Source organism: Dama dama, chromosome 16 (assembly GCF_033118175.1).
Source record: "Dama dama isolate Ldn47 chromosome 16, ASM3311817v1, whole genome shotgun sequence".
NCBI classification, from domain to species: Eukaryota; Metazoa; Chordata; class Mammalia; order Artiodactyla; family Cervidae; genus Dama; species Dama dama.
The window spans coordinates 15,080,329-15,152,417 of record NC_083696.1 but is presented as its reverse complement, the minus strand read 5'-3'; the positions used below and the strand labels follow the sequence as shown (position 1 = coordinate 15,152,417).

General features: G+C 39.6%; 1 protein-coding gene across 1 annotated transcript; it reads left to right on the top strand.

Annotated features, from left to right (window-relative positions):
- The first annotated feature begins 25,247 nt into the window (after nucleotides 1–25,247).
- On the top strand, nucleotides 25,248–68,638 carry RAD23B (RAD23 homolog B, nucleotide excision repair protein). Its single transcript, XM_061163476.1, has 10 exons — nucleotides 25,248–25,689; nucleotides 42,208–42,289; nucleotides 45,365–45,444; nucleotides 48,371–48,639; nucleotides 52,343–52,398; nucleotides 56,503–56,630; nucleotides 59,458–59,590; nucleotides 61,137–61,264; nucleotides 61,976–62,146; nucleotides 66,821–68,638. The coding sequence occupies exons 1-10, from the start codon at nucleotides 25,624–25,626 to the stop codon at nucleotides 66,932–66,934; spliced, it is 1,227 nt and encodes a 408-aa protein (XP_061019459.1). The 5' UTR covers nucleotides 25,248–25,623; the 3' UTR covers nucleotides 66,935–68,638.
- Nucleotides 68,639–72,089: the final 3,451 nt, after the last annotated feature.

Sequence of the window (72,089 nt, the reverse complement as noted above, 5' to 3'; positions counted from 1 at the left end):
GCCTTTTCTAAGATAAGAAAACTGGCCTGGCAAATTTATTTGATTCTAATTCCTTTTATTACCTATATGTGCATGTGGAATGATATTGCTTGCACAGTTGAGCACCTTGTATATGCCAGATATTGGCATGTTGTACATACCCAACATAGACCATGGGAAACAAGTATTAATGACCTGGAGTGTTTAAATAACTTTCTCCCAAGGTCACAGAGTAACAAGCTAGTGGTCTGATTGCAAAGCCCTTGCTCTTTCCAGCCGGTTTTCCCTCATTCCCCTTTCCTTTCTCTTTCCTCCCACCCCCAGCCCTCTCCTTTCCTCTCTCTCCTTCTTTCTCTCACCCATCCTTCCACCACTACCTTCCCCCACTGCCACATTTTCTAGCCCTTGGACACTACAGAAAATCTGAAATCTCAGAGGCTTTTATACACACATATAATTTTAGCATTTATATATAATATATATGAGCTGTATATTATATATAAATTCTAAATGATAATAATAATAATAAATATATCAAAATTCTACAACATCTTATCCCAACAGCTGGGCCCTCAAGAAACTTGGCAGCAGGCAGTAGGAAAACTGTGGCTGTCTTGTGAGTGTCCTCCTTGGGTTTCTCATGAGGAAGGTCTAGCGTCCTGTTCAAGATCCTGGAGGAGGAGACCACGACGAAGTGAGTGAGTTGAGAGAGCCCACAGGACTGTCAAACCAGGGTCTGTGCAGGCTTGACCTGGGGGCTGGGCTCGCTGTGGAAATGTGGCCTTTCCTCAAATAGAGTGTTTCCTGTTACTGCCACATCAAGGTTTCTTTCTCTGGGGTCAATGATTGTGTAACAGGTTCAGAGATTGAGCGGTTTAGAAATTATTCAGGGAATGATTATGGGAAGGGGGAGGAAAGACTATATACAAATTAGATATATTAATCAAATGCATTCTCAATTAGCATAATATCCTCAAGGGGGTGAAAACTGGCTCTCAAGGGAGAGGATGAAAAAAAAATCTCTTTTTACTTATAAAGCATAGATAATACTTACATGCGTATGGAACCTAAACAAATACACTATATGTCTTTGATATTAAGATTTCATGAAGGGGATATTTAGAAAAACACTAAATGTCTCCTTAGGGGAGCAATAGTTTTTTTAAATGGTTGAAAAACAGTGATGTCTACACAGAGCCTAGCAGACTACGGGACACACGGTAGGCATTCAGAACCCGAGAGCTGTAGGTGCGATTATCACGGCTGGTTTTTCTTATGATGGTCCTACACACTCACTAGAAAGCTAGGCCATTCCATCATGCTTAGGGTGGAAAAGGGGATACTATGGGCTGCTCCCAGATGAAGTTAGCTGAGGGTGGGGCCTGCATGAGCCAGAGGCCCAAACTGCCCAGGGTTCTGGAAAAAGAGCAGATTCTTCTCTGAGATGACCTTTGGGATGCTCAGGAACACATGTGAAGGACGGTATTAGAATCCAAAGAATAAGGCACAGCACAGATACTTGTGAGCAGCGCGAAGCCCACCCCCAATGCCTGCAGCAGTCCTCTGGGGAAAGGACGGACGCACGCCCGAATTCAGTTTCTCCCTGGCTGAGAACTCCACCGCCGAGTTGTGTGCACCTGCCTTTGTTTCTCCTTAGAGAGCCTCGCTTCTAGGAGGCACTCGATATCTGAGTTAATACAAGGTTGGAGTAAATATTGAGCAACCTCTCACGCCTGCTGCATGTGCTCTGCAGGTTCTAGGAAAATGAAATTACCCAATGATCATTCTTAAAGCCTGTATTTGTGTTACTTTCAATGTACAAAGTGTTTTCATAAATAGTATCGTATTATATCATCATAATAACCTAGAAAGGTCAGTATTCTACTACCACTTAAAGGATAACAAAGCTGAGGCTTGGAAAGTTTACTACTTGTTTTAGTTATTGCCCTCTTTTTTATTTTTTAGGCCATGCTGCATGGCATGTGGGATCCTAGTTCCCCAACCAGAGATCAAACCCATGCTCCCTGAAGTGGCAGCATGGAGTCCTAACCACTGGACTTCCAGGGAAGCCCAGTTATTTGTCCTCTTTGTGTGCTAAGTCGCTTCAGTCTTGTCCAACTCTTTGCAACCCTATGGGCTGTAGCCCGCCAGGCTCCTCAGTCCATGGCCTTCTCCAAACAAGAACACTGGAGTGGATTGCCATGCCCTCCTGCAGGGGAACTTCCCAACCCAGGGATCGAACCTGCGCCTCTTATGTCTTCTGCATTGGCAGGTGGGTTCTTTACCACTAGCGTCACCTGGAAAGCCCAGTGTCCTCTTTAGCTGCCCAGTAGCAAGTGAAAGAGCAAGCCTCCTTTTTACTACTCTGCACCACCTCTGATATTCCTTTCCCACAGAGGATGGTAAAGCTATGGAGAAAAAGTCATACACTGGAATTCTGGGACTCCCAGCGAGGGATATGGTAATGTCTGAATCGATACAATCAAGTCGTGCCGGAAAGGGAGTTATCTTCATGGAATATGAATCTAGCATATGGCAGAGCCTGCTGAGGCTGGTCAAACTATCAACTGCCAAGTTACAGGGAAATGAAAAGCCATCAAAATAGCGTATGGAAGCATCTCAAGATGCTGTGAAATTTGGAACATAAAAGACTTAGGGCACAATGCAGAGAATAAAAATATGATACAAAAAAAAATGAATGACTGGGTACACAGTTGGTGCAAATTTTCATTTCAGGGCCACAGCTTCAAATGTAGGAATGATGGATATTGACTAAGAATGGAGAACATTTTTCAAAGACTGAAAAGAATGTGTTTAGTCAGAGACCAACTCATCTGGCCAAAAGGGCTGTAAATGGAAAACAGATGGGAAGAGAGGAAAAAAAAAAAAACCAAACACCTAGATAAAATGAAATGGGTTTCCATGGATGACATGAAGGAAGGCCTGGGAAGAATTTCAACAGTGAGGGAAACAGCGAGGGAGGTGCTGAGTGATTCAATGAGAAGACAATTGGGAAGAACATCAGAAACAAAACATAGGCAGCAGATGTCCAGATATCATACCCATAACATAGTAAGTAACCTTGAGATTACAGCACAGGGTGACAAACAAGACCTCACAGATACCGGGAGAGTCGGCGGGGTGGAACCGGTCCATGGGAACATAGCGATAGAGGGGTGTGCTGTGCACAAAAGGCCCATTGAGAGGAGATGGAGCAGCATTATAAGCTGTAATAACAATAGATGCAGAGGAATCCCTGAACACTTGGATGAAGATGAAAGGAGAGAGGAACAGAAGTGAGGTTTTTATGGAAACTGAGCTTAGACACATGGGGGAAAGCCACAGAATTGGCAAAGCACACACTCTGGGGATAACATTCTGGATATTTCATTCAGATAAAAGCAGAGCATTTCACTTGCCTTCCCAACAATTTCACATCCTAGATGGTAGAGGAAGGAATAAAAATAACTCTGCTCTGACTGATTCCAACCAGTGGGAAGAAGTCATTTGTCAGAGTGGAAGGGATGAGACCCTGGGAGACCATGTCATCTTCAAGGGAAGACAAGGATAAGCTAGATAAAATGTGTATAGCAGACTTTAGGAAGCTAGACTTTAAAATATTTTTTTAAAAATAGGCATAATTCCACTAGTTTCCAAAAGAAGATAGTACCAGGAAGTGCTCTGAAGCATGACTTGGGGCAATTCCAATGACGAGAAAAGAGGCAGGGAGATTTTTAAACAAATCAGAGTGACGGCACAGAACCCTTTAAACTAGAATATGGGAGGAACATTCAAAAAGACAAAGGCAAGTGATAACTCTACGAAAGTGACATAGAACCACACAAATAGTAGCAGAATGGTAAAGTCTTGGAGCAATCAAAACATGCAAAACTGATAAGGACCACAGAATGTGTTATAGGACCAAAGAAATTATGATAATGGATGGTAGAAAGGATGTACTACTCCTCAAAGTTCTCTTTTCAACCATGTAAAAGACTGCACTTGTGGGGCTGAAAAGACAGAAATGGGTAAGAATATGTTGAAATCCAAGTTTGGGGAAGATGTTACTGATCCCTTTTGGAATCTGATCTGGGATCAAACTTGGTTGCCTATGGTCTGTGGATCAAGTGGCATTCTTTTGCCTATCTGAACACTTTCTTTCTTCTTCCTAAGTTAGCAAGTTGATCTTTAAATTCTTCTAGGAGATTGGGGATATTATTGTTTTGGATCAGAAGAATTGATTCCATTTGGGTCATCTGCATACTCTTACTATCAGAGTGTTTTTAATTATTAAAATATGTCTAATTCAAGACTTTAAAACTAGTTAACTAATTACAGAAGGACAGTTTCTAACATCCTTAGCAGGATACTGTTTATACTTTGAGGCAAAGAAATCTTACTTAAGGTATTTCACCTTTACCAACACAAATTGAAACGTTTTGGAGTTTTGTAAGAGTCTAGAACGGTTTCTCTTGAAAGAACTTAGGAAAATGAGTGTCACTGTCTTCTGTAACAATTATGGAGTTACCTCATAGTCAATACATCATTTTATGGAATTATAAAACAGGCAAAACTGATCTGCAGGGAGAGAAATCATAATAGTGGTTGTCAGGATAGACAGGGGCAGGGAGAGAAGGGAAGAGACCACAGTGAACCTCGGAGGGTGAAGGCATACCCATCTGCAGTACTGGTTATATAGATGTCTACATTTGTCAAAATTCATGACATTGCCACTGGTATGCGATTATGCTTCTGTAAATATATATAAAAATATATAATACATCTGGGCGGTGATATACAATGAAAGAAGAACGACGTTCTCCCATGACTGGACAGCAATCAAATGAAGTTAAGAACATCAAGGAGTCACAGAAAAGCAGTGTCAGAGTTGTGTATTAGCAGTGCTCTATCAGTAGATTTAGTGAGAAAGTGAAGTCGCTCAGTCATGTCCAACTCATTGCAACCCCGTGGACTGTAGCCTACCAGGCTCCTCCCTCCATGGGATTCTCCAAGCAAGAATACTGGAGTGGGTTGCCATTTCCTTCTCCAAGGAAAAAGAAACAATAATTTCCACAACAGATACTATCCTCCTTCTACGTAAGATGGCATAAAGGGAAGTATTTTTACAATAGATTTTAATAAAATTCAATGACAGCCTCACATTCCGTGTGTCTCCAACTAATTCTAATCATTTATGCAAATGTTTACTATCTTTGTTAATAAATGAGTTCCTCTTACAACTCCCTCCTAGTATATTCTCCTAACACCTAATTAGAGAAAAAAAGCAAAACAAAACAAAAAAAGAAATAAACATCTGGCCAACAGATATGTTTGTTTGTTTTTTAAAACTCTAGTTTTTGGGTTTTTTTACAGAAAACTAGGAAATGATAGACATACTAGTAGTAACTATTTTAAAGAACAGTTAGATCGGGATGGGGAATACATGTAAATCCATGGCTGATTCATGTCAGTGTATGGCAAAAACCACTACAATATTGTAAAGTAATTAGCCTCCAACTAATAAAAATAAATGAAAAAAAAAACATTAAAAAAAAAAGAACAGTTAGGACAATTTTTAAAAATGTGTCTCACAAGTGAAAATTAAGATGTTTGTGTATTATTTCTTAGACTATCAAGGAATACCAGGATAGTATCATGGGAAGGGGGAATTATTTTCTGCAAAAAAGCTACATTGGGAGAGATTCAATGAGAATCTCGTGTTATACAATACCATTAGTTACAGGTCTTAAATGTGCAAGAGAACAATAATGCACAAGTGAAGCCTAATGGACCTAGTATCTTCACTGGACCACAACCTAGCATGAGAGCCTTTAAAAGAAACGGGCATTTATTATGTATCAATTTGATTAGCACATCATACAATCATTAAAAGGAACCTTAGCCATTTCCCCTTCAGGGGAACATCATCAGGGAAACATCAGATTTAGTCTCATCAATGCTTTTGACTTGTTAATTTTCTGTTGGCAAAGACCTCCATAGCCATCGCTACCCTTTTCCTTGCTACACTGGAACAAACTACTCTGGTTGCTACTCTGGTTCCCAAACTTCCGTGCACATAAATGTCATCTTGGATGCTTGTTAAAAGTGCAGACTCTGACGTCATACCTGGAGACCTTGATAGAGTAAATCTAGGTTAGTGTTTAAAAACCTCCATCTTAGTGAACATCCTTGGTGAGACTGATGTAGGTAGTCAGTGAACTTATACTTTGAGAAATATTTTAAATAATCAAGTCATGACACTAGTTCCTACTTCTCCTAATTTCAGGCAACCTTCTGATAATATAGCCTTTTTCCCTGACTTCACAAAGAAAATATGTTGCTTATGTCCATATGTGTATTCCAGCCCCTGTGACAGAACTGTCATTCTAAATAATAAATAGGCATTGGTCTTACACCTCAATCTGATGCACTTGAGAAATAATGGTTTGCCCCTTATAAATGGATATGCTAAACCATATGAAAAACCATACTTTTGGCATTGAGGGATAGAAACATGCCAAATTTATGCCAAGTTTAAATAAAGGGTATTTACAAAATTTCCTCCTTAAAGAAATTCTATGACATCATTATGGTTGCTATGTTCTTTTTTTAAATAATGAACTTAGTTTTTTTAGAGTAGTTGTAGGTTCACAGCAAAATTGAATGGGAAGCACAGAGTTCCCATATCTCCCCTGTTCTCTCCCACATACAACTTTCCCATTGTGGACATTCTGTACTACAGTGGTATGCTTGTTATGACCAATAAAGTTACACGAACACATCATCATCACCCAAAGTACACAGTATAAATTAGGGTGCACTCCGTGTTGTACACTCTATGGGTTTTAAACAAGTACTATGCTCTAAGTAATCAAGCTTAACAACCAACATGTAAGTATAATACTTTCATTTTAAACTTAACTCACAAATGTTCAAATAATTTGTGTCATGGTTTATTTTTCTAATTCTAAATAAAGGTGCTTTATTGAAATTTTGGAAAAATGAAAACATTTATAAATTGCAAGTTGTTACCCTGGGCTAACTACTGTGACTTCCCTGTTGGCTCAGGCGGTAAAGCGTCTGTCTACAATGCAGGAGACCCAAGTTCGATCCCTGGGTTGGGAAGATCCCCTGGAGAAGGAAATGGCAACCCATTCCGGTATTCTTGCCTGGAGGAGGAGGAGCCTCGTGGGTCCATGGGGTCACAAAGAGTCGGACATGACTGAGCGACTTCAATTCTTCACTTCACTTTAACCACTGTGAACATTCTGGTTCTTTTCTTCAAGTCATTGTTCTGTCTTTATGTGCATGTATTTATTGCAGTGGTGGTAATGGTGGTTGTTTATTTTCTTACAAAACCAGGATTGTAATACATAAATTATATATATATATATTTTCCTAACACTGAATCACTGCATCATATTTTAATGGTATCACTTGTGTTTTTGTTTATTGCTGTCCATATCATCTGGCAAACGTTCTATTAGACTATTTAACTCTTTCTTATCAGTTTGTAAGTGTGCTCTATTAACTAGAGATATTAACATAACACATGGTTTCTTTTTGTCTTCAGCTGAATTCTGCTCTATCTTTTCAAGAATGAAGTACAGCTGGTGCACTGGCCCCTTTCTGTAACTACAGTACAAATTTACTGTTATTGAAACATCCATTCTTCTCCCATTGATCTGAAATGGTCACTTTTATCACATTCTGTTTATATAGACTAGTGGTTAATGGTGAAAACCCTGGGATCAGATGACTGCTGTTCTCTTCGCCATCATTTTCTCCGAGGTTGTGAGTGAAGGGGTGCAATGGCCTTCAGTATGAAGTAAACGGCGCGTAAGTGACTGGTGTTATTATTACACTGGCTAAACGCTCTATCCTGCTATTTTTTGTTTGTTTTCACATCCTGCTTCATTGGGTGAGATCAGTCTCAGGAAGCTCTGACCTTTGCTCTGCGAATATTTTCAACTACTTACCTCCTTAGAAACAGTTTGGAAACTCAAGATAAATGGAGCTCTCCAAATTATTTGCTCCACCAAAGAATGGGGTGCTCCACCCTCCCCAACACCCTTAAGAAATTGCCAAACATTCCAGCCTCTATCCTGAGATGTTAGGGATACTGCAGGAGGTTACTGCGGAAGTGACACGCTGGACTTTTCATGACATGCTCAATTCACCATGGTAACCTGAAGGGCCACTGCAGCCACGAAACTCTATACTGCCCAATCCAGGAGCTGGCTGTGGCAACTCCGCCCTTAACCAGCACACCTTTGCCAAGTCAAGGCTCCAACATCCTGAGGTCCTTCAGTTCACAACCCCACCCAATTCTTTGCATCTCAAGACTAACTCTTCCCTGCCACTGCCGCCCGCCCCCCCCCCCCCCCCCCCCCGCCTCCCCCCTCAACCGCCAAAGGCTAACTCTTGATAGCATTGCCTCTGCTCTGAGCTTGGAACTCATAGAAAAATCTACCTGTGTTTGTTTCTGTCAGTCCATTTCCAGATGCTATAAATACAAAATCTATCACAGGCTTAGATACAAAACGGTCCAGCACCACTCTTGGGATTCTGTTGGCTGAAGTCCAACTTCAATATAGGAGGGGAACCACACAAGTACCTAAGTACCAATGAGCTGGTTCCCTGGGAACATTTTTGTATAACTATCACATCACCTTCTTGGTTTTCCAGAGCACTTATGTTTGCCTTTTTTTAAAAAACTGGATTATTTTAAAGAGATTTCAAGGAGAAAAAAATGATGAATTCTTAGTTATAGTTCATCTTCTTAAAAATAAAAGTTAAGTATTTGTTTTGAAGGTGGCTACAGAAATTATTTTTGCTGTTTATGTCATTCTCTTTTTACATATATGTATTATGCAATTCAATATTTACAATGATTTACTCATTCTCCAATCCTTTCAACATCACTCAATTGAAAGAATAATTTTTTTGACCATGAGATCCTTCAGAATAAGAATATATTTAATTCCTTAATTTAATAAACATTTTTAAAATGCCAATTATGTGCTAGGTCCTACAATAAGGTGCAGACAGAATAAGACTTTTGATTCAATAGTCAGGAACCACAAAGCATTTTTTTTAAAGTGCATTTAGCTCTTGTTAAATGCCTGGTATTAAAAGGGATATAAAGGATTATAAGACACAGTGCTGTCCTCAAAGGGTCTTAGGAAAATCATCAAATGTAATAAAAATGAACATCTAACATCCTCATGCAAAAGAATGAAATTGGACTCTTACCTAACACCATGTACAATTAACTCAAAATGGATCAAAGACCGAAATGTAAGATCTAAAACTATAAAACTTTTAGAACAGGGGAAAGCTTTATGACACTGGATTTCATGATTTCTTGGACATGACACCAAAAGCAGAGTCTACAAAAGAAAAAAAATAGACCAACTGGATGTCATTAAAATTTTAGAAATTTGTTACATCAAAGGACACTGCTACGGTCTGAATGTCTGTGTCCCCTCAAAATTTGTATGTTGATCCAAACCCGTAGGTGATGATATTACAGGAGGTGGGCCTTTGGGAGGTGATGGGGTCATGAATGAGATCAGTACCCTTACAGAGATTCCTTCCCTCCCCACACGAGGACACAGCAAGAAGATGCCATCTATGAACCAGGAAATGGGCCTTCCCTAGACACTGAAGCTGCTTGATGCTTGAAGTCCTTGATCTCGGACTTCCCAGCCTCCAGAGTGGTGAAATACAAATTTCTGTTGTTTGTAAACTACTCAGTTTATGGTAATTTTGTTACAATAGTCCAAATGGACTAAGACAGACACTATTACCAGAATAAAAAGACAACTCACAGGAGAAAATATGTGCTCTTGTTTATTTGACAAGGGATTAACATCCAGAGTATATAGGGAACGCTCAGAATGCAGTGACAAAAAAACAAACAACTCAACTCAAAAATGGGCAGACATTTTGGAGAGACATTTTTCCAAATAAGACATACAAATGGCCAGAAAGCACATGATTAAGATGTTCAGCATCATTAATCATTAAGGAAATGCAACTCAAAACCATAATGTGATACCACTTAAAACCCATTACGATGTCTATTATTAAAAAAAGAAAGTTTTTGCAAGGATGTGGAGCAGTTGGAACCCTAGTGCATTGCTGATAAAAATGTAAAATGGTGCATTCACTATGAAAAACAGTATGGTAGTTCTTAGAAAAATTAAATATATGACTACCATTTGATCCAGTGATTCCACTTCTGGTTATAGCCCCAAAGACTCAAAGCAGAGATCTGAACTGATATATGCACACCTATGTTCACTACATTATTCACAACAGACAAACCCAGAAACAACCCAAATGTTCCTTGGCAGATGAATGGATAAACAAAATGCGGTATATACATATAATGGAATATTGTTGTTTTTCAGTTGCTCAGTCACATCCGACTCTTTATGGACTGCAGCACGCCAGGCTTCCCTGTCCTTCACCATCTCCAGGAGCTTGCTCAAACTCATATCCATTGAATCAGTGATGCCATCCAACCATCTCATCCTCTGCCGTCCCCTTCTTCTCCTGCCTTCAATGTTTCCCAGCATCAGGGTCTTTTCCAATGAAATATTACACAAACTTAAAAGAGAAACAAATTCTGATACATATTGCAACATGAACGTTGAAGAAATTACCCTAAGGGAAATAAAGCAAACACAGAAGGACAAATACTGTATGGTTCCATTTAAATGAGGTACCTAGAGTAGTCAAATTCAGAGACAGAAAGGTGGGAGGGGGAGCAGAATGGAGAATTACAGTTTAAGGGGATACAGACTTTCAGTTTGGGATGATGAAAAAGTTCTGGAGGTGAATAGTGGTGATGGCTGCACGACTATGTGAATGTATGTATACTTACTGTCATTGAACTATATATTTTAAAATGATTAAAATGATAAAGTGTATGTTATATATTTTATCACAATAAAATTAATAAATATAGACTGCTGCTGCTGCTGCTGCCAAGTCGCTTCAGTCGTCTCCAACTCTGTGCGACCCCATAGCCAGCAGCCCACCAGGCTCTGCCGTCCCTGGGATTCTCCGGGCAAGAACACTGGAGTGGGTTGCCATTTCCTTCTCCAATGCATGAAAGTGAAAAGTTAAAGTGAAGTCGCTCAGTCTGGTCCGACTCATAGCAACCCCATGGACTGCAGCCCACCAGGCTCCTCCATCCACGGGAGTTTGCAGGCGAGAGTACTAGAAGGTGGTAAATGCTGTAAGGAAGGCACAAGCAGCCTTTTGCTGGGATTTCCTCAGTCATGGTACCTAAAATTTCAATTCTATTTCCATCCTGATACTTTCTTATCCCCCACATCAGCTTTCTTTGTTCTTAGCTATTTAAGATTCTATAAATTTAAATTCATTTTTATTTTCTGCCTTCCTCCTTAGAATGCAAGCTCCATAAAGGCAGAAATTTTTGCCTGATTTATCTGTTGCTTTATCTGCACTGACTAGAACATATAATAAATGCTCAGCAAATATTTGTTGAATGAATAGATAAAATGATGAGGGAATTGAAAGGAAGGAAAAATGTTTTACTGGGCAGTTGACGGGACTCTTCAAAGAAAACGTAGATATTCAGTCTGGCTTTCAGGATGAAAAGGACTTGAATTCTTGAGAGGTAAGAGTGATATGCCCATCAAATTGGCAAAAAAGAAAAGTACAGAACTTATTTAGTGTTGGCTGGGGGGCAGGGGAAACTGGTATTCTCAAACTGTGTTGATAAGAAGTTGTAAGAATATATGCGGCAATTTGGATAGAATTTTGGTAGGATTTGTTGTAATGAAAATCCACATTCTCTTTTGACCCAGCAATCTCACTTCTTTGCATCTTTCCTGGAATAATTCTCAGACATGTTCACGGAGGAGGGAAACTGAGGCACAGAAAGGTTAAATAAGTTCACCAGAGTCATTTCATAATGGATATAAGGATTAAAAGTTAATATATCAGGCATTTAGAAAAGGACTTAAACACATAATAAGCACTCTTCAAATGATGACCCACATTATTATTTATTGGCTAAATGTAATTTTCCTGTGAATTTTCTGTGTAAACCTAATTGAATTGTAAGGCTTTCCTTTTCAATTTGTATGACTAATTTATATAGTAAGGATATTCAATTTGTCACATGTTGGGAACATTTTTCAGTTTGCTGCATGCTTTTTATTCTGTTTACACTGTTACTATAATGAGACAATGAAATTTTTATGTAGTCAATTCCGTTATGCGTATTTTTTTAAGCTCGAATATTTGCTGCCAATTGGAAATTTGACAAACACTTGCTTCTTATTTATTCCATTTCTGTAGTCTGATTTTTTTTATATTTACTAATCAATCCAACCAATTGTGGTGCTGGAGAAGACTCTTGAGAGTCCCTTGGACTGCAAGAAGATCAAACCAGTCAAGGCTAAAGGAAATGAACTCACACTCATGTCCATTGAGTTGGTGATGCCATCCAAAAATCTTATCCTCTGTTGCCCCTTTCTCTTCCTGCCCTCAATCTTTCCTAGCATCAAGGTCTTTTCCAATGAGTTGGTTCTTTGCATCAGGTAGCCAAAGTATTGGAGCTTCAGCTTCAGCATCAGTCCTTCCAATGAATATTCAGAACTGATTTCCTTTAGGATTGACTGGTTTGATCTCTTTGCAGTCCAAGGGACTCTCAACTGTCTTCTCCAGCACCACAGTTCAAAAGCATCAATTCTTTGGTGTTCAGCCTTCTTTATGGTCCAACTCTCATATCCATACATGACTGCTGCAAAAACCATAGCTTTGACTAGATGGACCTTTGTCAGCAAAGTGATGTCTCTGCTTTTTAATATGCTGTCTAGGTTTGTCATGGCTTTCCTTCTAAGGAGCAAGTGTCTTTTAATTTTATGGCTGCAGTCACTGTCCACAGTGATTTTGGAGCCCAAGAAAATAAAATCTGCCACTGTTTTTATTTTTTCCCCATCTACTTGCCATAAGTGATGGGACTGGATGCTGTAATCTTAGTTTTCTGAATGTTGAGTTTTAAGCCAGCTTTTTCACTCTCTTCTTTTACCTACATCAAGAGGCTCTTTAGTTCCTCTTTGCTTTCTGCCATTAGAGTGGTATCATCTCCATATCTGAGGTTGTTGATATTTCTCCTGGCAGTTTTGATTCTAGCTTGTGATTCATCCAGCCTGGCATTTCACGTGATGTACTCTGCATAGAAGTTAAATAAGCAGGGTGACAATACATAGCCTTGACGTACTCCTTTCCCAATTTGAAACCAGTCCATTGTTCCACGTCTGGTTCTGGTGATATATCTTATTTTTAAATTTATTTATTTATTTGGAGCCTGTGCTCCACGACAAGGGAAGCCACTGCAGTGAGGAGCCCATGCACCGCAACTAGAGAGAAGCCCTCAGGCAGCAGTGAGACCCAGTGCAGCCAAAAAATAAAACAGTTAAATAAAAATTATACATATGTATATGTATGTAGAGTGTAACAGCTCTGCAAAACACATACATTGCATGTACTGCAAAAGCACAAATAATAAACATGGGCCTGGGAAAAGGAACACATACTTTCCATTTAAAGTAGAAAAAACTTTTTAAATGCTCTAAAGTTTCTTTAGGGAAGCCCATAGGATTACATTAATTTATTCAGTTTGGTTTATGACAAGATACTATTAGAACTCTAATTTTCAGAACATGTGACCAATACAGAGATTAGATGGTCAGCTGTGAAAGGGAGATAGAGAACTGAAAAGATGTTGGATGCCTGTGTCCATCTCCTACCTCATTAAAAGCCAGTCAGGCTTTTTTTCCCTTCCTGGAATCGGCATCAGTCCCAGCACATGGCAGAGATCTTTGACTTGTTTATTTCTCTTAGTAACTTCCTGAGGGCAGAGATTTAGAGAGCCATCAGACAGAGGTAGGGCCTGGCATATAACTGCTTCCCAATAAATACAGGAGAATAAATGACAATAAAGTAATTAACACATAAACATGATTTCAACAAAAAGTCAGCTACATTTTTTAGCTCAAAAGACAAGTCAGGTATACTTGCAATATATCATGTATTAAAATTAGCTTTAGCTAGTAATGAAAAAAACCTGCTAAATGAGAAAAGGAATGTTGTATTGGGGAAAAAAACAAAAGAACCAAAACTATTTAAACATACTGAACTTTAGCAAAAGGTCTATTTCACAACTTGTTGCTACCAATTTTTCTACTCTCTTGCAAAATTAATGAGAAAATCAGTTGAAATGAAAAAAAAAAGAGAGAATGTTTGGTTGCATAAACGATACTGTTTAAACATAAAACATGTGAACCTTGAACCCTTGACCCAGTGGCCAGCTGACTGCACCACTGCATCAACTTTTCTAATCACAGTTAGATAGCTAAGCCGAGTAAAGTAGTTTCAGAAGTATTCATGTAATGTGTATAAGAGTTAATGGGCTTCCTAGGTAACTCAGTGGTAAGGAATCCACCTGCCAATGCAGGAGACGTGGGTTCAATTCTAGGATCAAGAAAGAAATGGCAACGCACTCCAGTATTCTCACATGGGAAATCCCATGAACAGAGGAGACTGGCGGGCTACAGTCCATGGGGTCGCAAAGTCACACACACAAGAGTTGAAATTCCAAGAGTCATGACAAAAACCACTACAATTAAAAAAAAAACAAAAAACACCTATAAGGCTAAATGGGTGACCCTGGTGGCTCAGACAGTAAAGCGTCTGCCTACAATGTGGGGACCTGGGTTCAATCTCTGGGTTGGGAAGATCCCCTGGAGAAGGAAATGGCAACCCACTCCAGTAACATGCCTGGAAAATCCCATGGACTGAGGAGCCTGGTGGGCTACAGTCCATGGGATCACAAAGAGTTGGACATGACTGAGTGACTTCACTTTCACTTTCATAAGGCTAAACGGCTTTCCAAAAGATTGTAACAAACTGTAAAGTCACCAGCAAACTATGAAAACATTTTTTGTCATACAGTTTTTAATATCATTGGATGTTAGTCTTAATTGTTAATTTTAACACATAACAATATCACCTTGTTTTAATATGCTTTTTTTTGATGGGTGGCTGAATTTTCCTTTCACCGTTGAGTTCTTTCTCTGTTCTTGGCACTCCTCCTGGTGCTTACAGAATCTGAACAAGTAAAACAGACAAAGATCCCTGTCTTCTAGCATGGGAGATAGACACTAAAGACACATAATAAATAAATAAACAATATAGTGTGTTAGAAGAGGAGGAGAGCAGGGTAAGTGGTATAGGGAGTGTTGACTGGGAAACGGACATTGTCATAGCAAACAGGGCGGTCAAGGGGTCAGAGCAGGGTTCATTGAGAAGTTGAAAATTGGAGCAATGATTGGAGGATGTGAGGGAAAGAACCCGTGCAAGAGTGTCTCGGAAAGTAGAGATCAAAAGACCGGGTTACAGTGGACCTGGTGAACTCAAGGGACAGCGAGGCTGTAGCAGACTGCACCTGGGGAAATATATAGCTGATGACATCAGAAAAGTAACAAAGAGGACGGAGGGAGGGGAGTGACGTAAAGATTTGAGATTTTACTGATGGAAGTGGGAAGCTAGTACAGGGTTTTGAGCAGTAATGAACTGATCTATATTTTAAAAGAATATGGCTATTATATCTAGAATAGACTATGAGAAAGCAAGGGTGGAAACATGATAGGCACTTGAGGGGAGTGACCGTGGTGGCAGAGGTGGAGACAACGCGTGGCCTCTTGGCATGACGATCCTTGGTAAGGATGGTCTAGCCACGATCGCCTCTGAATGTCCAGCCTGCCAGAGAGAGAGGCCAGAGATGAATCCCCGATCTGGTACTATTCTCTGAGGGACCTACTGGTCACATGGTAACAAGCTGACTTCACTGGGTCCTTTGCATCCTGGAAGGCCAAGCAATTTGTTCACGTAAGAACAGATAATTATTCTGAGCACACATTTGTACTATGAAGTACAAGAGCTTCAGCCTCTACCATTCTGCAGTTTACAGAGTGCCTGACCCGTAGACCAGAACCCTACCCATAACAGCACCCTACCAGGGGACCCACTTCACAGTGAAGGAGGTTTAGGAGGGATCCCATGATCACGGGACCTATGGGTCTTACCACCACCACCTTCCCCCGGAGTGCCAACCTGAGAGAGTGATGGAACAAGCTGCTGGTGGTGCAGATGAAGTACCATCTCAGGGGCAATCCTAGGAGACTCAGCTGGTAAAGAATCCGCCTGCAATGTGGGAGACCTGGGCTCAATCCCTGGGTTGGGAAGATCCCCTGGAGATGGGAAAAGCTACCCACTTCAGTATTCTGGCCTGGAGAATTCCATGGATTGTACAGTCCATAGGGTCTCAAAGAGGAGACACGACTGAGCAACTTTCATTTTCACTTTCAGGGGCAATACTGTGCAAGAACAGGGTCTCATTCTCGAGGGGAGAACCTAAAGACTGAATAAAAGTGTCCTACAGGGTACTGTGTTCCTAGCAGGAAGACCAGATGGTCCAGAAATCAAGGCAGGAAAGCAGGAATGGGCCAGTTTACCACACCCAGTGACCCACTGAGGACCTTTCTGATCCCATATCTCTGAAACCTGTGTGGTTAGAAGTCTTGGTCTTCAAAGGGGGAGCTCTCTGTGAGGGGACACAGCAATGGTCCCAATGAACTACAAGCTGTAGCTGCTACATGCATGCCTGCATGCTCAGTTGCTCAGTTGTGTCTGACCCTTTGTGACCCCATGGACTGTAGCCGGCCTGGTTCCTCTGTCCATGGGATTTCCCAGGTAAGAATCCTGGAGGGAGCTGCCATTCTCTTCTCCAGGGGATCTTCCCAACCCAGGGATCGAACCCAGGTCTCCCGAATTGCAGGGGGATTCTTTACCAGCTGAGCAACCAGGGAAGCCATGTGGGATCAGATGCTAACTCCAGGTAGTGCCAGGACTGAATCACACTGTAGGATACCCAGCTGGTGTCTGCAGAGAACTGGAGAATTACTTGGCATGGGGAAAAATAAACCTACCTATTTGGTGATCAGAAGTAAATATTAAAAGTAGTAATAGAGCTGAGAAGAGGAGACACAATAACAGTTGTTCCTATTCTGTTCCTGTCCTTGTAAGAAGAGACAGAGGGACAAACATACAAGAGGAGAGCATCAGATGATGATGGAAGCAGAGATCCAGGTGGTGCAGGAAACCACAGGCTGCCAATGACTGCCAGCAAGCCACCAGAAGTGAGGAAGAGGCAACGAAGAATCCGTGTGTCAGGTATCAGAGACAGCATTGCCTTACCAACATCTTAATTTTGGACTTCTAGCCTCCAAAAGTCTGAGACAATAACTTTTTGTTGTTTTAAGCCACTCAGTTCAGGGTACTTTGTTTTAGCAGTCCTATGAAACTAACGAGGTGTAATCCAGGGAGATTCAATAAAGGGACTCCTCACAATGATGTAGGGAAGTGTGCAGGCATGCTACAAGGACAGGGCAGCACCCTGCAGCGAGAAGCAGGGCCCTCTAGGGAGCACTTACCAGGACCTGGAAGGACAGAGTCACACGGAAGGCCACACAGAAGCAATTATCCTGTATCAAGAGCACTGCCAACTACACACCTAATTTCACGTTCCTCCCTCAGTCCTCTCCTGCTAGGACTCCCCGAGAAGCCAACTGTGGAAGCCCATCCAGGGCAGTCCTCTTGGGACCAACTGCTGGGTGAAGAAGGGGTAAGAAAGAGGATGGGGGAGGGGGACTTCCCTGGCAGTTCAGTGGTTAAGAATCTGCCTTGCCATGCAGGAGGGCTCCCCAAGGGGTTCAGAGGGTAAAGAATCTGCCTGCAATGTGGGAGACCTGGGTTCAATCCCTGGGTCAGGAAGATCCCCTGGAGAAGGGAATGGCATCCCACTCCAGTATTCTTGTCTAGAGAATTCCATGGACAGAAGAGCCTAGGGGACTATATACTCCACGGGGTTGCAAGGAGTCAGACATGACTGAACAACTAACATGGACACTGCCTGACTTGCAATGCAGGGGACTTGGGTCTGACCCCTGGCTGGGGAACTAAGATCCCACAAACCACAACTAAGCCCGCGTGCTGCAACTACTGAGTCCATGAGCTACAACTACAGTCCTTGCGTTACAGTGAATGATCCTGCATGATGAAATGAAGATCCTGCGTGCTGCAGTTAAGACCTGATGCAGCTGAAAAAATATTTTTTAAAAAGGTGAGGGAGGGGAATGAAAAATAGCTGGCACAATCTCTGTAGCAAGTATATCATTTCTTAGCACTACTGATCTTCTTCATGTTCTTTAAAAAAAAAATAGTACTTATCAGTACCCCCATCTGTTATAATTTTGATTTGTAGTTTATTATCTATTATTCCACTAGAATACAAACTCCATGAGGGCAGTGACTTTGCTCCCTATTGTATCCTCAGCACCTAGAACAGTTCTTGGCATGGAGAAAGTCTCAAGAATTACTTGATGAATGAATGAATGGCCTGGACTCTGGCATGTTCTACCCCAGTATTTTCTAAGTCAGTAGCTGTTGCATCTCTGCTTGCTCATCTTCTTCCTTGAAATCATTTGACTGACTTCCAAATACACAAGTAATATTCCCTGGCTTGTTCTCAAGTATTTGGAAGTAATGACACCCTTCCATCTTTATATTTTGGCCCAATAGCTCCTGAAGAAGCTCAACGTCTAACCTACAAGGCTTTGCTCATAAGCACCCTCACCTTGGTGGCCTTTGCACTGGTGAGTTGGAGGGGGTCCCTTCATCTATTATGTAAACTGCGGGACTCTGGGCAAACACACCTACATCAGACAAGGAGGCATACAGCCTGCCCAACCTGTACTATTTAGCCAAGAAAATTAAAAAAATAATAATTTCAGGTAGAGCCATGAAACAATTTAAAGAAGGGTCCTACTGTAGATGGACTTTGACTGTGTGGATCACAACAAAGTGGTAAATACTTCAAGAGATGGGAATACCAGACCATCTTAACTGCCTCCTGAGAAATCTGCATGCAGGTCAAGAAGCAACACTTAGAACTGGACATGGAACAACGGACTGGTTCCAAATCGGGAAGGGAGTACGTCAAGGCTGCATATTGTCACCCTGCTTATTTAACTTATATGAAGCGTACATCATGTGAAATGCCAGGCTGGATGAAGCACAGGCTGGAATCAAGACAGCTGGGAGAAACATCAACAACCTTAAATACGCAGATGACACCACCCTTATGGCAGAAAGCGAAGAAGAACTAAAGACCCTCTTGATGAAAGTGAAAGAGGAAAGTGAAAAAGTTGGCTTAAAGCTCAACATTCAGAAAACTAAAATCATGGCATTCAGTCCTATCACTCCATAGCAAATAGACAGGGATACAGTGGAAACAGTGGCTGACTTTATTTTTGGGGGGGGGGGGGCTCCAAAATCACTGCAGATGGTGATTGCAGCCATGAAATTAAAAGATGCTTGCTCCTTGGAAGAAAAGTTATAACAAACCTAGATGGCATTAAAAAGCAGAGACATCACTTTGCCGACAAAGGTCCATCTAGTCAAGGCTATGGTTTTTCCAGCAGTCATGTATGGATGTGAGTGTTGGACTATAAAGAAAGCTGAGAGACAAAGAACTGATGCTTTTGAACTGTGGTGTTGGAGAAGACTCTTGAGAGTCCCTTGGACCGCAAGGAGATCAAACCAGTCAATTCTAAAGAAAATCAGTCCTGAATAGTCATTAGAGGGACTGATGCTGAAGTTGAAGCTCCAATACTTTGGTCACCTCATACAAAGAACTGACTCACTGGAAAAGATTGATGCTGGGAAAGATTGAAGGCGGGAGGAGAAGGGGACGACAGAGGATGAGATGGTTGGATGGCATCACTAACTCAACAGACATGAGTTTGAGCAAGCTCCGGGAGTTTGTGATGGACATGGAAGTATGGTGTGCTACAGTCCCTGGGGTTGCAAAGAGTTGGACACGACTGAGTGAACTGAACTGAATTGTAGATGGGTTTCCCAGGTGGCCCTAGTGATAAAGAAACTACCTGCCAATACAAAATACATAAGAGACACAGGGTCAATCTCTGGGTTGGGAAGATCCCCTGGATGACAGCATGGCAACCCACTCCAGTATTCTTGCCTGGAGAGTCCCATGGATAGAGAAGCCTGGCAGGCGACAGTCCATAGGGTAGCACAGAGTCGGACATGGCTGAAGTGGCTTCGCACGCACGCACTCCTGTTGCAGATATCACATAGTTTGGTGGGGCTCAGATATGAGGTTCCATGGAAAGTGCCTCGAATAGTGCCTTGCCTAAAGGGTTAATGTATGTTTATTATATATTATTAAAGTTGCTGGAGAAATCTGGGGAAGTAAATTATGACTTGGACCCTGAATGATGAAAAGTTAGTCATTCAAAGATCTGGGAAGAGAATTTCAAGCTGAAATAAACTCAAATGCAAAGGCCAAGAGATTAGAACCAGCCTGGCCCATTCGGGGTATGAAAGAAAAGTGGTGCAGAGGGATGACAGTGAATGAGAGGGAGAAGGGAAGAGAAGAGGCCAGAGAGTTTGGCAGATCATGTGAGCTCCCCAAGGTTGGCTCAGTTCAGTGCAGTCACTCAGTCCTGTCCAACTCTTTGCAACCCCAGGGACTGCAGCACACCACGCTTCCTAGTCCATCAGCAACTTCCGGAGCTTGCTCAAACTCATGTCCATTGAGTCAGTGATGCCATCCAACCATCTCATCCTCTGTTGTGCCCTTCTCCTGCTTTCAATCTTTCCCAGCCATCAGGGTCTTTTCAAATGAGTCAGTTTTTTGTATGAGGTGACCAAAGTATTGGACCTTCAACTTCAGCATCAGTCCTTTCAGTGAGTATTCAGGACTGATTTCCTTTAGGATTGACTGGTTGGATCTCCTTGCAGTCCAAGGGACTCTCAAGAGTCTTCTCCAACACCACAGTTCAAAAGCACCAATTCTTCGGCACTCAGCTTTCTTTACAGTCCAACTCTCACATCCATATATGACTACTGGAAAAACCATAGCCTGGACTAGATGGACTTTTGTTGGCAAAGTAATGTCTCTGCTTTTTAATATGCTGTCTAGGTTGGTCATAACTTTTCTCCCAAGGAGTAAGTGTGTTTTAATTTCATGGTTGTAGTCACCATCTGCAGTGATTTTTGAGCCCCCCAAAATAAAGTCTGACAGTTTCCACTGTTTCTCCATTTGCCATGAAGTGATGGGACCAGATGTCATGATCTTAGTTTTTTGAATGTTGAGCTTTAAGCCAACTTCTTCACTCTCCTCTTTCACTTTCATCAAGAGGCTCTTTAGTTCTTCACTTTCTGCCATAAGGGTGGTGTCATCTGCATATCTGAGGTTATTGATATTTCTCCTGGCAATCTTGATTCCAGCTCGTGCTTCATCCAGCCCAGCGTTTTTCATGATGTATTCTGCATATAAGTTAAGTAAGCATGGTGACAATATTCAGCCTTGATGTACTCCTTTTCCTATTTGGAACCAGTCTGTTGATCCATGTCCAGTTCTAACTGTTGCTTCCTGACCTGCATACAGATTTCTCAAGAGGCAGGTCAGGTGGTCTGGTATTTCCATCTCTTTCAGAATTTTCCACAGTTTATTGTGATCCACACAGTCAAAGGCTTTGGCATAGTCAATACAGCAGAAATATATGTTTTTCTGGAACTCTCATGTTTTTTTGATGATCCAGCGGATGTTGGCAATTTGATCTCTGGTTCCTCTGCCTTTTCTAAAACCAGCTTGAACATATGGAAGTTCACGGTTCACGTATTGTTGAAGCCTGGTTTGGAGAATTTTGAGCATAACTTTGCTAGCGTGTGAGATGTGTGCAACTGTGTAGTAGTTTGAGCATTCTTTGGCATTGCCTTTCTTAGGGACTGGAATGAAAACTGACCTCTTCCAGTCCTGTGGCCACAGCTGAGTTTTCCAAATTTGCTGGCATACTGACTGCAGCACTTTCACAGCATCATTTTTTAGGATTTGAAATAGCTCAGCTAGAATTATATCACCTCCACTGGCTTTGTTCATAGTGATGCTTCCTAAGGCCCACCTGACTTCACATTCCAGGATGTCTGGGTCTAGGTGAGTGATCACACCATCGTGATTATCTGGGTCGTGAAGATCTTTTTTGTATAGTTCTTCTGTGTATTCTTTTTTTTTTTTTTTTCTTCTATGTATTCTTGCCACCTCTTCTTAATATCTTCTGCTTCTGTTAGGTTCATGCCATTTCTGTCCTTTATTGAGCCCATCTTTGCATGAAATGTTCAAGGTCAGTTAAATTTGCAAGGTCAGGTAAGGAGTTTGAATTTTATTCTCAAATGTGATTAGGTATTGAGACTGATGTGACATGATTTGTATCTGAAAAAGACCACTCTGATGGCTGAGGAGGTTGAAAAAGAGCAGAAGCGGAGAGACCAGTTTGGAGGCAGGTGAAAGATGTTGAAAAGATCCTGATGCTGGGAAAGGTTGAGAGCAGGAGAAGAGGATGACAGAGGATGAGACGGTTGGATGGCATGAGTCTGAGCAAGCTCCAGGAGTTGGTGATGGACAGTTGGTATGCTGCAGTATGGTGCAGTCCATGGGATCACAAAAAGTAGGACAGGACTCTTTGAAAGATGAACTGAAATGAAAGATGTTGATGGACTAGCCTAGGGTTTTAGAAGTCGAAATGGTGAGAAACAGCTGATTTGGGGATATAACTTGGAGAATAAAGTTGACAGGACTTGATAATGGATTAGATGTGGTAGCTGGTGCAGGGAAGAGAAGAGGGAAGAACTTATCAGGCATGATGACTAGATTTTTGGTCTGAGCATGTGGGTTGATGGTGGTGCCATGAACTAAGATCGGGGGAAACTGGGAGAACAGGTTTCAGGGGGGAGGGAGGCCCAGAGGGGGTCAATGGTTCTGTTTGGCCATGTTAAGTCTCAGATGCTAATTATATTTCAAGTCAAGATATTGTGTTGGGACTTCCCTGGTGGTCTAGTGGTTAACAATCTGCCTTCCAAATGAGGGAGTGTGAATTCAATCTCTGATCTGGGAAACTTAGATCCCACATGCTGCAGGGCAACTAAGCCTGTGCACTGGGAAGGATCCCATGTGCCTCAGCAAACACCTGGCACAGCTAAATACATAAATATTTTTAAAAAAGATACTGTGCAGGCAATCAGCTAACGATAGCTAAGGGGAAAAGTCCAGGCGAGAGGTATTTCAAAACAAGGGATAAGATGAGATCACCTGGTGACTAATAATAGATAAAGGGGAAGACAGAGGGTGGAGGGTTGGATGCTGAATTACAATACAGGGAGACATGTGCTCTGAATAGGGCAACACCAGGTTAGCCGAGAGGGAGGCTGGTCAGGCAAAGTTCCATGGAAGAATTAGATCTGGGCTCCTAGAATCCACAGAAAACCAAGCAGTGACATTATTTCAGTGAGGATGCTGGTACAGTGGGGGTAATTTGCAATTAGTCATACAGCTAGTGACCTAAATGTAACTTTGCATTTGAATTACTTTAAGTTAAATGTGCAGCTGAACCCAGGCCTCCCGCATTGCAGGCAGATTCTTTACCAGCTAAGCCATAAAGGAAAGCCCAAGAATACTGGAGTGGGTAGCCTATCCCTTCTCCAGGGGATCTTCCCGACCCAGGAATTGAACCCTGGTCTCCCGCATTGCGGGCGGATTCTTTACCGTCTGAGCTATCAGGGAAGCCCCTAAATGTGCAGCAGAGTAGGTAATTAAGAGAGAGGAAAGCCAAGCACCTAGGAGCATAGACTTTGAAATCATTCTGCTTGGATTCAGATTCTGGACCTGCCACTTAGCAGGTGGGTGACTCCAGGTACGTTACTCATTATACTTCAGTTTTCTTAGTTGAAATGGGCATACTACAAACAGCTATCTACTTATGGGCAACTAACTGTGCATTCCTGGTACAAACATTTTACATACACTATTCAACACCCCCCTCCAATAATCAATGAAGTTGAGTGCTATTATTATCCGCATTTTACTGATGAGAAACCAAGAGCACATTCATGGATTCCAAAAATATTTACTGTGCCTGCATTACACTCCAGGCATGTTTCTTCGTGCTAGGGGTGCATCACACAACACAACAAAATCTTTGCCTTTGTGCAGCTTGCCTGTGATTTACTGAAGGGAGAAAGATGATAAACCCAATAAATATGTCTTAATATAAGGGGACGTCAAAGGATGAGATGGTTGGATGGCATCACCGACCCGACAGACCTGACTTTTAGTAAGCTCCGCTAGTTGGTGATGGAGAGGGAAGCCTGGCGTGCTGCAGGCAATGGGGATGCAGAGTCGGACACGACTGAGCGTCTGAATTGAACTGAACTAAGTGCTATAGAAAACACAGCAGGGTAACGGAACTAGGGAAGTTGCTGTTTTAAGTCGGGTATCCAGAGTCGATCTCCCTGAGAAGGCGACATCTGAGCAAGGATTTGAAGGAAGTGAGATGGCGAGCCACGCACGTATCGAGGAACAGAGGACTCGCAGCGGAAACGGCAAGGGTGAAGGTAGACTCTCAGGTGAGAGCATTTGCTCAACATCCACCAACGTCTAGTGCAAGCCGAAAGAATAGGATGTGGGAGTTAGGGGCTGTGTACCCAGCTCTAGGAACTTTGGCTTTTACTCATGAGATGAGGTGCCGTTGGACAGATCTGCCTGGGGAAGTGATATAATTTGATCTTATATTTAGGCGCAAGGTCCATTAACTTGGTCTGGCGCTGAAGTCAGTGTTCTCAGGGTAAATTAATCCCAGCACAAGGGTTCAGCCTCACAGCAAGCGCCGGCCCACTATTCTGGTTGCCCACGACCCTTTCACTTAAACCTCGCCCCGACCTACCGCCCTCTAGCTCCCCAGTTCCAAGTATCGCCATCCACTCTGTCCTGTCTCCACGTAGCGCTTCCCCGGCTACGGATTGCGCAACTCAGGCAACCGGAGTCTGCACGCAGGCGGAGCGACAGCGGGCGGGAGAAGGCCCCAGAAACAGACGCGACGAGGAAGCCCTGAGCTCCACCCCCCGCGACGCCCACTGACTGCGCCTGCGCACGCGCCTTCCAGACGGCCGACATTCCAGAGCGGCAATCCGCCCCGCCCCAATTCCGGGGCGGAGTTCTTAGCTGCGCCTGCGCACAGCCTCGCCGCACCCTACGCCTGCGCGCTCTGCCAGCACGGCCCCATCCCCCCCCAGGTTTTTAGGGTGGTGGGGGGAGGGCGCGTCTCGGCGAGTCACGATGATGGCGGCCACCAGCCTGTGGTGAGCTAGCGGATTCTGTGCTCCTCTCGCAGAGCCCCTCGCGCTTCCTGCAGACCCAGTGGCTGGTAACCGGGCGCGTGAGGAAGCACGGTGGCCCGAGCTCGCGAGGAAGGCCGCAGTCGCGGAGGGAGCGGCGCGGCCGGGGGCCAGGACTCGGGGAGAGGCCGCTCTGCAGGGCGAATGTGACAAGCCCCCACCCCCACCGCCTTCCTCCCGAGTGCGCGAGGAGCGCGGGCGACCCCGGGGCCCCGCCAGGCCACAGACCCCGCCCAGCGGCCAGCACCCGGAGCAGGCCCGGCAGCGGAGCTGCGCGACGGCACCATGCTGGTCACCCTGAAGACCCTCCAGCAGCAGACCTTCAAGATCGACATCGACCCCGACGAGACGGTGAGTGCGGCGGAGCGCGCTGGGCCCGGCACGGATCGGGGGCGGTCCGCGCGAGGGGCCGGGAGGGCCTGGGCTGGGGTGGGTGGCGCGGCGGGACCGCGTGCGGGGCCCCGACCTCAGCTTCGAGCGGAGCCCGAGCGGGTAGAGCCGCGGTGCACCCGAGAGGGCATGGCGAGCGGGGGATCTAGGGACCCGGGCGCTTATGAGGCCTGCGGGCTCCGGGCGCGGGTAGGGCCAGGGACCCGGCGGCGCGCGGCCCACTGGACCTTCAGGGTGGGCTGCGGGCTTTGTGGCAGTTTTGTGGCAGGAGTGAGGGGAAGCAGTGGTCGGACACCGAAGCCCGGGTAGCATATGGCGTGAAGCACGCGCTAGCGGGGCACCGGAGGCCTCGGCCTGGGCGCTCTCGGCGGAGGGGCCAGAGGGGGAGGGGACGTCAGGGTGGCCTGGGCGGTCGAGCTGGGCTACCGGGTGTGGGTGCACAGATTGGGGAGGGAGAGGTAGGCGTCGCCACTGTCCCTGCGTGGACCTGGTTAGGCGCTGAGGTCTTGGAGGTGGTAACTAGAGATAATGAACCTTAAATAAAATGGTATCGGGTTCTGTCAGCCGCGGAGTGTGAGTGTGAGGGGTGGTGAAAATGCATTCTTTTGCCCTCTTCGCCGCAGAATTGGTGACCCTTTTATTTGCATAAATCTCGAATCGTCTCGCAGCAGTTCTGCCGCCACCCAGCCCACACCCATACGTTGATTGCACTTCGAGGCCTCTTTGGTGGTGAAGATTGTTGCATTAAAGCCCTTCCAGTAAATCCAGACGCAAACTTCACTCCAGATTAGCGAGTTCCCTGTGTTAGAAGCCTTGAAATTGTAGGAGTCGGAAGTCTGCACCCAACCCCCAAATAATAACTTTTCAGAGGAGAAATAAAAACTCTGAATCTTTTCTGTAAACTCTTGAACGACTCAAACTTCACGTGTTAAATTCTCATGTCATCCTCTGTATTTGTGACCGCAAAAAGCCACTGTGTTGAAACCAGTACAACTTTATGCCAAGATCTAAAAATTGTCATTCAGTGTAAACTTACATCTTGTGTTCTGGAAGTGTGCGTCTGCACACCTTTGAGGTTGTCACAGTGCTGTATTTACAGCAGCAACTTTCTGCCCGTCTGTATTTTTCAAAATGATTGATTCAATTTTGGTGGAGGTCGGGGACCTTCAATTCAGCTCAGTCGTGTCCTACTCTTTGCGACCCTGTGGACCGCCGGACGCCAGGCCTCCCTGTCCATCACCAACTCCTGGAGCTTACTCATTTAAACTCATGTCTATTGAGTGGTGATGCCATTCAACCATCTTATCCTCTGTCGTCCGCCTTCAGTCTTTCTTAGCATCAGGGTCTTTTCCAATGAGTCACTTCTTCGCATCCGGTGGCCAAGTATTGGAGTTTCAGCTTCAGCATCAGTCCATCCACTGATATTCAGGACTGATTTCCTTTAGGATGGACTGGTTGGATCTCCTTGCAGTCCAAGGGACTCTCAAGAATCTTCTCCAACACCACAGCACCACAGTTCAAAAGCATCAATTCTTGGATGCTCAGCCTTCTTTATAGTCCAACTCTCACATCCATACATGACTACTTAGTGTTGGTTAATTAAATAAACGTGAGCGCCCATTTGCGGCTCTAAGTTAATTTGCCATGTACCTGTTTTACAAAGATGTGAAGATTAAATAGTAAATGGAATCAATTATTAATCAATGGGTACCTTAGAGTGAGGAGGTTTTCTACGTCTTGAATTATTTAAAAATGTAGTTCCCAACCTTTTTGAAATTGTGGCACAAAATGATTTTAGTTCAAGGTACTTAATTATATGTGTAAACATGCTACATGATAAATTCTTAAAAGGTACAAGAGATACCAAGTTTTGATGAGAAATTCAGTGTCCTCAAAATTGACAACACCTGTGGATTGCTATTAACTGGCAAATCAAATTCTTCCTGAATATTCCTTTACTGCTTAGTGGGTACTTATAAGTTAAAGGATGGAAGTGAAAATGCAGCTGTTTAATGTTTTCAGCCAAAATTTTCCATAAAGTATCTATTGACTTTGGTTTTTTGTAATGTTGGTGCTGCAGGAACTTTATTCTGGTATTCACAATTAGTTCCAGAATTATTGAAGCCTAAAGGTTTGGAGTGGGTTTGTGTGTGTTGTGTTTTTGTTTTATATTTCTGGGTTTATTGAAGATATGCAGTGACTTTCTACAGCTCCACTGAAATATTTATGTTCTACTAGATTTGTATTGCTCTTGAGGCATTTTATGCATTCATTATCTTAGAGCCAATATTGTGTTTGTATAGATAATTAGCTATGTTGCTATTTGTGTTTGTCTAGATAATTAGCTATTATCCAGTTTATTTATATGAAGTATAAACATATACTTCTGGAGGTAGATTTTCAGAAAGCTTAGTTACAGAGTTGCTTCTTCAGTTTTTTGTTGCTGTTTATATAAATGTAAAACCTAACATTGTTAGTCTGGGACAAGAAATGAAAACATTCAGTCGGGATATTCTGAAACATTTATTTTAAAATGACTTGTGGGTTTTTACTTTAATGGACTTAAATTTCAGAAATGGGGGAATATTTAGAGCTATTTTAATTACATCTTTATAGTGATTTTAAAATTAACGTTTATTTTTAATACTGTATTTGAGAGCATTCCAGTAAGAAAAGAAGCAATGAAAATTATATAATTATTGGCAGACTGTAAGTATCCTGTTTGTGAAAACTAGATAGCCAGGATATTAGGAAAATAAATCTAAAATAAAGGGGAAAAAATAGGATTTTAGTGAGACTTCTAGGGAGATTGACATAAAATGAACAGATTTTGGTCTCTGAAACCTCTAGCCACTCAGAGGTTTGATTTTTTACCTAGAAGTAACTAAGGAACCTTAAATTAGTTAAGTAACTTGAAATGGCTGGTGTAGAAACTCTTGTGAGCTTGAGCGGAGTAGGAGCAAAAATGAGCGAAAGAGGACTGAGAGATAAGAGGAATCATGGGAGTGATTCACTTGCTGAACAAGTAAATGTTCAGTAAGCTTTGACTGGCAGAACCAGAGGAATGCAAGGACATGGAGACATAGTCTGGGTCTTTTGGGGAGGCATATTTACATAGTCTTAGCTCAGACGGTGGCTATAGCGTAGGAGACAGACACAGTAGAAAAAGCAAGAGGATTTGTTTTTAAGGTGTTTGTATTTGCTTTAGTTTTTGAATGTTGAAAGTCCTCCCCTCCTTCTTTTAAAAAAAAAAAAAAAAGTGAAACTTTCTTAACATTGCCATTTTGTACCATTTACTTGACCATTATCTTGCACTGCCTTTAGTGTTAACCATTACAGAAGTCTTTTTATTATTACAATAATAATTCATCTCCTCTTATAAAGTAACTGGGGAAAAAACAACAGTAAGTTTGAGGTGAGACATTAAATGCACACGCTAAAATACTACATAAGTCACAACAAAGCTATGTGTATACATTGGAAGTTTTTGATAAGACGGTTGCTGAAGTACAGTAGTTTTGATTAGACAGTATATTTGATGTTCTGTACAGTAATCTGCAAAGAATTATCTCACTTTGTGATACATTTGTGCTACAAAATACTGCTTGAGTACTAGTTTTGTATATAAGATTTACTAGCCATCATTTTTTAGCACATTGTTCCATCATGGCTAATTGTATTATAATAGAGTTGTGCTGGAGTTAGTGCCTTATTATGGAAGTTTTCTAGATTATTAAAACCTTTAAGTAGTTAACGTATTAAAATACTGTATCACAGGTGTCTTGGCATTTTGGTAAAACAAAATACTGGAAGTACCTGGGAAACCTGGTAATGGCTTGTATCAGACCTTTGCTGTTTCTGTACTTAGCATGCAGGAAGCATTTCAGGGAGCTTTCCAGGTGGTTCAGTGGTAGAGAATCCATCTGCCAATGCAGCTGATGTGGGTTCGATCCCTGGGTCGGGAAGATCCCCTGGAGAAGGAAATGGCAACCCCCTCCAGTATCCTTGCTTGGGAAATCCCATAGACAGAGGAGCCTACAGTCCTTTGGGTTGCAAAGAGTTGGATATGACTTGGAGACTAGACAACAGCAACAAGAATTTGATAAAGATCTTTTGAATGAACTAAATACATTTTTTGGTGAATTGCCAAGTCAGTGATCCCTCAATCTTTGCATGTAAATTTATTTACTGTTGGTTGAATACTTACTAAAAATGTCAGGTCCTGCTATTATGGTGCATACGTTGTAGTGGGATAAATTAGTTGAAAAACAAGTTTTCAAAACCAGATAATGGCAAGAGTTATGTAGAGAATTGAAATAGGGTGAGGTAATGTGATAGTGCATGACTAGGTGGCTACTTTTAAATTGACTGGTCACAGAAGACCTTTATAAATAAGGTGACATTTAAACTGAGATCTGAATAATAAGCACTCAGAGATGGGGAGAGTGTTTTCTTTAGGGAAAGACTTTCAAGAGTGTGCTTTGGGAATCAAAAAAGGCCTGTTTTGTTGTTCTGGTAGGTGAAGGGAAAGAGAGGTGAGGGATTAGAGTTAGGCAAGAGGCCAGGGCCTGTAGGGCTTTGTAATAAGCTGGAGCTTTTCATTGTAAAATAGGAAGCCTTTGGGGGCTTTTAAGTAGAGCAGAGAAGAACATTTCTTTTATGATTTGGAAAGGTTACTTTGCTGTCTGGAGAACAGATAGTACGAAGAGCAGTGAGGCTTGCACAACAGTTTCGGGAGTTGAAGCTTTGACCAGGGAAGTAAGAGTAGAGATATAAAGAGAGTTGGAAGGATTTGAGATATGGCTGGAAGGGTAGAGCTGATGAAGAGTTGGAGTGGGAGAAGTTGAGAAATCAAAGATTAAGTGTAGGTTTTAGTTGTATAACTTGTGTGAATACCATGTTCTTTGACGAGACATGTAGGGATGGGAGAGGAGCAGGTTTAGGGATTGGGGCGGGAACTCAAAGACTTACATTTAAGACGCCTACTAAAACATTCAGGTGGAGATGACAAGGAGATTTGCTATGAATTTCAATTCCAGAGGGAAGTTTGGCTGGGGTTAGAGACATGACAAGCCACATGTATGTTTGACCTCAGTCCATGGAAATGGATGAGATCATCTTGCCTCAGCCTTTTTCAGTGCCTGTTCTTGACGAAATCGATCCCAAGTGCCTAAATTACCCCTTGTGTGCTACTAGAATTGAGGAACCTTGGTGAGAATGGAATGGAGTGGTGCTTAGGGCTGAAACCTGGGGTGCTGTACCATGCGAAGACTGAATAGTGAAGAGGTCAGGCAGTCAAGGAGCAACCTTTGAAATAGGAAGAATCCAAGAGAAGAAAAAAGTTTCAAAGACAAGGAAAGGGTCAAATGTATCTGCTACTTGCAAAAAAGTTAAGATGAAAACAAGGAACATGACTTTTGTTTTTGGCAACCTGGAGGTCATAAGTGACCCGGGAGAGTAGTCTCCTTGAAGCGGTGGGGCCAGAAGTTAGATTTGAGTGAATTGAGGAATGCATGGGAGACACGTGAAAACAATCGCAATAATTCTGAGTGTCACAGCTTGTGGTAGGCATTGTTTTTAAAAAAAATAAACCAGAATTGTGAAAAATATGTAATATGTGTTTTAAAAAGAATTGGAGACCAGCATGATGAGTAAACTGTCTGGGGTCACAGTCAATGGCCTTGGTAGTTTCACTGTCTTTGAATGGTCTTGCCCACAGTCTGATCTCAATTCATTAATTGCCCATCTGGTGATCTTTCCTTCTACTTCATTTATTCAGACCCAGGAGTGGTAACTAGCTCTTATCACAGCAGGTAACTGGAGCTCTTCCTCTTGTCCACAGTGATCTGTTTTTGGTACCTCACTTTAACTTTCCTCTGTTTCCAGTTTTTATGAGACTTAGAATCTGTTTGATCTGTACTGCTTTTCTCTGCTCCCCCCCCTCCATGTTATTGCTTCCACTTTTGCCCAGCTAAAATAGAGCCAGTGGTTATAATCACTCCTTTGCAAGGGTCAAGTGTAGCATGTCTCTTGAGCCAGGCTGCCCAAGTTTCAATCCTGGCCATAGCACTTGCCATGTGATGTGACCTTTGGCTAGTCACCCAGTTTTGTGCCTGTTTCCTCATCAGTAAGGTTGAGAATATAGCCACAGAAGTACTAACTGCTCAGGATTAATTTGAAGGTTATGTGAATTTGAGGTAATACACAGTATGCTTAGTGACAGTGCTTAACAACATGGTCCCACTCTGGCCCCGTGGTTCTTGTTTGAAAAACCCCAGATGTGATGAAGTCTGTGCTTGCTCCTGTGCTACTAGAAGCTGAACACGTAGGCTCCTTGTCTCAAATTGCTGAACGATAATCATCATCAAGTCCTTCGTGCTGCCAGTCATACATTTTACTAGTCAATTCATTTTTCCCGTGTCATAGGCAGATTTCATACCACCTCCACTCTATTTTCAGTTGATGACCCTAGATTTGAGATTTTATTGAGAATATAGAAACTGTCAGGACAGAACTTACCCAAGATCCCAGCAGAGCGCCCTACCCGACAGCCTCTCTGTTGTGGAGATACCTATGTTTTGTGGATAGTACCATCTAAGGCTGCTTCCTCCACTTTCCCACAACTTCCTAAACCCATTTATAAAGGACACCACTCCATCAGTTCTCCTTTTCCTCATCATTGATTTTTCCATTTCTAGAGTTATCTTAACATTGTCCTTGTTTTAGTAGAACCCTCCCTTGTCTCCACATTTGTCTACTGTCCCGTTTCCCCCTCTTCCTTACAGCAGAACTTAAGAGTAGCTCTTGAATCTGTTTGCTAGATTTTTTTTTTTTTTTTAAACATCTTGCTGTTTCAAATACATCATACTGTTCCTAAGATAGAGGAGAGCTTTTTCCCACTTTGTAGTTGCTTGGTGTCTTTGAATGTGATATAGTGCTTAAATCTGTTTTCTCATGGGTGAAATGGGAGGAATAGTAATTTATCTGCCTTCCTCATAGAGATGGTGTGAAAATCAGATGAGATCATGGATCTGAAAGTCTGGGTAAATTGTGAAATCATAAATTTTACACAGTTTTTTAAAAAAACAAGTCCTGTTTTTATCAGTTTTCCATTCATTGTGATCAGTGTTTTCACTGTCCTTTTTGACCATGGTTTTTGTGAGATATCCTTATTTTCTCAGCTTGATGAAGTCAGCAACTTCAGTGTTGAGAGCTGTGTTCTGCCATTTTAGGCTTGAAAATTAAGATTATTTCATAGATAATGTATAAAATTTCTGTTGCTTTTGGAAAGAAATGTTATAAATTTAAACTTGGTATAGAACAGTGAATCCTGCTGAAGGACACCACAGTGTCTGTTCCTCGTAAGTTTGGATAAATACATTTCTTGTATATGGAATTTTTAGTGAAATGAACTTTATAAACCCTTTAGCATTGTATATACCTATTCCAGCAGAGGAAGTAGAGCAGCTACAAATGATTAATATGTATGAATAGGTCCTTGAGCTTCAACAGGTGGATAACAGTTGTTGTCTCTCCCTCTGTCTTGTTCTTTATGGGTCTGGTTGTATTAGGTGGGTGGCTTTTTTTGTTGTGTATTAGATCCGTTCTCTGCCTATATAGAAACTTTAAAATTTACAAGTAACTTGGGAGTTTCTGCTTTACTGTCTTCAAAGTCTGTGTCTGTTTTGATCTTGATGAGACCATACTGTTAGAAGTGTATTTATAATATTGTAGAATAGATTAAACTGGCATAAATAGATAGGCTTTTTTATTTAAAAAAAAAAAGAAGAAGAAGAAATTAGTAGCTGCTGTTGGTTACCAGGGGCTTCCCTGATGGCTCAGACAGTTAAGAGTCTGCCTGCAATGCTGGAGACCCAGATTCAATCCCCCAGGTTGGGAAGATTCCCCTGGAGAAGGGAATGGCTGCCCACTCCAGTATTCTCGCCTGGAGAATTCGACAGACAGAGGAGCCTGGCGGGCTACAATTCAACAGTTCTCTGTTGCAGAGTTGAACACAACTCAGTGACTAACAATTTCAGTACTTTGGCTTTAGGAGCCCAATTATCATAGTTTCTGTTGGGGGAGAATGGATTATGAATTTCAAATTATACTTAAAATAGTAACTTTTAGATCATAACCCTAATTTGAGATTAGGGTTACTGCCTTTGTTTACTGTTATCCACGCATTTGTTAATACTGTAATCTGAATTATTTTTTCAGTTAAAAAAAAACAAAAATGATTGTGCCACATTTTTTCATTCCTTTGGTCCAGTGGGAAGATTTTTTCTGTTGCATTAATGTCAGCTGACATCTTCATAATCAGTTCTGTTTTTAGAATTACCTGAAACCTGCTTTGTGGGCAAGATTCAGGAAATACTCTTTGGTGCCTGCACCAGTTTCTCAAATGGAAGGATACTGCCCAAGGAACCAAAAATGAAAAAGTTTTGCCCATAGTGTAAATGTATGAAATCCTTTTGTAAACATATTTTGCTTTAGGTCTCTGTTTCCTTTTGCTAATGGGGGCTTCCCTGGTGGCTCAGATAGTAAAGAATCTGCCTGCAATGTGGGAGACCCAGGTTCGATCCCTGGATTGGGAAGATACCCTGGAGAAGGGAATGGCAACCCATTCCAGTATTCTTTCCTGGAGAATTCCATGGACAGAGGAGCCTGGCAGGCTACAGTTCATGGGGTTGCAAAGAGTCAGACTTGACTAAGCTACTAACACATACATAATGGTTAATGGCTAAAACTTATTTGCTGTTACTAATTTTTTAATTTGCTAGGCTATATAGTGTTAGAACTACTATCCAGAATTTTCTGCTTTAGTGAGATCTCATAAATTGCAGTGTATTCTTGTGTAATATTAGTAATGGTTGGAAGAGGGTACAATGAGATGTTTTTTCTTTTAAACTACTTAAATTTCCCCTCATTACTAAAAACAATCGAGACTTGTTATAGTAAGTAAAATGTATAAAATAAAAAGCAAAAGGCTTTAGGCCCCTGGTCTTAAGTCCACTTCTGAATTCTGTATATGCTGCTTTTTTTTTCTTTTTTCTTTTTTTCAGAAAAATGTGTGCGTATAATACATAAAAACAACACTATGTATTTTAAAATCCATTGCTTTTGTCCCTTAAAGATAATTGTAAATATTTCATCCAGTCATTTTAATGTATGTGCATTCTCTGCATTTCTTTAGTCACTGTTCTTAATGTATTGTGTAACTATACAGCTGTATGAATGAGCAATAATGTATTTTACCATTTCACCATTGATGGATATTTAGGGTTGTTTGCGGTATTACAGTAAGTAGTGTACTACACATGAACACATTTTGTTCATGTATCTTTGAAGTATTTCTGTGAACATCCTTTTAGTACTGATTCTTAGAGGTGGAATTTTGGGGTCAAAGGATGGCAGATTGCCTCAAAAATGCCTGCATCAGTGTTCACAAATCTCGACAGTATTTGTTCTCAAATACTAAGTCTGTCTGAATAACCAGCCAGGATTTAAATAGAGATCTAACATAGAGTAAATGAATTAAATATTGTGAGACTCTTTGTACACTGCCTGACACATGGTAAGTATGTAGCACCCATGAACTAAGTGATGTTTAAGAAGACTGACTTGCAAAACATCATACTACTATGGAGATAAGATTTAAAAGACATTACTTTTATATCTGAAGCATACAACTTAAATTCGTGGAAATAACTACTTTTAATGGTGGTTGGCCTGAACTAAGATAGTGTCATGGGATACAACTTAAATTCGTGGAAATAACTACTTTTAATGGTGGTTGGCCTGAACTAAGATAGTGTCATGGGATACAATATAGTGTTCACATTGGAAAGTAGTTAGATGATAAGTTGGAACCACTGGATTTAATGTAAGGAATATTGGAGAAGTGAGAGACAACTTCCTCAGAACAGAATGGGATGAAAAGGATAACTGATCTGCTTTTGTGTTGGCCTTTTTCAGTAAACTATTATGATTGTCTCCCTTTTGGATAAAAAAAGCGATGTTAGCTATGTTTAGTGGAAGATGTTGATTATGTTTTTCTTTTAAAATGCACGATTTCATAAAAGAGAAGTATGTGGTTAGAAAAAAAATAGATTTCTTGAGTCTTAACCATATTCTGTCTCTAATCAGTGATAAACTACCATCCTTTATCTAGGGGAAAATAAACAGCAAAATGAAAATATAGTTCCATATTCCTGCTTCATCCAGGAGGAACTTGTTTACTCTGATCGTAGTGCTTAGTATTATGCCCATCCTTTTGAGATGACTTATTGGAAGCATTGACATGTGGCTCAGCACAGTTCAGTTCAGTTCTGTTGCTCAGTCATGTCCTACTCTTTGTGACTCCATGGACTGCAGCATGCCAGGCTTTTCTGTCCTTCACTAACTCCCAGAGCTTGCTCAGACTCATGTCCATCCAGTCGGTGATGCCATCCAACCATCTCATCCTATGTCGTCCCCTTCTCCTGCCTTCAGTCTTTCCCAGCATTGTGGTCTTTCCCAGTGAGTGAGTTCTTTGCATCAGGTGGCCAAAGAATTGGAGCTTCAATTTCAGCATCAGTCCTTTCAATGAATATTCAGGACTGATTTCCTTTAGGATGAACTGGTTGGATCGTCTTGCAGTCCAGGGGACTCTCAAGAGTCTTCTCCAACACCACAGTTCAAAAGCATCAGTTCTTCAGCACTCAGCTTTCTTTATAGTCCAACTTTCACATTCATACATGATTATTGGAAAAACCATAACTTTGACTAGATGGACCTTTGTTGGCAAAGTAATGTCTCTGCTTTTTAATATTCTGTCTAGGTTGATCATAGCTTTTCTTTCAAGGAGCAAGTGTCTGTTAATTTCATGGCCACAGTCACCATCTGCAGTGATTTTGGAGCCCAAGAAAATAAAATCTGTCACTGTTTCCATTGTTTCCCCGTCTATTTGCCATGAAGTGATGGGACCCGATGCCATGATCTTAGTTTTTTGAATGTTGACTTTTAAGCCAGCTTTTTCACTCTTCCTCTTTCACTTTCATCAAGAGGCTCTTTAGTTCTTCTTTGCTTTCTGCCTTAATAGTGGTGTTGCCTGTGTATCTGAGGTTATTGATATTTCTCCTGGCAACCTTGATTCCAGCTTGTGCTTCATCCAACCCAACACTTTGCACGATGTACTCTGCATATCAGTTAAATAAGCAGAGTGACAATATACAGCCTGGCTGTACTTCTTTTCTTATTTGGAACCAGTGTGTTGTTCCATGTCCAGTTTTAACTGTTGCTTCTTGACCTGCATACAGATTTCTCAGGAGGCAGATAAGGTGGTCTGGTATTCCCATCTCCTGAAGAATTTTCCACAGTTTGTTGTGATCCACACAGACAAAGGCTTTATTGTAGTCAGTGAAGCAGAAGTAGATATTTTTTTGGAATTCTCTTGCTTTTTCTATGATCAAATGGATATTGGCAATTTGATCTCTGGTTCCCCTGCCTTTTCTAAATCCAACTTGAACATCTGGAAGTTCACGGTTCATGTACTGTTGAAGCCTGGCTTGGAGAATTTTGAGCATAACTTTGCTAGCGTGTGAGATGAGTGCAATTGTGTGGTAGTTTGAACATTCTTTGGCATTGCCTTTCTTTGGGATTGGCATGAAAACTGCCCTTTTCCAGTCCTGTGGCCACTGCTGAGTTTTCCAAATTTCCTGGCGTATTGAGTGCAGAACTTTCACAGCATCATCTTTTAGGATTTGAAATAGCTCAGCTGGAATTCTATCATCTCCACTGACTTTGTTATAGTGATGCTTCCTAAGGCCTACTTGACTTCACATTCCAGGATGTCTGGGTCTAGGTGAGTGATCACACCATCATGATTATCTGGGTCGTGAAGAACTTTTTTGTATAGTTCTTCTGTGTATTCTTGCCACCTCTTCTTAATATCTTCTCTTCTGTTAGGTCCATACCGTTTCTGTCCTTTATTGAGCCCATCTTTGCATGAAATGTTCCCTTGGTATCTCTAATTTTCTTGAAGAGATCTCAAGTCTCTCCCATTCTGGTGCTCTCCTCTATTTCTTTTCATTGATCGCTGAGGAAGGCTTTCTTATCTCTCCTTGCTATTCTTTAGACTCTGCATTCAGATGGATATATCTTTCCTTTTCTCCGTTGCCTTTCGCTTCTCTTCTTTTCTCAGCTATTTGTAAGGCCACCTCAGGCATTTTGCCTTTTTGAATTTCTTTTTCTTGGGGATGATTTTAACCAGCCTCCTGTACAATGTTGCGAACCTCTGTCCACAGTTCTTCAGGCACTGTTAGATCTAATCCCTTGAATCTGTCACTTCCACTGTATAGTAGTAAGGGAATTGATTTAGGTCATACCTGAACGGTCTGGTGGTTTTCCCTACTTTCTTCAATCTAAGTCTGAATTTTGCAATAAGGAGTTCATGATCTGAGCCACAGTCAGCTCTTGGTCTTGTTTTTTGCTGACTGTATAGAGCTTCTCCATCTTCAGTTGCAAGGAATATAATCCATCTGGTTTCGACATTGACCATCTGATGATGTCCATGTGTAGAGTTGTCTCTTGTGTTGTTGGAAGAAGGTGTTTGCTGTGACCAGTGCATTCTCTGGGCAAAACTCTGTTAGCCTTTGCCCTGCTTCATTTTGTACTCCACGGCCAAGCTTGCCTGTTACTCTGGGTATCTCTTGATTTCCTACTTTGCTTTCTAGTCCCCTATGATGAAATGGACACCTTTTTTGGTGTTAGTTCTAGAAGGCCTTGTAGATCTTCATAGAACCGTTCCACTTCTGCTTCTTCAGCATTAGTGACTGGGTCATAGACTTGGATTACTGTGATACTGAATAGTTTGCCTTGGAAATGAACAGAGATCACTCTGTTGTTTTTGAGGTTGCACTTAAGTACTGCATTTTGGACTCTCTTGTTGACTGTTAGAGGAGTTGTAACTCCATTGGCTGCTGCTTCCTGGAGAAGCCATGTGCAAGAGTTGCTCCCTTTTCCTTCTTCACAGCATCTGGAAAGAAGGCTTTTCTGTATAAGCTATTTCAAAATGATGCTCAGCTTGATTGGGTTAGAGAAGACTGAAAGTAGTCTAGAAACCATCCTTCAGAAATACATTCTGGTTGAAATGCCTATGGGATATCCGGTGAAGGTTTCTAGTAGAGTTGGATATGCAAAACTGAAGGTCAGGGGGAGAGCTGGGCTAGAGATACAGGTGACATCTGAATCCTTCTCAAGACCTAGAGGTAGATGAGATGGATCATCCCGGAAGAGTGTGCCAAAGAAAATGCAGTCAGAAGCAGAGCCTTGAGAACACTTAAAGGTCTGGGCAAGGAAGGGGATTGCAAAATGGAGGGGGTAGAGGTAGGAGGAACACTGGAAGAGTTTAGTGTTACGGAATCCAAAGGAGGACAGTGTGAAAGGGAGAAATGGGTCAGTACTGTCAGCTGTGACAGAGAGGTCAGGTAATACTATAGAGAAGGATTAAGACATGTCGGGGGCTGATGCTGCTAAACTCAGGGGTACTGGGGAGGGCCACCTTCCTGTCATTGTAGGAGTGGCGCCGCTGCCGACAATAAGCAGCAAAATGAGAACAAAGTCCATGCTTCAGTTTATCCCGTTGTATTGGACTCTTGAGTAATAAGTATGCAGTTGTGGGTAAGTAAAAGCAATGTGTTGTTAACTTTTTTGAAAATTGCTTGAGACAAGGGGAGGAGAGTGTAACCAGCAGGAGACAGATTGGGGGAGGGGGTTGTTTTTAAGATGATAGAGAATTAGGTCTGTTTAGTGTGAATGGAAATGAACTGGCCTTGAGGGAGAGGTTGAAAATAAAAGTGGGTGGGGAGATAGGAAACAATGAATCTAGCAAGGTACTGGAGGGACAACAGGAATTAGATTTGAAGAGAGGGATACCTTTCATTTAGTAGCGAAGAATACGGAGATTAGGTCAATCTGGATGCCAGAAAAACCATGTGTCAGTTTGGAAGCGGCAAGTTGAGAGTGTGAGTTCCTGGGGTGTTGTCTGTGTTTTGAATGAAGTAGAAAGTGATCATCTGTGGGGAGGGGGCACGTGTTGGGAATCAGACTTAGAGGAGAGTACAGATTTGAAACAACAACCTCTTGGAGGAGGGAGGGAGAGGGCTAACCAGGGGAACAGAAGGATTGGGGATGTCTTTCCTTTTCTTCGGTAACATTAAGAAAAGTGTGAATGTGGATAAGTAGCTGGTTAGGTATTAAAGGTGAGATTTGTTAGCTACGTGAGGTAGAAAAGTATGACAGCACAGCGTGGTTGAAGTAAATTTTGAGCGCTGACAAATTCAGTTGTGTTGGTCATATGTGGAGGTTTGCCTGGTAGGAGCAGTAGGAAGACAAACAGCTGTGTGTTAGGAAGTCGTAGAAGCAGTGGCGTTATTGTCCACGCTGAACAGAGCTGGAATGAAAGTAGAGGCTCATGGGACCAAGGTCGTAATGAAATGCAAGAGCAGGTGTAGTGAACAGTTACTGAGAGAGTTGATGGGAAGGGATTAGCACTTCTATTATAATTTCGAAGAGCATTTTGGGGCTGTCTAATGGCTGTGAGTAGATGGCTTAAATGGATTGGAAGTGAAGATCGTTGGGTTGAGGTAAAGGAATAATGCCAGAAGCTTGGACGGGTCAGTGAACCTGGTTCCAAAGTCTAGTTCTCCTGTGTTCTTTGATGCATGACCTAAAGTGGTATTGCCAGGTTGAGTCTACACACACTCCCACACACCCTCTGCCAAAATACTGAGACATTTTGGCATATTGTCCACAAAACATTATATTATTTGATACTCTCATTCTGAAAGTATATCCCTCTCTTCACACTTAACACCAAAAATTATTCAAGACAGTCTTTCCCAGTGTGACCGTTACTGGATTAATGATAATCTGAAAGTAAAATTTGTGCTTCTGGTTATTAATGAGGTTGAGCTTTCTTTTTATTGGGTCTATAATTGTGACTTGCCTGCTGTGTCATTTGTCCATTTTTCTGTTGCTACAGGAACCGTTTTCTACTATTTCTCTTAATTTATGTGCATTTTCTGTTTGGTATGTTTCTTGTTATTTCTGTTTGAATTACATGCTTAGTTAATTTTCCTTCAATAATAAATGTTTAGTGTTAGTCTGTGATTACTTTTTTGATTACATCATATAGGTATTAATGTATATAGAGTTCTCATTGTTATTTCTTAATATTTGTTAATCACAGTTTTGATTTCTTTGAAGCACTGTTATTTAGTAATAAAATGATTGGAGGAGTGTTTTGTTGTTGTTTGTCCTACTTTCCCTCTCGTAATCATATATATTTACTGGTTGAGATTTTTGTGACGGATTTCCACTTTGGGAAATAACAGAATAGCAATGATGCTACTGACCCACTTCAGGAAGATGATAAGTATAGCAAGGGTGATTTATGTGACATTTGCAAAATACTCTGCTCTAAAGCTTGGAGTCAGAAGATCTGGGTTTGGATTTCAGCTACTACTTACATTAATAGTAACAGTGTGATTTGGGGAGGAGCCCTCCCTTTTGTATCCATGACAATTTTCCACATAAAGCTCAGAACTATCAACTTGTACAATTTTCAGAAGTATTCTGGGAATTGAAAGAAATGAGATTTTCCCCCTTGATTCTTCGACATTAAGTGAAATTTAGTTTTATTCTCTCTCTCTCTCTCTTTAACTTCTGTGCCACCCTACTTCAGAAATAGTTTACATTTGTTTTCTGAGTACTTCATAATGAACCTGTCATACAATTTTAGAGATCGAAAACCATAAAGATCATCTGTTCCAGTTCCTCTTTATAGATGAGACTGATGCTGAGAAAAACTGAGCAACTTGTTCAAGATCATTTAAGTAATAACAGTGGCTCTCAACCTTGGCCAGATTTTGAAATCAGCTGTAAAGCTTTTACAAAATATTGATGTCCAGACCCACACTCAGAAATTATGTTTTAATTGGTCTTTATAAAAGCTCCCTCAAGTGATTATAATGAAACATTAGCCACTTTCAAAGTAAATACTTTGCTTTTTGACTTTCATATTTAACTTACTTTTTATCATTGTAGACAAGACCACTTTATTTCTTAAACCTTTTAGATTAGAGAGCTTTTCTTTACTTTCCTACTCTGTGGGAGATAAACCCATAAACTTTATAATGAGAATCATAGTTTCTGCTTTTGAAACATTTATTTTGAATAGATTTGTAAAGTCAACTAAGAAAGTCTTTTTAAGAAAAAAAGCCTGTGTAATAGATGGTAAAACAGTTTATACTTAACCATATCTAATAGTGTGGGTTATCAATAGAATTTTTTTACATAATATTATGAAGACATGATCTTTTAAGTTCTTGGAATCAGTAATATGTATAAAATTTTTATATTGCATCATTTGTTCAGATTCTGGATTTTCCTTTGTTTAGATTTTTTTTTTCAAATATTTTAAAATTTTTCCCATAGGTGAGAGCACTGAAAGAGAAGATTGAATCCGAAAAGGGTAAAGATGCCTTTCCTGTAGCAGGTCAGAAGTTAATTTATGCAGGTATGAATTAAGTACTGAAATTAACATGCCATTTTCATGTATACTGTGACATTCTTTTAGTTTTAGAAATCACCATCTTAAGATTGTAGCATATACAAATGGATTCTGTTAGAAACATTGTAGAGATAAAAGCCGAGAATGAACAGTCATTTGAATGTTATTTTATTAATATTCAGTCCTCTGTTTTTCACATTTGCTTTATGTATTTCTCTATCCAGTGATGTTAGTTTTTTCTTTTGTAAGCGTTGTGTAACTGGCTGTATTTGTTTTGCTTTGTTTTTTGAAGTAAAAAATTTTATTGAATTACTTCGTGTGACATTGTTTAAGTGTAAAGTGTACAAAGTGTTAGCTCTGATACATATTGTAATTGATTGCTGTGGTAGTGATACTTACCACGTTACAGAATTAACAGTATTATTGTCTGTATTCATCATACTGTGCATTAGGTCTCTCTGGCTTATTTAATACTCATTACAAGTCTGTACTCTTAAACACTGTCACTCTTATCTCCCCCATGCCCCAAACCCTTGGTAACCACCAAGGTAAAATAACCTTTTTTTTAAAGTTCAGAGTTTCAAATTCCACATACATTTCCACATATAAGTGATATCATACTGTGCTTGACTTATCTTGCTTAGCATAATGTTCACAAGGTCCATTCATGTTGTTGCAGATAGGAAGTTACTGTCTTTCTTGTGGTTGAATAATATTGTATATACCCAAAGAAGTGAAAACAGGATTTTGACAAGACGTACACACTCCCATGTCTGTAGCAGCACTATTCACAATAGCTAAGATATGGAAACAATCCAAAGTGGCCATCAAGGGATGAATAAATAAAAAAGACATAACTCATACACACAGTGGGTCATATGATGGATCTATTTTTAATTTCTTAAGAAACCTCCATATTCTCCATAGTGGTTGTACCAGTTTACATTCCCACCAACAGTGTATAAAGATTTTTTTTCCACCATAACCTCGCCGGCCCCTCTTGTCTCCTTGATGAAGCTATTCTAACAGATGCAAGGTAGTATCTTGTTTTGATTTACATTTCCCTGATGCTTAGTGATGTGGAGCATCTTTTCATCTGTCTGTTGACCATTTCCACATCCTCTTTGGAGAAATGTTGATTTATATCTAATCTGCCAATTTTTAAACAGATTGTTTGGGTTTTTTGTTATTGAGTTCTTTATGTACTTTGGATATTAGCCACATAACTGATACATAGTTTTTGAAATTTTTCTCCCATTCTGTAGAATTCTTTTCATTTTAATTGTTTATTTTGCTGTGCAGAAGCTTTTGACTTTGATGTAGTCCATTTGTTGAATTTTGTGTGTGTGCGCGCTTTCTTTGTGATACCCAAAAAATTGTTGGCAAAGTCACAGTTGCTGGCTTTCTTCCCTACATTTTCTTTCAGGAGTTTTATGGTAACAGCCCTTATGTTTAAGTCTTTGATCCATTTCAAGTTAATCATTGTGAGTGGTACAAGACAGGCGTCCAATCTTATTGTTCTGCATGTGTTTTCTTTAGTTTTCTCATCAAACTGAGCATCTTTTGTAATCTGTTGAAATGTTCTATTTTTTGGCTATGGTAGGTCTTAGTTGTGGTGCGTGGGCTTTCTCTGGTTGCCGGGAGCAGGGGCTACTGTCCCTCGTGGTGTGTGGGCTTCTCACTGCAGTGGCTTCTCTTGTGGAGTACAGACTTGAGGCATATGGGCTTCAGTGGTTGCAGTACTTGGGCTCACTAGTTGCGGCTTGCAGGCTTAGTTGCTCCGTGGCATGTCGGATCATCTGGGACGAGGGATTGAGCCAGTGTCCCTTGCATTGAAAGGTGGATTCTTAACCACTGAACCACCAGGGAAGCGACAAGTTTATCAGTTTTCAAATACAATACCAAAATTGACTGAAGACTACAGAAAACCTTATGTCAAAAGACAATACAATAAGTGACAGGGGAAAAAAAGATTAATATTCAGATTATATAAAGAGCTCTTGACAAATCAATAGGGAAAAGGATGACCCAATTAAAAAACAACAAAGGATATGAGTAGGAAGTTGCAAATTAACTGGCCTCACTAATAACCAGGAAAATGTATGTTAAAAATAGACTTGATAGGTGAATTTTGTGGTGAAAATTGTTTTCTGTGTTCTTTAGAAGAAATACTGAGCACTTTGATTGCCCATGTCAGTAAGGTGGATCTTGACTTACCCCTGGATTCTTGTCTGTTTTTAAATAAAGATTTTGTAGTACTTTCTTAACTGAGGTAGTTTAGAGGAAACACCAGCCCTGTGATGAGGACTCAGAAGCCTGAAGAGGCATAGGTAGTTGGTGGCAGATAGAAAACTAGAATTTCTGGTTCCTATTCTTGGCTTGTGTTTTTCATTCCTATGCAGAGACACTGTTCCATTTTGTCTTAATGCTTGCAGCTTTTGATTCAATAACTTTAAAAATGGAAAACTAATTTCAAGGAAAAGGAAGCCTGAAGGAATCCTGACCTTACATCTGTCATTCTGCATGACCGAAGTCTTACATAGTCCATGTGGCTTACTCAGTTCTGTATCTTGCCATTTCTGTGTACCAAGTCATTATGAGTATCTTACTTTTTATGGCAGTGAAACATTTCTGTGTTGCAGGTATCCAGTATTTGTGGGAGTAAGAAGATCTTTTCTCCTTCCATTAAGAGGGTTTATAGGTTATTCCCAGGCCGGGTTGGGGGTGGATCTTTGAGCATCTCAGAATTGAATTTTATTTGTTTTCATGATCTTCCGTTTCTCAGGACCTAGTTAATGTCTCCTTACCCAGCAAGTCTTTTTTTTGATTATTGTTATAAATACTTTTTAAGAAATGCTTTGGCTTCAGATATCTGCAGACAACGTTTGTGTTTGCTTTTAGTCAGATGCTCATGCCTTCTTAACTAATCTTGTATCCATTTATGTTTATCTTGGCTGATTGGTTAATGTTTTTCTTTGGGGAAAGTTTCAATTGATAAAATTAATGTTTATGATTGTTTTAACCTCAGTGTAAGACAGTTTATGGTGCCTTTAATAATATGTTTGTTTCTTAATGTACTAGGCAAAATCCTCAATGATGATACTGCTCTAAAAGAATATAAAATTGATGAGAAAAACTTCGTGGTAGTTATGGTGACAAAAGTAAGTTTCAGCCTCCTTGTATATATATCTTTATCCATGTGAGTTTAGAAAAAGAAAAAGTTCCAAGTCTTTCTTTATACTTAATTTTTAAGTGAAAACAGTATATATACATCCATAGTGGCATGCACTTAATAGTTATTAAGCATGTTAACAGTTTGCTTTGAGTCAACCATAAAGTTAATAGTTTTATGTATTTGTAGTTTGAGCATAATTTTAAATATGTTGAAAGAATTGGTACATGAAATGTCATGTTAAACATTATTAGGTATTGTTAGATTAGTAAAATCACAAATTATGTAATAAGAGAATGTGATTCTTGTTTCTTATTTTATAGTTTTTATTAAGAATGCTTTAAAAGGACTTGGCTAAATGATGTACTAGATGTAATAAATGCCTCAAGGCCAAAAAGGCATATAGACTAAAAATTTCAGTGATATTTTTTAGTCAATAAGATAGATTTTTAGAAACTAGAAAAAGGGAAAGACAGAAAGATAGATAAATATGCAGTAGGGATTTAAGACAAATAGAGGAGTGGCAGTACTTATGCCGCTCATTTTTAAGATTGAATTATGATCTAAATTCTGAACCCCCAATAATCTGAGAAGAATAATGTTACTTATAGCACCCAAACTAAATTTAAATGGTAATTGGAAGCCAGTTTGTCAAAGACTTTTTAATTCTCAAAGGAAAAATGAAGTAGAAAATAAGAGTTGAACAAACGGATTTTAATTACTGCATACTTTTGTAGTGAGAAACAAAAAGCAGCTAAACATTTCATATGTATTGAGGTTAATTTTTTAAATATTTTGTTACATATATTTAAGCACTTAATTATTAAAATATTAAACTTTAAATACAGATGAACAGAATCATATGAGGAAACTTTGTCTCGACTAGTTTTTTCAAAAACTGATAAAATGCACAACATAAAATTTACAGATTTAATCATTTTTAAGTGTATGGTTCCTTGGCATTAAATACATTCACATTGTTATGTAGCCGTCACCACCATCCATTTCTAAAACTTTTTTCATTTTCCCAAACTGAAACTCTGTACCTATTAAAGAGTAAATACCCATGCTCTGCCCCAGCCCGACACCTCTATTTTCTTTTCTGTGTATTTGACTACACTTTATACCTCATATAAGTGGAATCATACAGTATTTTTCCTTTTGTGACTTGTTTATTAATATTCCTTCATAAAATGTCTTCAAGGTTTGTCCATATTGTAGCATGTGCCAGAATTTGTCCTTTTTAGGGCTGAATAATATTCCCTCATTTAATTTTATCATACATAGTATGTCTGGTAGCCACAGACATTTGGGTATGTATTTGTTATGGTCTTATTTCTTTTAGTATTATGGTAACCTTGACTGTTAAGAACATAACTAAGAGTTCAGCAGGCTGGGTCTCAGAATAGGTGCATGGCGTTTGAAAAACAGCCACTTTGGAGCCAAGCAGATTTTTATTTTACTTAGGCCAGCTTTTAGAAGGGGAAGAAGACTGCTACAGTTAAACATTTTGGAAGCAGTGAGAAATTCTCTTATTACAAAGAAGAGAGAAAAAACTATTAATATCAAAAGTTAAACAGAGGACCTTTGAAAAGCAGATAGGTTTGGTACTATTTAGAGTGAGGTTTAAAAAGTTCTTTGTGGCAACAGAGACCTTGAGGACATGGTATACTGTACTATTATATTGATCACTATATATAATATATAACTATCACATATATTACATATATAACTATAATATATAAAACATAATTATATAATACATATAGGAACCACTATATATATATAACTAATATATATATAGTCACAGTATTATATTGATCTTAAGGGAAATAGTAAATGGGCAGAATGCATTTAAATTATATTCTTATCTAGTTGGAGTTATAGAACATTAATAATTTGCAGGGAATTATGTTGGCAGTAAAAATTACAGAGCCAAATTCAGACTCTTAATACAGGCAAAGGAGGGAGCAAATGCTACATCCCATCCCCCTACCTTGCACAAGACACTTTTTCCCAATACACTCTATACTAGCTCAATTAGAGTAAGACACAAATCCAACTCATTTACAGTTTGTTGATTTATACTTGGGGCAACTATGTTGAATTTTAATCTCATCTTCCAGCAAATCAGTTACCTTTTTACCTTAGGAAAGTTATGAACTAAGTAGATTGTGAGCATTAATAGGCCTTCGGAGAAAGATAAAACTCATGTAGTATGATTTTTTATTCATATGTAACTGCTTTTTGCTTGGTGGGAATACTTACGGCTCTGATTTTAGTTCAGAAAGAGCTGAGCATGCAGTTATAACTTTATTTGGCCTCTGTTTAACTATGTATACATCTCAAAGTAGTGTTAGTCTCTTTGTACTTAAATCGTTGGCTTCTGGTCAACATTGGGATTTTCTTTCCTCTTCTAAAATACAGCAGATTATCTGGCATGTTCGTTAATCATACTTGTGTTTATACTTTAATTTCAAGGAAGTTATTTTCATAATGCTTTCAAATGACGATAAATACTTTGAAGTTGTAACCAAGAAACTTTAATTATGAAGTTTGGGGGTGAATTATGTGTTTCTTTTATTTATTTAGTTAGTTATTTTGGATATATACATTCTTTATGTTTTAAAATATTTGCTTTTTTGGTTCTTTTTCGTAATGATCCTAAGACTGAAACCATTGACTAGAACTAATTGAGATTGATAGTTGATATATATGCGCTTACCAGCTTTGAAAGTGTAACATAAATGATGATTCAGATTGCTCCTGTTGATTACTCATTATGTCACCTTACAAAATTGTTTTAAATCTACAAATTTGTATTAGTATTGTTATGTTTGTTTATAGCATCCAGAGGTCAGGTAATAATGTAGTATTTTATCATAATGCATGATTTTGCTTTGTAATGTGTTTAGCCCAAAGCAGTGACAACACCAGCACCAGCTACAACTCAGCAATCAAATTCTGCCACCACTACCACAGTTAGTTCCTCCACAGCACCAGCTGTGACTCAGGCCCCAGCCCCTGCCCCCACTTTGGCTCCCACTCCCACACCTGCATCTGTCACTCCAGCATCAACGATAGCATCTTCTGAACCTGCACCTGCTAGTGCAACGAAACAAGAGAAGCCTGCAGAGAGGCCGGTAGAAACACCAGTGGCCACTACCCCAACATCAACTGACAGGTAAGAACTGGACTCTAGGACATTGCATAGGAGTATGTTCATAACAGTACTTCATGCATGCATTTATTTTGATTAATGTGTGGATCAAACATTCTATCTAAACTTTGAACCCTGACTAAAATAGTGCGCTTTTTATGTCTGTTTAAATTTACATAATTGGATTTTTGTTTTCTCCTAGGGAGAAAGGAAAAAAACTTTCGTATAGAAAAGTTAGGAAATACAAATGACGCAAAAGAATAAGAATTATAAAATAACCTGACAGTATATTATAGCTTGACATATAAACAACTTGACATTGTCCCCCGATCATTATTTGTTGTATATTATTTGACTGTTGTCACATTTGTCATCAACATCTTTCCATATCAGTAAGTTTTTCCAGTTGCTACGTAGTATTGTGTTCGGGTCTGATATTTGGTCTTAACCTTAGAAATGGAGAAGGAAATGGCAACCCACTCCAGTGTTCTTGCCTGGAAAATCCCAGGGACAGGGGAGTCTGGTGGGCTGCCGTCCATGGGGTCGCACAGGGTCGGACACGACTGAAGCGACTTAGCAGCAGCAGCAACCTTAGAAAAGAAATTAACATCTTTGGATTTTTCCTCATCTGTAAAGTGTGGATGACAGTAAAGACTACATATTACAGTGCAAATTCCACTTCTTGATATCTACTGTAGAGAAATCAAACTTGTGCACAGGGACTGTATTGCTTGTAATTGAGGACAAATTGGAACTAACTTAAATTCCATTAGTAAGAGCATGACTTGACTTGTTATTTGTTCATATTAGAGAACTGGGCTTATTCACATTGAGTGATAGTTGCTCAGTCATGTCCAACTCTTTGCGACCCCATGGATTATAGCCTGCCAGGCTCCTCTGTCCATGGGATTCTCCGTAGTGTGGTAGTAAACAGGCAGCATCAACATCACTGGGAGTTACTCTGAAATTAATTCTTCGGCTCCACCCCAGACCTCTATAAATCAGAATTCTGTACTCTTGGGTCCTCGAAGTCTGTTTTTAAGAAGCTTTACTAGTGAATTCTAGTAGAGTCCCCTAGGGATATAGTGAAAGACAGGGAAGTCTGGCATGCCACAGTCCATGGGGTCTCAAAGAATCAGATACGACTTGAACGACTAAATAATAACCCTGGTGAATTCTTAGGCTTCCTAAAGTTTAAGAAACTCTAATATCCAGTACTGTAGGCCAGGTAAAGTATGCAGTATATATGCATATTAAATGAATGTGGTTTCAAGGCTTTGTTATCAAGTGAAAAGAAGCAGATTGCAGAACAGTAGAGTCAGTAACCATAAACCAAACAAAAACCACATGACAACATTGATGTTTTCTGTGGGTGAGCATGCTAATGTGCAGAGAGACAGTGGCAGAGGGACATCACTTAACTGATGAGATGGTTTCCCCTGGGGAAGGGGAGGAGTGCTAAGGCAGAATCAGGATTTGAATGGTGGTTAAACAGTATCTTGGAGAAGGCAATGGCACCCCACTCCAGTGCTCTTGCCTGGAAAATCCCATGGACAGAGGAGCCTGGTAGGCTGCAGTCCATGGGGTCACGAAGAGTCGGACATGACTGAGCGACTTCACTTTCACTTTTCACTTTCATGCATTGGAGAAGGAAATGGCAACCCACTCCAGTGTTCTTGCCTGGAGAATCCCAGGGATGGGGTCGCACAGAGTCAGACACAACTGAAGTGACTTAGCAGTAGCAGTAAACAGTATCTCAGTGTTATCTGTAAGGTTTAAAAAGAAAAAAGTATGCAAAAGCAGCACAAATTGTTCTATAAAAGAACAATAATGAGGGGTCTAATTAATTCTGCCACATAATAAAATGTATTATGCATGGTAGTGATTACAAATTTAGAATGGCTCTTATTAGAAGGGCTACTTGGTGAAATAGTAGTCTAGAAACAGACCAATATACATACAGGGACTTAATATGAGATAAGAATAATTTCAGACCACTCTGGGAAATGCTGATGGGGTAAATGTCTAGCCACCTGGAGGTCATCTTATAAAAATCAGTTTTAGGGACTTCCCTTGTGGTTTAGTTACTGCGGCTCTGCAAGCAGCATGGGTTTGATTAACTGGTGGGGGAATATACTGCACAGTGTGGCACAAAGGAAAAAGAGTAAGTAAATTTTAAATAGAGAAAGATTTAATGTAGAAGTGAAATCATAAACTAGAGGAGACCATGGGAAAAACAATGTTAATGCAAAAAAGTCATGAAAGAAATGATTAATAAATTTGAGTACAGAAAGAATTTAAAGATTGGAAACCAAACAGATTCTTACTAGTTTGATTTGATCAATTAAATGAAATGTCATGCCTCTCTGGGAAAAATTGAGGCAATTGTAGTTCTTCTGACATGCGTTTATTCCAAAACACAACAGTAAGACAAGTGAATATGTAGAAACTACTAGTAGTGGTTGTCTCTGGGTAGGGGTCCAGGGCAGGAGAGTTTTTTCCCATATATGTATATGTGTATATAGTGTTGAACTATAGTTCAAAAACTTCATTTTGAAGTTTGGCCTTCTACACGTTAGTTAATGAAGGTACGTTGAAAATTATACCAAATGATTGTTTTACGCTTACCAATCATGTTGAGTGTTAGGATGCCAGGCACTTGGCAGCAGTAACCCTGCCCACACACCCGGGGGATACAAGGGTACTAATGCTGGACCTCATTGTATTGGGGAAGAACTGACTGAAGCTTACAAAGTAATTTATGAATTCAAAGTTAGGTATTTCTGTTGTCTTGCTGTGCTGTAGGGTTTTCTCAGAACTGAAGTCTACTAAGTTTCGTTTGTAAAATTGGGACACAGGTATATGTATATATTGTGTTTGTGTATGTTGTAATTTAAATTGCTAACTGCTGTCTTTACCAGTTTTGTGAACCTCATTTTTCTTTGGCCTTCTCTTCCTGGTCTTTCATTATTGTATTTGTGTCTACTTTGTTTTCTAGGCTCATCTTCTTCAGTTGCCTAACAGAAACTTAGTCCTTTTGTTTTTTTAATATATTTGGGAGATCAGGAGATGCCTCTGTTGCTTTTTTTTTAATATGATTTGGTTGCAGCAAGTCTTAGTTGTGACATGTAGGATCTAGTTCCCCGGCAGGGATCAAACCCCAGCCCCTTGCATTGGGAGCATGGAGTCTTAGCCACTGGGCCACCGAGGAAGTCCCATGAAAACTTAGTCCTTTTAAACTGGCTTAAAACTTGGTTACAGCTCGGGTCTATCCCACCTCTGCATGTTTTTAATGCTGTGTTCCTTCTTTGAATACTATCTTGCAGTATTTTTCTGTGTTCAGAACCTAACTATAAGAGCTAAATGAAATTCTACTGTATAAAGACTTCCCAGGCCTTTCCAGCCAAATGCAGTTTCTACATGTGCTGTTTATCACGTACAGCCTTTAGTATTTCTTTGACTGTGATTTGACTTAAACAGATTATTTAACTTTTGTAAGTTCTTTAAATGATGGATTTGCAGAGCAGAATGAGTATTAAAATTCTTCCCAAGCCATAAATGTTATGGATAAAGCTTTGGATTTTAATCTGGAAGCCTTTTTAAACACTGTAGCCAGACTTATACATTTAATTAAAATCAAAGAGTCTGTACAAATTGGACAGTTGCTAAGCTTTAAGGTAAATTTTACATACTTTCTGATACATGATTTTCTAAAAACATTTTGCAGTACATCAGGTGACTCTTCTCGGTCAAACCTTTTTGAAGATGCAACAAGTGCACTTGGTAAGTGTCTACATAGTAAATTACTTTATAAGAGGGAAGAGGTTTCATTTCTCTAGATCATGAAAGTATTCATTTTCATGGTTGTTTATAGTCAGGTAGTTAAATGATTTAGATAATTGGTGTTACTGAAGACTTTGTAAGTTAATGTTCTACATATTGAATCATTTAAATTGTGCTGTTAAGAGTTAAGCATACTTCTTTCTTTAAAGCAGATACATTTTCCATTTTCCAAATATGGGTTTTAAAATGAAGTTTAATCTCTGTATAGGTTTATTATGAAGTGTCTTTGAAATGAGTGTAAGATGTTATGAAATCTGTCTCACATTTCGTCTTTATTCTCCTCCAGCCTTTATTCCAATTTGTAGCCCTGTAGGTCCCCATCCGCATCTTGTTGCTTGTATTGTACTTACAGTGAAAATACCTTTTTATCCTGACTTTTTACCTGTTGAGTAATGTCTTTCCATCTTCTTTTCACACTTACATCTGTCAAAATAAGTTTGGGTTTTTTGCCCATTTTCCCGTTGTGACTGTCCCTGGTACAGTGCCTGCTGTAAGCGCTCATTATTGGTCTGTTTGCTGGCAACCCCGCTCCTGCCCTTGGGTGCGCTTCTGTACTACAGGCAGTGGTGGGGAGGTGGAGGACTGGGAGTAGGTGGGAATGGCAGCTTCCGTAGAGTGTGGGCTTCTGGATTCCCTGTGTAGCTGCTGCAGCAGCAAGGTTCCAACAGCAGTAGTATCGCATAAGATACGGGGTTGGCCCTCTGACCTAATTGAGCTTGAACTCTGTGATGCCCTGATTGCCATGTAAAAAGCTGGCTAGTTGCCCATAGCACATAGGTGCAAAATAGTTGTTTAGTCAACCTAAGATCACCTGGATGTACCAAACCCACATTCATACCTGTGAGGACTTTTCTGGGATTACTCTGCCACCATCTGAGTATGAGTTTAGAGTCCAGCAAGCAGGAAAACAGAAATCACTCTATTTCATACAGTAAAAGCTTAATCTTAGGAAATGGTTACAGAGGTTCTGGAACAGCTCAAGATTACCCAGGGATGTGTAAAATGCTCTGTAGCCTCAGAGCTGGAAACGGCCTGCACTTCCCCCGATGCTGTTGGAGGCTCTGGCTGTTGCTGTTACGCGTCAGTTGGAATGCGTTGACGCTGCCTGGCAGGAGCCCAGGAATGCACAGCTCTAGTTGCTCCTGCTGTGGTCTCTGGTGGTGGTGTCTTACTTTTCATATCTGCATCTCTTATAACTGCCGTTACAGTCTCAGGATCCCTTTACCCTTTAATCTTTAATTCATCCAGTCTTTACGTTGATACCCTGCTTCTTTAAATGTTGCTTCTTTGGCTTCTGTGACACCTCTCTTTTCTTGAACTGTATCTCTGACTGTTCCTTCCTCAGGCTTCCTGGTTAATTCTTTCTGTCTTACCTGGTGCTTAAATCTATGGGTTTTTTTCTAGGATTCTGCTCTAGGTCATAGTTCAAAGTTCAGACCATGGGAATAGTAAATACCACCCACACACAGTTGACCCGTGAATAACACAGGGGTTAGGGCCATCAATTCTGTGTAGTCAAAAATCCATCTATAACTTTATGTACAGGCCTCTATCCATAGTTATGCATCTACAGATTCAGCCAGCCATGGGTCATATAAAAGTATGCTAGGAATGCAGTTATCCGATTATTTGTGGACCTGCACAGTTCAAACCTACATTGTTCAAGGGTCAACTGTACTTTTAAGGATTCTCAAAATTAAAACTCCAGTACGTATATCCCTCTTGACTTCTGAGTCTCATTCTTTAAGCTGCCAGCTGGAAAACCTTTAACCTCCATAAACTCCTTAGGTTCAAAATTGACAAATTTTTTATTCCTCTGATTCTTCTCTCTTGTTCCTTGTTTGCTTCCATCATCATCCACGCTCTGCCAAAGTATTAGCATCAACCTTGACCTCTTTCTCTCTTGGCCAGTGAGACTAGGAGTCCTGTTGATCTCCTTCTTAAAGTCTCTGAAATCTTTGTTTCTCCTCCCACTTAATTGCCTCAGCTCACACGTCCCTACCTTCCTGATGCTCTAGTATTCTAGTATTATTCTCTTAACTGGTCTATTTCTTGCCACAGTGGAGTTTCTAAAAGCCAGGTCTAGTGAGGTCATTGTTCCTTTCACAACACCTCCTATCCTAGATGATAAGTTCAGAATTCATTCGTAATCACATTTTCTTCATCACTATTTCTTCAGTCTCATTAGCTCTGGCTGATGTTGTCCATTATCCCTAATTTTTCTAGGAGTCATTTCTCTCTTACCTTTAGGATCTAAAATGTACCCAGCCTGCATGTAGACACTTCTGTTTGAGTTTTTATAACTTGACTAATTAGAAGGCATGGCATTACGGATTAGGTGTGGGAGCTCTAGGGTCTAGACAGCTTGTGTTTGTGTCTGCACCATGCCTTAATAGTTGCTGATCAAACTGTTACTGTTTCTAATAAGCCTTAGCCTCATTATGTTTAAAAGGAGGGGGAAGTAAACTTTTCTTACAGAGTTCTTGTGAGAATTGAGTGAGAAACACTATGTTAAAATAGTATAGTTCTGATACTCCACAGCACTTAATTTTATTATTGATACTGTTTTCTGTATCTGAGACCTAGATTACTGAAAGTATATTGACACTTGAATGCTTTGTGCTAGAATTGTATCAGTGGGTAATTAAAAAGTTGAAATAGCTTAAGTACTTAATGGAATAGGACGGGAAAAGTCATTAAACAAGATACCAAATGTTGAATTTGCTCAGTGATACTTAGTTTTTTAAGCTATACTTTCATAGCTGTTAGAACTTCATTGAAAAGTTTGCCATCAACAAAGTCAAAAGACAACTTATGGAATGGCAAGAAAATACTTGCAGCCATATATATGTATATGATAGGTTAACATCCTTGATATATAAAGAACTCATACAACTCAATAGTAAAAAGTAAAAAAAAAATTTTTTTAATGGGCAAAGGACTTGAACAGATATTTCAACAAAGAAGATATACAAAAGTTCAACAGAAATATAAAAAGATGCTCATCATCACTAGGTGTTAGGAAAACTTGCTTTAAATCAGTGTTGTCTGACATTTCCATGAAGAGTGAGTTGGGGTTGGAGAGATCTCTGGGAAATGATTTACAGAGATAATTGTATCATTTTACATGGTATGAGACATTCTGACTTTCTCGCTTCCAACCCCTTTTCCCCCTCCACTTTGATAGTAAAAGGTGTCAAAGGAAAACAACTTATTACAGTACAGTTGCTTGAAATGTCCCTGCTTCTTGCTTTCAAAAATCAGTTCATCTGTGTCCTCTTCCAGGATGCCAGCCTTGACTTCCTAATTCTGTTTTATGTTTGTGTTACCTTTGTGCTTGATATTTTTATTATATGTTTAACATACTGTATTAGTTTTCTATTGCTGCTCCGTATCACAGCTTAGTCGTATAACACAACGCATTTATTACCTTACTGTAGGCTAGAAGTCTGACGTGGAGCTCACTAGACTAAAATAAAGGGACTAAATCATTGGGCTAAAACCAGAGCTGCGTTCCTTGCTGGAGCCTCCAGGGGAGAATCTGCTCTGTGTCCTTTGCAACTTCTAGGAGACTGACCACATACCTTGGCCATAGCTCCTTCCTTTGTCTTCAGAGAAGTACATAGCATCTCTGCCTCTGCTTTTTTCTCTAACTTGCCCCCACTTATTTCTCTGACCCTCTCATCTGCTTCCCTCCTGCTTTTAAGGACCCTTATCCCTACATTGGACCCACCCAGGTAATCCAGGATGATTTCCCTATCTTAAAGTCAGCTGATTAGCAACCTCAATTCCCCTTTGCCTTGTAACCTAACTTATTTATAGTTTCTATGGATGGGAGGAGGTGAATTATTCTACCTACCACATGTATGTTGTAGTAGTTGTATATGTGTTTTAGTTACTCATCGTTGTATTCCTAACATTATAGTGCCTGACAGTGTATGCATACATACACACTGAAATTATGTGGAGAATGTTTGTTTATTAAATTTTCTTTCTCTTTTCCCCTTTCCCTTCTTCCATCCACACACACACATCTTTTTTTAGTGACAGGTCAGTCTTACGAGAATATGGTAACTGAGATCATGTCAATGGGCTATGAACGAGAGCAAGTAATTGCAGCCCTGAGAGCCAGTTTCAACAACCCTGACAGAGCCGTGGAGTATCTCTTAATGGTGAGAAGCATTTTGCTTTCCTTGTTCTAGTTGTTTAAGAATGAAATCTCAAAGAAACTTCTTAAATTTTAAAGAAACAATAGCAGTTCATAAGATAATAATGATGTATGCTAATTTGCATAATGCTTTTCTTGACATTTATTGGGTTTTCCAAAAGTTCTTTTGGGATTTTCTGTTGTATCTTATGGAAAAATCAGAGCAAACTTTTTGGTCAACCCAGTACTTTTCTTAGTGCATTAACATTTTCTGTTAATAAAGTATAACGTCTTCTAAAAGATGGTGATAAGACTTTGAATCAGAAAATGTGACTAAATGAATTTTAAAATTAGCTATCCACTTGGAGTAGTAGCGTCTAACCCAGTTATACCATCCTCTAAGGATGAGAGTTGTGTGTTAAAGGGCTGGGGGTGGGGCAGGTTTTAAAACTAATTGAATCTAGCATTTTAGTAGCTTTTTTGCCTGCCAAACATGATCCTGGATGTACTGTGTAGAGTGAAAGTTTCAAGTTGAAAGTCCAAGTCAAATTTTGTACTATGTAAATTTTTGTAATTAGTTCTAGCTAGTTTTTAAAAATTGGGAGATTTTGCTGAAAAGTTCAGATAATCTGATTTATCTGGACAACTCAGATCCCAGATTTTCACAAGGATTTAGGGAAAATTTTAGGTTGTAGACTCCTCTACTAGTAAAAGTTTTTGAGAAATAGATTGTTAAGGGCATGGACTGAAACCCTTGATATTTATGACAATGAATGTCTTTTACAGATGTGACACAGATCAAAAGCAAAGTTTGCAATAATATTGGATTAACTTTTAGTCTTAAGATTTTAGTCTGTAATTGTCTTTGGTCTGTTAGAATATTATCAAAAGTCTGAATTACACTAAACATCATCTCAGATCCTAACTCCTTGGAGAATACCGTTCACAGTTGAATCCATTCCTTGTTTCTAGTTGTGCTTCTGGTAGAAGCTCCTTTTCAGAGAGCATTTCGGAAGAGTCCCCGTCATGAGCAGATAACTGCTTCTCCTCTAGTCATTTCCTGCTTACTGGCATGAGGTTCAGAAAATCTTAACATATCATTTTATTTCTTGAATTCTTTTCCCATTGTCCTCTTGAAAGTCTGTAAAATACTGACAGTTCATTTAGTTATCAGTTTGAAATTGAGGAATCATACTGGATTGATAGTTATTGTGGATCTGTTTATGGTTGCCCCTCATTCCTCCCCCCAAAACATGTATTACATAAAAACATTGCCTTTCCTTTTATAGAATGGCTTTAATTTATACCTGATTTTGGAATTCTGCATAATTTTAATGGTGTCATCAAATATTTTGACCCAGTAGATTTGAAATCTTGAAGTTTAAAAAATGGATTACTATTTTCACAGTTGCTGCTATTTAGCATCAAATGCAAATGAATAGATGAGAGGTTCATGAAACAGTTATTCTTTACTTTCAGTTGAAGGAGGCATCTGTTTTGATGCTTTTAACTCTTGCTAGTTTTTGATGACTATGTAAGTGAAAGTGAGTGTATAGAAAGAAGTAATGATCTAACAAAAAGCTAAATACTTTGTGTGAGAATTTGAGGTAGATCTGTAGCAGTGGTGATTAACTTTTTACTTTAACTAACTTGTTTGAGAATTTGATGGAGGCTTTTGGACCCTTGATCTGTATGTAGTTTGACCACACTTGATAGCTCCTCGTTTAAGGGTTTGAATTGGTGGGTGGTTCGCAGTACCTAGAGGGAACATCTAATATAGCAATTATTATCCTGCTATTTATTGTCCTTCATTCTTTATATGTTTATGATTTTGGCTTCTGATTTACTGGGAAATGGAAGTGATTACTGTAACCATCTCATATTCATATACAATATTTTCTCCTCTATTCTTCTTCTAAAACCTATAAAGATTGCATAAAGATCTGATAAGCTATATATGAGAAGTCTTATAAGTCATTTTTATCAAAATAGGATATTCCAGAAATCTTAGTGCAGTTTTAAGTTGTAATAACTTCAGAAGATAAATGTCACAAACTTAGAAAAATTATCACTCAGAAGTTAAAGATTCTTCTATACCCATTTACTTTTTTCTTTCTTTCTTTCTTTTGGGCCATACCACACAGCTTGTGAGATTTTAGTTTCCTGACCAGGGATTGAACCCATGCCCTTCGCAGTGAAAGTGCAGAGTCTTAACCACTGAACTAAAAAGTCAGATATGTCTTAGTAAGATTTGTGTTGCTATTTTGAAAATTTAAATAATTAGCTTTTTAATGTTAGATAGTATTATATGCAAGTTTAGGATCTTGCCTGATACTTTGGTGTTAGATATTAATATGTGTTGCTGTATAAACATCATTTCATGATTTATTTTTTTTAATTAATAAAATTCCCTACTTTATATCTTAGATCTACAGTGTCTAGTCAGGTAGCTATTGAGTACTCTTAAGTACAAGTAAGTTAATACTTACTCTTTTTTTAAGTGTCTTAGTACCATTAGCCACATTTCAAGGTCTCAGTAGCTACTTGTGGCTAATGGATATTTTTATTGGACAGCATAAACATAGAGGTGTCCCGTAATGAAGAGTTCCGTTGGTCAGTGCTGCTGTATGTAACAGCAATACGGATTTGTCCACACCACAGTGAGGCCATTTCTAATCTTGAATATGTGCAGATTTTGTTAGTCTTTATCCTTTACTTTGAATTGAAGCAGACATCTGTTTGATGCTTTTAGAAATTAGACAAGGATATTCAATAGTCTCTTATTCTGTGTAATATTTAGCTTAGTAACTTTGAATGATGAACTCTTCTAAAGCTTGGAAATTATGTTACAGGGAATTCCTGGAGATAGAGAAAGCCAGGCTGTGGTTGACCCCCCTCCAGCAGCTAGTACTGGGGCTCCTCAGTCTTCAGTGGCTGCAGCCGCAGCAACTACGACAGCAACAACTACAACCACAAGTTCTGGAGGTAAAGTGGCATCTTTTGATGGGGAGGAAATGGCTATGAATCTTCAGTGTAAAATAATTTAACCTGAAATACTTTTGAGGTGAGGTTCATTATCAGAGCATCATAATTCTTAACATCTCTTTTAGTGTTAGAGAAGGGCCCAGAAGAAACTGTACTACGTGGATATAAAAGATACTCTTATATTAAACTTCATCGCTGCAGTTTTGGTAAAGGACATATTCTCTTTAGCTCATTCTAAGGAAGAGGTGCTTCCTGGCTTGTACTTAGTGTTATATTCTGAAGGCATTCAGAATGGTTTGCGCACCTTGTCTCTTTCTCTCCTTATAAATATCATAAAATATAATTCCAAAGCCAGTAGGATCTCAATAGTTATTATAGAACCAAGAAAGTAAAACCTGGTATATTTAATATCTTGTGTCTAGAGGTGAAAGCAAAACTTGAATTCAGGTATCTTTACTGACTAGCACCCACACTTGGCGTTGGCAAAGGTTTGACTAGAAAGCAAAGTCTAGAGCCTGTGATAGGCCTGGGCATGTTCTCTTTCATTCTTTCTTCTGTAAAATTGATAAAGTAATTCAAACTGTTAATTTCAAAGAGATCATTCCTTTATGTATTTCCTAGCTCTATTTATGGCAGTCAGCTCTGGTTGATAAAAATCCCTAAGCACTTTCTGTACAGTTTCCCAGAGCATGGAAATGGAGGAAGCAGAGCTTTGGTTCAGGGTTGGGGTGCTGTCCCGTTCAGTGGCATTTATTGGATAACTTAATTTCTGAGTCTTGTTTTCTTCTGTAAAAGTAGTGTTACACAAAGAAGAGAAAATAACCATGCTCTGTGGCCATTTTAATTTGAATGATTGTCTTGAATAATTCAGGAGATGACAAGGTACATCTAGAAAATTCCCACTAATCTTCATAACCTCAAAAGCATAATTCCTTTGTATACAATTAAAGATGGTAGGGTTTTTTTGTGTTTCTTAGTTTTGGTATGTATATTTCTTAGGAACTTTGGAGCATCAGAAACAACTTTTAATACTTTTTCTAGAGTATATGCAGGGCACAGGTTCTCAGTATTATTTGATAAGTTGAGTGCCCAAGGCAGTTGTAGGAAAACGTCTTTCAGTGTTCTGTTCTCTCTCCATTGTGTGCTCTGCTGTGCCGAGTCGCTTCAGTCATGTCTTTGCAACACCATGGGCCGTAGCGCGCCAGGCTCCTGTCCATGGGATTCTCCGGGCAGGAATACTAGAATGAGTTGCCATGCCTTCCTCCAGGGGATCTTCCCAACCCAGGGGTGAACCTGCATCTCTTATGTCTCATGCATTGGCAGGCAGGTTCTTTACCGCTAGTACCACCTGGCAAACCCACTCTACCTGAGCTAGTAGGAATAACTTCTGCAGTATAAGACTTGCAAGTTGGTACAACTTGAAGATTGTCATTACTTACTTCATTTTATGTACATCTTAGAACTCAAATCATTTTTTTTCTTCACAGTGTTTGCTGTCTAAATTATGTTTGTTATTTTTGTTTAAAAATGTTCATGTTTATTTTAGGACACCCTCTTGAATTTTTACGGAATCAGCCTCAGTTTCAACAGATGAGACAAATTATTCAACAGAATCCTTCCCTGCTTCCAGCATTGCTACAACAGATAGGTCGAGAAAATCCTCAGTTACTTCAGGTGACTGTTTAATCAGTTTCAAAAATGGTTAGGATGTATTACGTTTTGTAGAGGTCAGTGAGCACTCCTTTGCCTCTGCCAGGTGTATAAACTCTGCTTCCAAGCTACCCTCAGGAGAATGTTACAGAGGTACTCATAAAAAGAGAATTGGGGGTGGGGTGGGGTTAATTTAGTCAAATACTAAGTCTGGGAAACACTTTATTAAAGAATATAAGAAACTCTCGCAAAAAGGAATGTTTAATTTTCTAAATCTCTCTTTCTCAAGTTTATCACTAGAGGTGCACTGCCTCTTAGAAAACATACCTGTGGGGTTATATTATTGTTCAGGTCATGAAGTATTTGAATTTCGAGTAGCATTCTACTGCCTGCTAGTTGTGGAAGATGCAAATATATAGACGTATATAATTTGTTTTTTCTTTTAGCCATCAAGTAGTTTTTTAACAGTAATGGGGGGTGGAGTGTTTATGAAAGAGAATTTGAATTCTTTTAATTCTTCACTGTTTACCTCCCTCAGAAATACTGAGTTTCTTTAATGTGCAAGAAATCACATCCTTCCAAAGACTGACTAATCCAGAATCATTCTAAAATAATGCAATTGCAGAGTTGTAGCTTTCTCTCTTATTTGTATTAGAGTTCTTATTTTCCTGGAAGGAGCTTCTCTGGTGGCTTTATATCAGTGTGTTGTTTCTTGTGTTCTTTAAATCACTGCAGCAAATTAGCCAGCATCAGGAGCATTTTATTCAGATGTTAAATGAACCGGTTCAGGAAGCTGGTGGTCAAGGAGGAGGGGGCGGAGGTGGCAGTGGTGGCATCGCAGAAGCTGGGAGTGGCCACATGAACTACATTCAAGTGACGCCGCAGGAGAAGGAAGCTATAGAGAGGGTGAGTCTAAGGGGACCCTAAAAATCCAGTTCCTGGTCACACTAGCCATGTTGCAAATGCTCAGTAGTCACTGGGGTTGGTGGCTCCTGCATTGGGTAGCCTAGATATAGAGTATTTCCATCGTGGAAGATAAGTCCTATTGCATGGAGCCAAATAGAACACTATATGTATGTGTGAATTATATAAAATATGTATAGTGAATGTCAGAATCTGATACTCTGAGTCTCTTTTCACCCTGATCAGGTCAACCCATACAGGTTGTGCCATTGCAATAACCCAATTTTTATGATACTGTGACTAGTCAGTCATCTTCTCTGGGCCCCATGTAAAGAGAGAATCATAGTACTTGCCCTGTCTTACCTTACAAAGTGTTTTGAGGTAGAAATCAGAGAAATTGCATATTAAATAACTTAATACTTAGAAAACCATCTGAGCTTTAATTTGTCTTTATGACATAAGCATATAAATGTTCAAGGTTTATAACTAGTATTTCTTAAAAGATACTTTATATATTGTGCTGTTTTACCCCCTCAAATAATAGAAGTGACAGTAGACAGTTGCTTCACTTGTTCTATAGTAACTTTTTTTTTTCTTTTTGAGACTGTTAGTTCTTGATTTCTGTGTTGGAGAAATTTACTTTTTGTTGCTTTCGCTTTTGGTGTCGTACAAGAGAACATTGCCTTACCCAAGGTCAGAAGACTTGAGCCTCTGTTTTCCCCAAAGAGTTTTATAGCTCTTACTACATTTACATAATGAAATGTCTGTGCCCCATTTTGAGTCAGCTTTTTGTTTATAGTGTGAGGTGCAGGAGTCTAGATGGGTATGTTTCGCCTGTATAATGTTCAGTTGCCCAGCACCGTTTATTGAAGATATTGCTTTTTAAATTATCTTGGCATCCTTGTTGAAAATAAGTTGACCATAAATATGATTGTTTATTTCTGGGCTTTCAATTCTGTTCCATTGGTCGTATGTTTATCCTTATGCCAATCCTTCGTTGTCTTGATTATTCCTTTATAAGCTTTCAAATTGGGAAATGTGAGCACTCCATATTTTTTCTTCTTTCCCAATATTTTGGCTATCCTGGATCCCTTGCATTTTCATATCAATTTTAGTACTAGCTTTTCCAATTTCTCCATAAAGAAAACCAGATGGGATTTTGATAGATAATTGTGTTTGTGTTTTTGGTTTGGTTTTTTTTTTTTTTTCCAGTGGATGAATTTGGGGATGTTGCCGTGTTGGCAATATTGTCTTGACCAAGCCATGAACATGGAATGGGATGTCTTTCCATATTGAATTTCCTTCAGAAATTTTCTAATCTTCAGTTTGTGCTTCTTTTCCTAAATTTATTTCTAAGTATTTTTATTCTTTGACACTGTTATAAATAGAATTGTGTTCTTTTTGTTTATTTTTTTATTTTTGGCCACACCAACACATGTGGGATCTTAGTTCACTGACCAGGAATCAAACCCATGAGGCCTGCATTGGAAGCACAGAGTCTTAACCACTGGACCATTGGGGAAGTCCCTAGAATTGTTTGCTTAATTTCTGTTTTCGGATTGTTCATTGTTATATGGAGATACAATTTTGTGTTTCGTGCAGTTTTGTATACCAAAACACAATTTTGTGTACCTTCCTGAATTCATTTGTTATTTCTTAGTTTGTGTGTGTTCCTTAGGATTTCTATATGTAAGATCATTTGAAGGTAGACATAGTGTTACTTCTTTTTCAATTCAGATGTCCTTTCTTTGTTAATACTTACATATTATGTATATATATTTATTTGCTTAATTGTCCTGCTAGGACCTCCTCTATTGTTGAATAGCAGTGATAAGAGCCAACATCCTTATCTTGTTCCAGATATTAGAGGAAAATGAAGTATTAAGTCTTTCACCATTAAGTTTGGTGTTAGCTGTGGGTTTCATTAGATTCCTTTCATCAGGCTGAGGAAGCGCTCTTCTATTTCTATTACATTGGACGTTTTTGTCACAAAGGATGTGAGATTTTGTCAGATTGAGTGTTGACTGAGATGATCATGTGATTGTGTCCCTTTTTCTATCAGTATACTTTTGCTGTGCTGATTGATTTTTCTGTGTTGGCTCAACCTTGCATTCCTGAGATGAATCCTCTGTGGTCGTGGTGTGAAATGCTCTTACGTGTTGCTGGAGTTGGTCTGCTAGTGATGTGTTGAGGATTTCTGCATCTTCATGCATAAGGAGTATTATTGGTCTGTAGTTTCCTTGTGGTGTCCTGGTCTGGTTTTGGTGTCAGGCTAGTACTGGTCTTACGGAGCGTGTTCCCTTAGTGAAGAATTGGTGTTAATTTTTCTTTAAATTGCTGGTACAGTTCACCAGTGAAGTTATCTGGGCCTGGCTTTTGGGGAAGTTTTGTGATTAGTAATTAAGTCTCTTGTCATAGGATTTGTTGAGGTTTTCTGTTTTTTTTTTTTTTTCTTGAGTCAGGGTGGTTTTCGTTTCTCTAGAAATTTGTCTGTTTGATATACGTTGTCTTAATTTGTTGGCATACAGCTGTTCTTAATATTCCCTTATTGCTTTCATTTCTATAAAAAGTAATGTTCCACATTTATTTCTGATTTTAGTCATTTGAATTCTCAGGGTTTTTTTTTTTTTTTTGTCATTTCAGTAAAGGTTTGTCAATGTTGTTGATTTAAAGGAAAACAAGAATTTTTGGTTTTGTTGATTCTGTATTTTTCTAGTCTCTATTTTATTTCCTTCTGTTTGCTTTAGATTTAGTTTCCTCTTTTTTTTTTTTCCCTAGTTTCTTAACGTGAACTTCGATTATTGATTTACTATCTCTTATTACACAGCATACCTTGTTTTATTGTGCCTCACTTCGTTATATTTTGCAGTTATTTCCTTTTTTACCAACTAAAGGTTTTTGACTGTCAAGATGATGGTTAGCATCTTCTGGCAATGAAGTATTTTAAATTAAGGTATATACATTGGTTTTTAGACATGCTGCTGCTGCACGCCTAACAGACTACAGTATAGTGTAAATATAACTTACATGCATTGGAAAAGCAAAAATTCTTGTGACCTGTTTTATTGCCATATTTGCTTTATAGCAGTATTCTGTAACCGAATCTGCAGTATCTCTGAGGTATACTTGTAGGTATTTGCAACCAGAAACTTCTGCAAGAACTGCTACAGCAACATGCCATAAATTTTAGTGTATTGACGTTTTATTTTCATTCATCTTAGAGTATTTTCTAATTTTGTCATTTTTTTGATCTGTAGATTAGGGTTTTATCAATTTCCATATTTATGAATTTTCCAAATATCCTTCTTTTATTGATTTCTAAGTTCATTCCATTGTGGTCAAAGAACATAATTTGTGTAATTTTAACCCTTAAAAATTCATTGGGGCTTGTTTTTTGGCCCGACATAGTCTTTGTGGAGGATGTTCTGTGTATACTTGAGAAGGGTGTGTAATTTGCTGTTGTTCAGTGTTCTGTAAATGTCTGTTAGGTCTGGTTGGTTTATAGTATTTTTTCAGGTTTTCTTCTGCCTTCTCTTACCCATTTTAGAACTTATATTGAAGCCTCCAGCTGTTGTTGCACTTGAAGTCTTTCTGATTGTTTTATCATCATAAAATGTCTTTTAGTAACAATTTTAATCTTAAAGTCTGTTTTGTCTGATATTAATATAGCCACTTCAGCTCTCTTTTTGTGTAGTTATTTGCATGGTGTGTATCTTTTTCCATCCTTTACTTTCAGCATACTTGTGTCTTCAAATCTAAATTGTATGTCTTTGTAAAGCATATGGTTTGATTGTGCCCTATCTGCCTTTTACTTCAGCTAGCCCAGCTTTAATCTGGACAAGACCTAAGTAACAGAATCGTTTTTGAGTTTCTTCTCCTTTCATGGATGAATATAATCATTCTTGAATTAGGCCTTTTGCCCGGTTTTTAAAGGTCGTTTCTTGATACAGTCTAATGCAAGGGACAAATGTGTGGTACCTGGGGGATTAGATTAATTCACCTGAGTGTTGAAAAGCTTTCAAAAGCGGTGATTCTTGAGTCACAAGTGATTTTCAATAGACTAGGAAAATAAAATTAAATGGATCATATCACCATTTAAAATGCTATAAAAATTAAGCAGATAAAAACAGAATACTGTATGTCTTGATTTCAAAAGTATGTTGTGTAATATTACTAATAATTGACCACACATTTTTGTAGTATAAAGTGTTTCATAAAGCAAGGAGGTTAAGAGTGATATTTGACCCTAAGTAAGAATGTGGCTTTTTTTTTTTTTTTTTTTTTTCTTTAACAAATAATTGGATTAGGTAGTTAAACTCACCTCCACCTCAGGTTGCTCTCATCATAGCTTCACCGCCTATGTACTAAAAGCCATCTGATTCACAGATTGCTGTAGGGCCATTTATTTTTAAACTACCACAGCGGCTGATTTTTGGTGTTAATGCCAGTGAGTGTTATCAGAGTGTCTGTTTGGCCTTGAAGATCTAACCAGGAGCAGAGAGTTTGTAAGTGGCTGCAGCAAAGGGCCCAAGTCCTGTCTCGCCCCTTGAATGGTACAGCAACTCCATTGTCAGAAAGGGATGAGTTCATGTAACATTCTTAAGCTTTTTTGCATCCTTTATAGTATGTTTTCAAACAATGATGACTCCATAATATGTTTTCTTTCTTTTCTTTCAGTTAAAGGCATTAGGATTTCCTGAAGGACTTGTGATACAAGCATATTTTGCTTGTGAGAAGAATGAGAACTTGGCTGCCAATTTTCTTCTACAGCAAAACTTTGATGAAGATTGAAAGGGACTTTTTTTTTATCTCACACTTCACACCAGTGCATTACACTAACTTTGTTCACTGGATTGTCTGGGATGACTTGGGCTCATATCCACAATACTTGGTATAAGGTAGTAGATTGTCGGGGGTGGGGGGGAGGGACCTAGGATATCGGGCAGGGATATATACAGTGCATGTCTGCTTCGGTCAGCAGATGCCGCAGATCCACACAGTGTGTAAAATACAACCAAAAATCAGCTTCTGCAGGTCTTTATTTCTTCTATAAAACAGTAGGTAACTTTTCCTAGGTTTCACTCTTTTTAGTGTACTAGATCCAGAAATTTAGTGTAATGCCCTGCTTTATATTTCTTTGACTTAACATTGGTTTCAGAAAGAATCTTTGCTACCTAGAATCTACAGTCCCTATTTTATGGCAACACTGGATAATGGCTTTGTGAAATTGGAAAAAAAAAATGGGAGTGACTATAAATGGAAATGCCAAATTATTGATGGTTTTTGTTGCTGCTTCAAATAAGTATAAAATTAATGTGTAAAAAAGCCCATTCTTTCATGATACGTACTTGGGGTTGAAGGGGGGAGATGGGGAACGTTTTCTTAAGATGAAAATAATTAACTGCTATTTTAAATTTCTTGATCATTGAATGTGAGACCCTTCTAACATGATTTGCGAAGCTGTACAAGTCTAGGCAGAGTTATTTTTCTGTTTACATTTTTTTTTTTTTTGGTTTATTTTGGGGGGTAAATTGGTAGCTGCCTAATTACTGTTTACTTCATTGTTATATTGCAGTAAAAAGTTATAAAAACCACGGTTGCATGTTTGCTTTTGATGTATCCCTTTGTGGAGTTAGCACTTTGGGGCCAATGAAGAAATGCAGCATTCACTCTCCCTGTCTTCCCCTTCCCTCAGCAGAAATGTGTTTGTCAGCAAGTCGTGAATTCCAACTGCTGCCTTTTTAAAAACCCACAGAATGCTGATTCAGTTCAAGATTAATGCAAATGTCTCAAAACTGGGTTTCTGATATTTGTAAATGTTTTTTCCTTATTAGATAAGAATGTATGACCATTAAAGTCATTAGGATTATTTTGCTTTTGAAAAGAGAAGGTGGACAGAACTACAATCCAGCATCTATTATTGCATTGGAAAGACTGACGAAATCTTTTGGAAGGGTTGGGAGATGCGGCTGGAATAGTACTTTGGAAAATATACAATCAAGATATCTCATAGCATATTAAAAGAAAAATCTTAATAGCAGTGTTGGCTTTTATTTGGATTTTTTTCATCTCAGCTTTTTTCTTTGGAATCTCCTTTGTTGGCATTGTTATTTGATCATGAAGAGGGGGCAGGTGTCTACTTGTTTTTTTTTTCCCCGAGCTCTGTTTTCCTGAATATTAAAAAGACTAAAGAAATAATTTTTTTTCTACATACTGAGTTAAGAAGATGAATTTGCGCAGATTTCATCCTGCATAATCTCTTAATAATCCTTAGCACAGTTTGGTGATGACTTTTAAGCTTTTACATCATGCACTCGTAACCTATCTCTTATGAAAATAAACAAAATTATGATTTTTTTCCCATGTTAATCATGTAGTTTAATCTTCATGTGTTTATTCCATAAACACAACAAGACCTTTGGACTTTGTATTACCTGTATGTTTTATAATGGATTGTGCAAAAATGTCTCAGAATAAAATGAGGATTTGTAAATATGTTCATCTTTCAAGGCAGAGCAATGAGTTGGGAAGTGGGATGGCATTTCTGGTGAGATAATGGAGTATTCATTTATTTAGACGATATTTTATCTGCTACTTAGTTGCTTAGAGCAGAGTGAAAACCAGAAAAGGAGAGAAAAAAGCAACCAGCAGCCACCTCTTCCTTTCTCTGGAAAATGACAGCAGGAGGCGATCGATCACATGGAGCTTCTGTCCTTGGACAGCAAAACTACAAATAGTGGGATTAATAATTACCAGAAGACAAGTCAGGCCAAGTTTTGACCATTCTTTACAGTGCTCTGTTTATCTGCGGAAAGAATCAGCCATGACACCATGAAAGAAATAGGCTTTATGTGACCTTTTGCTGTTACGTTTTAATTTACAAACATTTGGTAAATCTCTTAATCTAAGTGGCTACGTGACTTTGGAATTTTGCGTTTGAGGTATTCTGTCATCTGTCTCTTGAAATCTATTGATTGTTTAGTTGCTCTGTGGAAAACCTGAAGAAGCTTAAGTTTATACTTGTTAAATTCTTAATTGCCATCTAGTCAAATATATTTTTACATTGTTTAAAAATACTGAAGTGTTCCACCATATGATTTTTTTTCTCCTGTACTCAATGGCTAGGATTCTAGAGAATTAATTATAAAATATTTTCAATATATCCAACATGGCATTTCTCATTTCTTATAATGATTTTACTGTATAGAATCTTGGATTGGAAAGTGACAGTGCCTCATCACTGAACCTTCTGTTTCTTCAGGTGAATTAGGGTGTGGGATGCCTGGCACTAGGTGGATTTTATTGGGTCTCCTGTTTGTGTTCACTGTGAAAAACATCAACACAGAGATGGGACACTTCCTCTAGAATATATATAACAGAGTTTATGGGGGCTTTAGAGATTTCAGGGAGTTCTCTCTTTTCCAGACCTTATTATTATTATTTTTTTTGTTGTTAACATGAGCCAGCCTGAGATGGCTACAAAGTATTCAAAAGCAAGCGGTTTCCAGGAGTCCTTCTGACCACATCTGTGTTCTGCTGAGCTGCCTAGCTGTGTGGCTCAGGTACAATGTGTTCTTCCAGTTGACTTCCCACTGTCCATTTTGTTCCACTTTGTTCTAAGCCAGGGACCAGCAAATTGCAGTCTCATGAGCCAGATTTGGCTCACTGCCTGTTGTATGAGCCATGAGCTAAGAATGGCCTTTACAGTTTTTAGTGTTTTGTTTACAAAAAGGTGAAAATTAAGATTCCAATCCCAGTGTCCATAAATAGTTTTGTTGGGACATAGCAATGCTCCTTTATTTACATATTATCTATAAGCAGCCACTTTTGTGCTGAAGAGGTTTGCTGTTGACTAGTTTGCAACAAACACTGGCCAGCAAAACCTAAATACCATCTGGCCCTTTACAGAAAGTTCCATCCTTGTCTTAGATTGCAACTAGGCCCATCATATGTTAAATTGTGACGCTTTTCCCCCTTTTATTTGTCATTCTTGGCCTCTTGAGGTCTTAACTTCAGTTTGCTTTGTTGGTGACCATCATGGGGTCTTTCAGAGGTGTGGTATCACCCCCAGATATTCGTTATCACAGGGAGGAGCGCCTGGTATGCTAGTCTAGCGTGTATGTGATGTCTAAAATTATTCTTTGCTATTGCTATACTATTTCTCGTGCTTTAGTAAGATAACTAAATAAAGCACCAAGTGAGTAAGTGAAAGTGCTATTCTCAGTTGTGTCCAACCCTTTGCTACCCCGTGGCCTGTAGCCTACCAGTTTCCTCTGACCATGGAATTCTCCAGGCAGGCATACTGGAGTGGGTAGCCATTCCCTTCTCCAAGGGAATCTTCCCGACCCAGGGGGTCAATCCTGAGTCTCCTGCATTGCACGCAGATTCTTTACCGTCTGAGTCACCAGAGAAGTCCAAAATTCAGCACTAAGTGGTGTCAGAAGCACTTTGCATAATGATGATTGATTCAGAACAGAAAAGTCAAATGAATGCATCTGGGAATGCTTGGGCCCTGGGATCAGACTTGGGTCCGTGAAACGGAGGGTCTTAACTACAGCTGGAAGGGTGGATGAAACCCTGGAGGGAGAGAGTGAGCAGTTGAACCTGAACTGTGTGGGTAGTTTGGGGGTGGGTGCAACGGTGACGGAGGCAGGGAGCAAAGCTTGGACTCGCTAGGGAAGAGACGGCAACCTGCACTAACGTTTGGGGAGCCACACCAAATAATGACAAATGGGTTATAAAAGGCCTTCCCTATCATATAGTTAGTACGACAAACGTGGTCCCTCAAGAAGGGTTTGCACTGTGAAGAGGAGGCTAGGAGGACCAAAGAAACATCACTGATGACGAATTTGTTTTGTGTGCTGTGGATTCCACAGTGAATGGAAATGTGATGATCTTTGCCACTGAGCGTGGTTTACTATGGCAGAGACTGAAGACTAATGGATCCTTCAACAGGTACAGCATAGCTGGAGCACAGACCTGCCTCCTGTCTCATGCAAACTTACTTTCTATTCTTGTGCTAGTAGGCTTTCATCCTCTCTCCTCACCTGGCTCAGAATGAGTTATAGATATGGTGTTCCTCTCCAGACCATGAGGTGGTCTTCAGGTACCTGGCGAGGTTGGCCTCCCAAGGAGCCTCACCATTTTTCTCCAGTGTTTCAACTATTAGGTTTTCTGTGATGAAAACCAAGCACTTCTACACTTTGACCAGCTCTAGATGGGCTTTCACACTTCAAGCCTGTGTCTGCCAGGACTGCTTGTTGGACTGCAACCTTAAGTCTCAAAGGATATTTGATGTGCATCCTGAGTTTTGTTACTGACATCTACCATCTCTATGACAAAGTCCAAATTGGTCTCAAAATTCTTCTTAGAGTGTCTGGCAGTAAATCACAGAAGTCAGCTGGGTTTTATCTGCCAACAATAGCAGATTAGAAGAACACCATAAGTTACCTCAAAATTGGTTAAAAATTGGATGAGAATGAAATGGGGCTGGTGGGTCTATGCTTTAGAACAGCTTAAGGTTAGAATTTGTGTGTGTGGCAGGGGATGCTTTTATGAACCCTGAAGTGATTTTTTTCAGTTTTTTCACATTTTAGTCTTATTTGTTGATGGTGGCATTTTGTGGGGTTTTCTTTAGTTTCGTTTTTGTCTTCAAATTTCTTTTTGGTCAATAAGGTTGCTTCTACTTGTTTGATATCATTTAAGGTAATATTTATCTCCACTTTAATTTTGTATCTTAAATTTTGGGGTTATAAATTTTATGCTATGTTTGCATTTTTGCAAAGAACCTTAATTTCTTCATCCTTATACAGTTTCAGACTTACAGAAAATTGTGGGAATAGCACAAAAAGCTCCCAGTTAAACCCACCCACTACTTCCCCAAACCCACTTAAGTTTTGCAGTTGTCCTAGTAATGTCTGCCATAGAAGAAGGCTTCAGTCGAGAA

Excerpts from the sequence above, each read along its gene's own strand:
- RAD23B (XM_061163476.1), top strand. The coding sequence starts at position 25,624 with ATGCTGGTCACCCTGAAGACCCTCCAGCAGCAGACCTTCAAGATCGAC. Across the intron at positions 52,399-56,502 it reads AGATGCAACAAGTGCACTTG|TGACAGGTCAGTCTTACGAG; the intron begins GTAAGTGTCTAC and ends ATCTTTTTTTAG. Across the intron at positions 56,631-59,457 it reads CCGTGGAGTATCTCTTAATG|GGAATTCCTGGAGATAGAGA; the intron begins GTGAGAAGCATT and ends ATTATGTTACAG.